The 72089-nt window shown below is 35.2% G+C and overlaps 3 protein-coding genes across 3 annotated transcripts; 2 read left to right on the top strand and 1 right to left on the bottom strand.

Annotated features, from left to right (window-relative positions):
- Window positions 1-18491: 18491 nt before the first annotated feature.
- On the top strand, window positions 18492-31071 carry LOC133336840 (serine/threonine-protein kinase Tao). Its single transcript, XM_061545118.1, has 12 exons — window positions 18492-18744; window positions 18814-19318; window positions 21893-22252; window positions 22339-22923; window positions 28727-28900; window positions 28988-29350; window positions 29412-29534; window positions 29609-29725; window positions 29855-30028; window positions 30314-30535; window positions 30640-30758; window positions 30835-31071. The coding sequence occupies exons 1-12, from the start codon at window positions 18515-18517 to the stop codon at window positions 30956-30958; spliced, it is 3096 nt and encodes a 1031-aa protein (XP_061401102.1). The 5' UTR covers window positions 18492-18514; the 3' UTR covers window positions 30959-31071.
- Window positions 31072-34138: 3067 nt separating this feature from the next.
- LOC133336824 (vacuolar protein sorting-associated protein 33A) lies at window positions 34139-36063 on the bottom strand. Its single transcript, XM_061545102.1, has 3 exons — window positions 34792-36063; window positions 34602-34733; window positions 34139-34543 (listed from the first exon to the last, which is right to left on the bottom strand). Exons 1-3 carry the CDS (start codon window positions 36055-36057, stop codon window positions 34139-34141), a joined length of 1803 nt encoding a protein of 600 aa, XP_061401086.1. The 5' UTR covers window positions 36058-36063.
- A 1083-nt stretch (window positions 36064-37146) lies between these two features.
- Window positions 37147-50579, top strand: LOC133336831 (gamma-tubulin complex component 2 homolog). The gene is made up of 12 exons (XM_061545110.1): window positions 37147-37267; window positions 37460-37612; window positions 37686-37836; window positions 37897-38448; window positions 39453-39581; window positions 39642-39895; window positions 39960-40450; window positions 42441-42612; window positions 42703-42877; window positions 42944-43090; window positions 43400-43504; window positions 50323-50579. The coding sequence occupies exons 1-12, from the start codon at window positions 37200-37202 to the stop codon at window positions 50557-50559; spliced, it is 2634 nt and encodes an 877-aa protein (XP_061401094.1). The 5' UTR covers window positions 37147-37199; the 3' UTR covers window positions 50560-50579.
- Window positions 50580-72089: the final 21510 nt, after the last annotated feature.

Genomic DNA, 72089 nt, shown 5'->3' with positions numbered 1-72089 from the left:
GTAGAATATACTGGCAAAACTCAAAAATAGACTATAAAACTGATGACGATGAACAACAGCAGAGCTTATTATGGCGTCGTCGTCATCGCCACCGTTAAAAATATTGTTTACAATAACTTGTAAAATAATGCAGGCTGACTGACTGACTGGCTGGTTGGTTGTTTAGCTGGTTGACTGACTGTCACAGTTTGCTAGGCAGTTGTCAGTCATCATCATATGCATATTCTAGATAGAAACACAAAGACAAATACGTAAAAATTTTATCTATTTCAATTCTCACATTCTTTTTCACTTTCCCTCCAAAAAACAACAAACACAAAAACCACACTTCTTTCAGGGTGACGACGATCAATAATAGAAGTATGTATGTACATTTTATATTATCTACCTTCTTTCTGTATAACCAAAATGTTCCTCCATAATTGACAATGGCTTTGTGAGAATTGAGAAAGGGGTAGTATCTCGGAGTGTGTGTGTGTTTCTGTGGGGAAATGGTTCTGATGTGCCTTTGTTAAATGGAGGAACCAATTTGTTTAAGTTAAAATGGGTGCAATGTCTCATTTCAACAGTAGCAGCGCCAGAGGTCGGAGAAATGGCGACAACAGCAGGAGAACGGGTACAAAAAAAAAACAATTGAAATGAAATTGCGTCTTTATCTGTAATGAATGTTAAGTGATTTAAATATGAATATCGTATATAGAAAGAATCGTATGGGTAGACCAAATAGGCATCATAAATGCCATCAGATCGATCAATCAAAAAAAATCCACTCGATATGGCTTCAATTTCTTCCATTAAAAAATATGTAGATGACAATTGTTTATTGAACATCTTTATAAGGTGTTGCTACTGTTAATTGGTTACAAGTTTCTCGGCACCAAATCAATTGAATGAAGAGGAAACTGGGCCAAAAATGACAGATGTGTTTTATGATAGGTCAATTAATGCCTGACCCACTACACTACTAGGAGAGTAAGGATGTTAAAATTTATAGGCTTTGCTTTTTTATAATCGCTGACTTATATGCGTAAAGTTTACAAAACCTACCGAAGTAATTGATATAAAAAACGAATATTTCTGGATTTAGTTTAATTGGGACGACATACAGATTTTAAGGTATGCCAATAACTGTTCGATAATGTTTCATCTAAAGAATATGAAAGTATTCGCAGCCAAATCATCAGCCACAGCGTTCAACGAATTGAGAGCAGAACTTTGTGTGGAACACTCGGTCATTAGGGCGACTCGGGGATTTTTGGAATAAAACTAGAAGTAAGAATATATCATAAATTCGTTTAACTACAAATGAGAGAAAGTCACAAATATTTGGCATAAGGCTAGAAGTAAGGAACAGGATATCAAATCGTTGCACAGAGAGACTCTGTTCTTGCTTTATTTATAATTGCAGTACTTCCTTGGGTGTTGTATTTGTGAGCAACTATTCCCATGTCTTTTGAACAATCGTCCACCAATCAGGCACACCAAGAAAGATCTTCATGATGTAGATAACAAGGTCGGTCCCAAGGCAGTACCCTATAAATGCTATACCCGGAAACCATGCCCAAACAAACATGAGTAGTATTAGTTAGTATCAGGATTGTAAAAACCTCCTAAAGTACTGGCCAACTTAAGCCTATTTCCATTTTCCTTTCATAATATGAAATCATTGGAGGCAGAAACAGTAGAAGAATTACAATTCCCTACTTTATATTTCAGTTGCTACAACAACAATTTTGAGTATGTATGATTTGAAGGAAAGACTCGAAACAGAATCTCCGTTTAAATATAATAGGATTTATGGTTTTATCCCATGGAAAACATGAAATGTAAAGTTTGTAGAGTTCTTGGGCCCATAGGTTAGGTTACATCCCTAACCTAACCTATGGGCCCAAGAACTCGGTTGTTAATTACAACCATTCACTCAGAGACAATTGTCCATTGTGATCATCCTTGATATCTGAAAAGAGAATGAAAAAGGGAATGGAAGAGAGGAAAAATAGTTGGAGTTGGACAGCTTAGAAGTTGGTTATTTTAGCCATGTCAGATTTTTGACAAACCCTAGGATCTGATTGGGGTCAATGGGCGGTTGCACAGATATCTCAATCGGAAGATTGGACGACTGTGAACCCCCTCGAGCAAGCTCGTCGGCTATCTCATTTCCATCTATGTTGCTATGTCCTGGAACCCAACATAAATGAACTATCCGCCGGATCTCATGCAGTGCAGCCTTTGTATGAAAATTAAATAAAAAAAATCAAAATAAAATTTACGGTGGCCAGCCATATAATTCCGGACGTTTAATTGGAAGAAACTTTTTGAATAACTCAGTTATTAATTCCACAAGCTTTGAATCCGAAGAAACGACCTCACAACAAGTGATTTTATTAAAAAAATACATGCCTTCAACAAACCGGTTTCATATCCAATCATGGTGATGAAACAATTAAAAATATAGCATTGAACTTTAGAGTTCCATATTTTTATACTCAGACGAATTTAATTACATTTTACAATGACTTTTGAACATTTAGAAATTCCAAAAATATTAAATTCAACGCAAATTTTATAACCAAACATCAGGTGTCAATGCAATTAAGAGTCTCGTGAGAGAGAGAGACATTGAAAGGGAAGTACTACAAGATAAATAACAACAACAAACATCAATTAATATGATAACAAAACGAATTGATGAGACAAGAAAATAAAAACGCTTTACAACACTAAATTGTCTGTTGCTGTAGTCTTGCTTACAAACACTACACACTACCCGTATATTTTCATTGTTCGGCATCTCTTACTTGTTTTCTTTTATTAGCCGCAAAAAACTGACTGAACTCAATATTGTGGAACAAAAATGAATCAGAAATGAAAGAAATTTCAATTTATTAACATTGTAATACAACGAACGAAAAAAAGAACAGGGTAAAATATATTTAACCCGTATCAAAAACACGCCACCAACACAAATTAACAAATCCCCTCACATACAACAACTTTCTTTGCCAATATATTTTGGTTTTTTGCTGTTGTTTTTTTTTCATATTTAATACATTAATTGTACAAAACTAATAAATATGTATGTCCGTGTTTGTATATTGTTGATTTTGGAAACCAAATAAATCGAAATTGTTGATTGCTATGAGACTTGCAGGCAGGTTGGCTGAATGACGGGTCGAATTCGTAGTGGTGGTAGAAGCAATTGCTGACGATGTGGTAGACAGTGCTAATGGTGATGGTAATAATGAAGATGATGTCGTCGACATTGTCATTAATTAAGTTAAATAACCATAAGCGAAACAAACAACAAAAAACTGGAATTCTCCAGTAATTTTCTAGTTACGTTTTTTCTTTTCGTTGCACTCAATCCATATATTTCGCATTTATTCACTTTTTTCTGTTTTGTATTTAATTCTTTTTTTCATTTTCTTATTTTTTTCTGTTGTCTTCTTTTTTATTATTATTTTTGGTTGTGTTAGAAACGCACTTACTTTCTTCAATTGGATTGGTTGCACATAAATTTATGCTGTAAATAACTAGAAAAAGTGTAAAAATTCCCACAAAACCAGCACCGATTTTCGCCATCGTTTACAAGCAATCAAAACGAACGATTGAATTAACAAAAAAATGTTTAATAATTTATTCTTCTTCGTTCTTGTTTCCTTTTTTATTCCTCGTCGTTCGTATTATATTATTTGCTCCGATCCGTTCAATTTAAGAAAATGTTCATCAACACAAAAGCCGAACCGACTACCGACCAACTGAACTAAACTGAAATCAAATTGACTGCAATTGGTCTGACAGCCCCCTCAAAAGAGTTGTACAGCAACTGATTACTTAATACCGAGTACTTAGGTAACTGACAGTTCATTGTAATTGTTATTCGTTATGTTAGAAAGATTGCCGTTCGAAGGAAATGAAGATAAGGTGCGTTTAGACCATACTTATCTATACTAATAAAAAAGTAAAGTGATTGACTTACTTAACGATTTATCAACGCCAAGACGTCTGAAGCTGGAATCTTGAAATTTTGGGTGAGGGTCACTCTTGGTCCAAAAGTGATAGATAAGGTTGGGTTTCGGAAATTCGGTACGAAAAGTACTAAATGTGATACCATTTGTATTTGGCGAACCGGTAGAGGTAGAATAGACATTCGAATTATAAGTATGCGAAAAGTACTAAAATGTACTAAATTTGGTACAATTTCTTAGGATGTGAATGGATAGAGTTAATAATTCAATTCAATTTATTTCATAAACGAGAACCTAACCCAAAGAGCCATGAGCGATTCCATGGTACAATTATAAAAGGTAACAGCAAATCCCAGCTGATTTGATTCCAACTTTATACTAGTGTCAATATGAATTTGACAAATTATGTTTTTAAAAATCACCCAACAGGAAAATTGGGAACGCATACAATTTAAAATTGTTCTTTATTAAATGTGCTCCTGTATTCAATTTACTCAATCTGCCTGCTGGGAAAGTTTGAGGAAGCAAATCTTTCTTCAAGGAATAACTCGCTATTCCCAGCATTTTCATATGTGTTACACATATATATGGCAATGGCTCAATTATAGGAAAGATGTGGAATAGATAGAAATATAAATTTGATAGATTTTCATTCATGTTTTTCAATTTTTATTTTGAGGATTCGAAAATATTTCATTTTCAAAAAAATAATAATTTGATGATAATTTGTTTGTTTATTTACATTTTTCTGTCAAATGAGTTGACACTAGTAGAACTTACAAAAACAAATTTCCATGTGGTTGTTGTATCGTTTTTTGTACAACAACACTTGCTGTTACCTTCTATTATTATACCATGGAGCGATTCCAAAAACTTCATTACATGGACTACTCCAAAAGCTTAAAATTAACAGTATATTACTTAATCATATCAGAAACTACAATACATGAACTACTCCAAAATAATAACTTGAAATTTGGAATGCGAATTAAAGACATTTACATATACGATTTTAAATTGACTCGATTAACAAAATCCAGAAATACACCCAAATTGTTTACACATAACTTTAAACTCCTTGTACATTAGAACTTTTTACCGGGGTTAACCTACTTTATGAGGATTTATTTGACATATATGGAAAGGAAATGGCAATTGAAACCCACTGGGTTAACGAAATCCAGTTAAATGTAAACGTACTGTTAATCATGATATAAATGTCGATCAGCTGATGTTTGTTAGTATACATACAAAATTATTTATTTGCGCCAAATAATATTTGTTTGCAAATTGAAAATGAAAATAAAGCGGTGTACACACTATCATTTTTGAATGGCACTCTTGCTGAAATATCGGTTTGCTTGCCAGTGTGGCCGTTAATTTCTCTCAGTCATTAGGCAACCACAAACATTTTTATGGTTGCGTGACAGTCAGATGTTTGTTGGTTCGATAATGTGAACATAAAAAACGGCAGTCGGACAATAAATTTCGACATTAAAATTAAATCGTATGGAGAGTTGCAACATATAATGAAAAATTATAAAAAAAAATTGTACTGTGGACGACGTGAAAAACAAAATAAACAGCATACGTTCATCCTACGGAAGGGAACTCAAAAAATAAAGCAGTCTGAAACATCTGGACTTTCTGAAATAGTTTTTAAAGTCCATGGGCTCAGAGTCTCGAATTTCTTTTAAAATATTCACATGTGTTAAAGATATAAACAAACAACATGCGTAACAGTCACAAATTTTGGTACATTGTGAGTGAGTTGTATTTTTCGTACAAAAACCGCGTTGCATCTCAATAGTATCATGATTGCGATTATGATAAACTATGATAAATTCAGTCAATTAAGAAAATAAACTTGAATCAGCATTTAATATTGATTAAATGTTAAGGGCCCCATACACTATAAATCATGCCGTCATGCCGATGAACCCCTTTGTGTATATGTGAGATTGACTAGTGTATGGCAAACTCTTCAATCACTATTCCAAAAAATCGATTTTTGTCCCAAAAATTGCATTTTGAAAATTCAGTTATTTTTTATTCCGACACAATTCTATTATTTTTGTACACAAAATTATTACTGACAACTTTCAAAATGAATATTATTCACCAGATTGATAGGGTTTCATTTTCAAAATCAAAACTATTTTGATTTTCTTCATGCATAGTGTGTGTCACACATACATAAATAAACTTTCAAAAAATAACACATACATAGCTGTACGGCATGATGTATAGTGTATGGGACCCTTTATATGTAAATCCGCTTTTAAGGTTGAGAATTAGGGTCAATATAAGGAGGTGGTTTTGAAATAGTGTACTCATGTATACGAAAAGTACTATATAGTATATATTTGGTACAAATTTAATTTGGAGAACTGGAATCCTGACATTTCGTCGGAGTGCACCAATTATAGTACGATTTAGTACATAGTTGGATTTATGTGAACCGATAGAGTGGGAACAATGAAATTTGGGGTCAGGACCATTGTAGGGGTGTAGGAATAAGGACAGGATTCAGTGGTACTAAATTTGGTACAACTTGAATTTTAGGTGAACCAATAGAGCTAGAATTATGCAATTTGGAATCCGAATCACTTTTGAAGTATAAAATTGATATATATATAGGAAGTTTTAGAAATTCGTACAAATGTGTACTAAATTTGGTACAATTTAAATTGTGGGTGAAGCGATTGAGATGAAATCCTGAAATTTTGATTTAGAATCACTGTGGATGCGCAGAGATTCCGAAGCGCAACGCACATCAATCTCTAGCGTTGATGTTATTGCTTGTGGTTGTTTCTCGATAACAAATAACGCGACGGATGGCTCAACGGATCTATGACCGTTTTGCTATATTTTTTGCTAAATCCTTGCTTTTAGACTAGTATTAAAAAATATGAAGTTTCCAATTAACTATTATTTGTTTACGTATACATCATTGCATATTTATGGAAGGTAGTCTCATTTGAGAAATTGATAATGGCAACCATTTTTAACTCCAAAGTTCGGTAAAGTAGGTTAACCCGGTAAAAAGTTCTAATGTATATGCCGTTTAAGCATTTATTTGACAAATATGCAATGAAATTGACAATTAAAACCCTCTGGGCTAACGAAATCCAGTACAATGTAAAAGTACTATAGCCGGAATTGCACTTCATTAAGTGAAAAATTGGTAAATTCATATGTTGTTTTAAAATATTGTTGGAAAATACTAAATAACAGTTACTACAATGGGAAAAAGCGTCTGAAACTGTGCCTCTGTTCGGACTGCGGATTGTGATTCCGGCAATCAAAGTCGTTATTTTTCTTAGGATGTAGTCCCAACCCTGTATATTGGTCTTAAATCCCCCTTAACCATCTCTAAAAACTACCTACATCCTTTGTCTAAAACTCCTTGTACATTAGAACTTTTTACCGGGTTAACCTACTTTATGAGGATTTATTTGACGTATATGCAAAGGAATTGACAAATGAAAGCCACTGGGTTAACGAAATCCGGTTAAATGTAAACGTACTATAAAGCGGTGTACACACTAGCACTTTAAGGGGTGTACACACTATCATTTTTGACTGTCAGCTTTTTTATCGATTACTGACTGTCCAACAACCATAAATATTTTTGTGGTTGCCTGATGAATGACAAACATGTGAGGCCACACTATCAAACAAGCAAATTGAAGTACGGAAACAGACCAATTGAATTTCAAGTGCAGCTATATTCTAGCATCATTCTATCTTTACGTCATTTTCTCCTTAAAATTGTATAAAATTTTATATATTTGGGAATCATAATTTTTTATTTAACACTTCCCATTATCTTTCACGAATATTTTTATAATTATCTTTTCATTATTTGTAGTTGTAGCAAAGCAGAGTTCTTACTGTTAGCCTCACAATCTCTGACTCCTATGGACTCTGGATTGGATACTCTATTCGCCCAATATTCAAAGACATAAAAGTATAAAGATACCACAATTGATACTTAAACAATTTCCAACAGATGGCTTTTCCTCTGTTGTTACGATATCATAACAACAGAGAGAACAATATTGAACGTTTTTAGTGCTATATCTTAAGCTTATAAAATGAAAATATATATTTGAAGTGCAAACCTCTGATTTTATTTACATTTTATACATTATCACGTATTGGCGGTTTTGTTCTTACCATGCCTCTGTTATGCCTGATTCCCCCTGGAAATTTTTTCATAAACTATTTTGTCAAAATGCATTCTGTCGAGTCTTTACGGTTTCTATGTCTTTGCAATATTCTCACTGATCTTTATCATGTCATCTTCCAGAGTTGAACAATTTCAAAAATTGATTTGGAAGTCTGGTCCTGGTTCAATAAGCATATTAAAGGTATTACCAAATGGTGTTGGCTTTTTTCCCTCTGGATTCTCACCAATATCTTGCCATGGAGGTGTCACAAAAACAATTGAAATTGTATGTCGCGTTTAGACTTCTAAATCCACTCGATTCCAAATGTCAATTTCATAGCGTATGCATCACCTTATCTTCACAAATTCAGTGGATTATATTTGACGTATACGCTATGAAATTGATATTTGAGATCGAGTGGATTTCGTAAATCTAAACGCAGCATTAATCTATACAAACCATATATCAGCCATTCAAAAATGAATGTGTGTACCAGCCTTTAGCTTATTGTCATATTCCTCTTCAGTTTTTTTTTGTTTGTTCCTTGACATCCCCTCTCATTCAATGGTAGTTTGATTAGTTCTCGGGGATTCTCTCTCTTTCTTAGCGCCTCAATCCGATTAATTGCACTAATCGGTGCAAAAGTCGACTTGTGTATCCCTATTCGTGAGTCGCCATTTGTGTTGTGTTGTGTGTGTTGAAATTAATTACATATTTTATTCAAATAAAATTAAATTAACAAGCTAAAGGATACATAATTCATGCATTTGTGAATGACGGCTTGCCAATTGCAATTTGCCCTCGTGTAAAATGAATAAAAGTCGTTGAAACGAAAGACGAGTGCACAAAACAAGATTTAGATTTAGCCTTAATTGCACAGAATAAGAAGAAGAAGAAAACGAAAAGAAAATAGTTGGAAATGATTCGTGATTCGCCGTTAATGTGTGCTGTGTGCTGCTAACTGAGAAAAGAGAACAAAAAATAATAAAACAAGATAAAATTTTGTAAAGATTTTTTCTACTATCAAAAGAATACGAGTAAAATAAAGAAGTATTACATTTAAATCAAGTTGTTATTAATTTCGCGTTAATCAAGTGAAACCCCAAAAAAAAAAATCGCGACGTCTAAAAGTCTTCCAAGCTGTGTGTGTCTACAGTGAAAAAATCGCATTCAACTCGCTCGCAACAATAAGAACGAACCCCCCATCAATCTACACCTAAAAAATACATATAATTTTTGTTGTTGTTGTTGTTGGTATCCAATATACATACGACGATATAAAATAAATCCGAAATTTGCAAATTATCCTTACGGAAAAATTAAAAAAGCAATTCTAGCTGTTTAAATTGCAATGTAAGTTATGTAAAAACAAAAAGCTCCTCTCTATCAATTTAGAGTTGTGCCTCTTTCCCTCCCCCTCCCTGCCGTTGTTGTGACCGACCCATTGACTGAGTTGCTGCTTGCTTGGCCAGGCAGGCACAGGCAGACAGACACATACAAAAATATTGAAAAATTCGATTTTTTCCTAATTCTGGTGGCTGCCACTATTTTTGTTTTTGCCTTTACTGGGCAGGCCAGGCACAGTACGGCACACCAGCAGCGGCCGCAGCCAAGTTACAGACCCGACGACCGAATAGACGAAAAACATAAAGAAACAAAAAGTGTCAAGGTGTCAAAAGGGTATGTGTTTTTCTTGTATATTTTCGTCTTGCGTTGTTGGTTTTTTTTTGGCCAGGGGGTTGCAAGAGGTGAAAATAGAAAATCGGATGTTGTGTGTAGTGTAGTCGTTGTCGTCGCCGCCATCGCCACCGCCACAGCCGCTGTTCAGTTCAAGAGAGGGAGAAAAAAGATACATTTATTTTTTTTTATAGTCTTCGGAAAAAGGCTCGCTTAAATATCGTTCGATTGGCGTTCTTTGCTTTTGCAATTTTTAATAATGTGTAACGTGTGGTGTGAGTGTGTGACGTAGAAATAATTTTTATTCACAAAAAATTGTGTATCAATGAAATGTGATGGAAAGGAACAAGTTGAAAAGCAAACAAAAAAAAAAAACAAATACGAAAAAACACCTCATAAAGATTTAATTCTACCCATTTGTCTCTGCTGCTGAACAGATTTTATTTTCATGCGGTCGCTGCTTTGCTTTTTTGGAAACTTCAAGTTGCATTTGTCAAAATAGGGCGGTAAATAGTGTTGCCATATGTTTTCGTTGCCAGATCGTTGCATTGTCGCATAATCATATCAATGAGAATACGAGGGGGAACTATTTGTTAATTCTTATTGCATTTAAAAAGATAAAAACAAAGAATTTTTTGGTAATAAATTTGGTAATTATGGGGAAGGAAATATTGTGTATTATTTTAACTATTTCATATTGAGTTATAACAAAAACGTGCATGCACCTTTTCTCATTGTAAGCAATTCAATATGTTCACGTGGGTTTTTGATAGAAAGATAATCATAAAAAAGTCTTTCACCTGTGCCTTCTTTCACCTTAGCCCATTGTGTAAAAACAATAGAGCTGCTATAACAATAACAACCTATTTTTTCACATTTTATAAAAAGCTGGATTATAATTTAATTGAAGTAATACCTAGAAAACGATACAGCTCATATCCTGCAGGCCTTGTATTTATTTTTATTATATCGACTGCGATATCGTTTATAACCACATATAGCGACCAATTGTGCGGGTCCCTTGGTCGTCATTATAAGCGATTCCGACTGCCAATATATTTCTTACAGAAATGTAAGGTTCTTCTCTAAATCCTCTTGAATAGTTTTCCTTGTACGGTAGCATTTATAAATGCGTAGTATGGAGTCTATAGGTTTTGACCGCTGGTCCACTGGTCGTCATTATAAGCGATTTCGACTTTACCAGAAAGTGATATGTCAATATATTTCATACAGAAATGTAACATTCTTCTCTAAATCCTCTTGAATAGCTTTCCTTGTACGGGAGCATTTACAAATTTGTGGTATGGGGTCTTATCGGTTTTGAAAGACAAGAGAACATTTTAGACTTGTGGCTGTATTGTTCTATCTCTTCTATATTCGTTAGTAGCATCTGCCATTAATAGGCTCGCATTAACCTTTCCTTGTCGGAATTTTCAGCACATAGCCGTCCTTAGTGATGGATATTATTATTGAGAACTGTGCCAAAAGCCTTTAAAATAGGCGTTCCTGTGAAAAAATTGAAATTGTTTTTAGATTTTCTTAGAAAAAAATTTACTTACCCTGAGATAGAAAAATTTTGTATTTTGGTCGTCTAGATAATTGAAAAATCAGTCTGAATTTTGAAATGGGAAATCTGTTATTTTTTATTCCATATTATATTTAGGAATCATAATCCATGTTCATAATTATTCATACTTTGTATAAGATAATTCAGAAGACGATTTTATTTTTTAGTCTTTATAAACATTTATGTTTTGAGGAATCGATCAAAGTAGTCAAAATCACAGATTTTTTTTTCAAAAACTCTAATTTCAAGAACCTACTATCTGATTGCTTTTTACTATTTTAGAACATTTAATTTGTTAATAAAACATTTTCCAGTTTTTATATTTTATGCATCATCCTATTCTTTTCCACAAACCCCATTTGTTTCTTCTTTCATACAATCATATATCAATATGGCAACCTCTAAAGTGTTCTTCCATAAATTGAGAGAACAGATTTTTTTGTTTGACAAATGAGAGGAAAGAGTATTGCACTTACAAAACACTGTGTCTGCAACAACTACAACAGCGGCGACGGACACAATCTTATGACAATTCAGCAGACGTCAATTTGCAACACAGAAAAAATAATAGTAGTTTTTAGTTTACAAAGGAAAATATTTAATGTAAATAATTAGCAAGATGTAAAGTTTTCTGTCCATATATGTCGTCGGTGTGTATGGAAGGGATGTGAAGTGATTGTGTAGATTTTTTTATAACAATAAACATTAGGAGTGCATATTTTTTATTGTCGTTGTTGGATTTGGATTTGTCGGTGTGTGCTGGCTGTGCTGTTTGTGAAGATTGTGAATGTGCCTGCGTGTTTGCTTATGCCTAACGCCCGCACCCAAAATACATACTCCTCAGAGAACTACCAGTCAGGCAGCTAGCAAGAAGAAAAGTTCAAGAAACGCAAATAAAATATGAAACAACAGAGTAGTAGCAGCAAGCAAGCACAAGCAATGAGTGGTGCTTGCCATAGCCAGTTAGCATTAGTGGTTGCCGTCAACAACGACGACGACGAAATTGTGCATATGTACAAATGTATGGACGGACAAATGAACGAACAGAGGGACAACGAGAAAGACAGACAGCCAGTCTGACTATAAGAAAGAAAAAAATATAGACTTACGTAGTATGTATGTAAGTTTGTAATACAAAGAAATGCATGCTAATAAATGTACACATATGAGTATGACGACAAAAGCAAAAAATAAAATAACGACCGACGACAACCACGACTATGACGATGAGTATTACGAAAATGCATGCATGTGATGCTGGGACAATGCAGGCAGAGCAAAGCTCAAACGAAACAATCGCAGCGTCGACATCAGCTGCAGCAGCGGCCAAATTGCTAAAACAACATTTTTTGTTTTGTTTTTTTTTTTTATAAATACAACGACGACGTGTATTTTGTGATTTAGTTTTTTCGTTTTTCATTGTTTTTTTCTTTCTATTTGTTATAATTGTTTGAATGAGCGTAGTTTCCATTGCTAATTACCGGGTGAAAATGATAATGTAGCCATCAAGGTCATTGAATTGTTTCACAAATATAGTTGGTTATTGTTTATATTTTATGTGCGATTATTTTTTACTATTTGGGCCAATCAACGTTTGAGTTATGTGTTTTACTCTATTATTGATTTTTATTATTATTGGCTTCTTCAGTAATTTGGTAAATGTTATGTTTCCAAATTGCGACTATTAAATGTGTTTCCATACAAAAAAACAGCACCCCGAAAAAATTAATAATTTCAGCTAGAAGGGAAATTTATGAAATATTCATAATTGGACTGAATTTAAACTAGATTGCCATTATGGGGCCATAGGTTAGGTTAGGGATGTACGGTTGTTAGAAACAACCGTCCACTCGAAGAGAGTGGAAGAGCAAGGAGAAAAGATAGCGAGAGAAGAAGAGCGGAGAAATGATTACTTTAGCCATGTCAAATTTTTGACAAAGCCTAGAATTTGGTTTGGGTCTATTTTAGAGAAGAAGGTTAGATTATCAGTTTCATATCTTCCAAACTGTTTATGTCTTCTGCCAATAGCTCTTCTTCGTCCTCACATAGACGACAGTAATCCTCTCCTCTCTGTCTATCGACATATATATTCACCGGTCCCGTAATGTCGGCAGTAAGTGATTTTACTATCTCGGCCGCTTTCGTGATTGCAAGGATTTCTGCTTGAAAAACGCTACAAAAATAGTTGAGTTTATATATATAACTCATATGTTTCTAATTCACTACAGTAAACACCTGCACATGTGCCTTCCTCCATCTTTGAATCGTCTGTAAATAATGACAGACCTGGCAGAGGTAAGGAGCCAATAGTCTAGGATTCCCTACTAGGAAACTCTACTTTTATGCCATTAAAGTCTCTATGAGAGGGAACATAGTCACTAATATATCTATTTCCCCTCAAGAGGTCACAACCTGGCGTTATGTTTAGGATACTAGCGTGACCGTAGTTCAGCGATTTCAGGCATCCGTTTCCCGGAGCACACCTGGGCGCCTGGAATTTAATCAGAATGTCCAGTGGTTGGAGATTCAAGCAGTCCTTTCCTCGACACTCCTATTCCACCTTAATTTGCGGTCAAGGATAGTACGAAGGTATTTTGCTTCTTCAGAAAGGGTTAGGATCACTCCTTCCAGTTATGGCAGGCGGAAATTAGGAATCTTACGTTTCCTAGTGAGCACCAATTCTGCCTTAGTGGGGTTTACACCAAGACCTTTGGCGTATGCCCAGTTCGACTTTAATGACACAAATCGAAGAGACGACGATTATTCACATACGCTTCAATAGCAATATTATATACTGCTTTTAATAAAATGTACTGTATTGAATTCTGTATGGAATTCTATTGGTTTCAATATCCGCAAGAAATTTGTGTCTATTGGCATCGTAGCGCCCACTTCCAACTTCGTCATCAGATAGCCTGTCTGATAGATAGTTATATAAATATTGTAATGTCCAATAATGTCTAATTCTAGCAGTGTTAGTCTCTGTTCTGTCAAATTATATGTAGTTGTACGTTTTCAGAACCGATTGATCGTTGAAACCTCTACGTAAGATGTACAGTTTACAGAGGTCTCGAAAAAATATCTCAATGTTGATTTTTCGCAAGGACCCCTCCAATTGCTGCAACCACTGAAACCCGTTTGTCGTTTTTTTTAACATTTTCAGCAGTTCTTCATTTATGTTGGTGGATATTAGTAATGGGAACTGAGGCTTCAAATAGAGCAATCTATATCTTATAGTAATCGGGAAGATCACTTTCTACAGGAGCAACAATTTTCGAATTTGGTCCTCAGTGGTAAATTTTGTCACGATCACTAGGCTAGATGCTTCAAATATATCCTCTCCACAGGCCGTAACGTTTCATTTGATCTATAATACAGCAGTGGGCAATTTTTGAAAACTTTTCTTATAATCGCTTATCCAATTAATTATCAATTTCCTGATTTTTAAGTGACCAATCAATATTATAACACATTTTGTGTAAATTTAATCATCACGAATAAATTCTGCAAATTTTTATGATTCACCAAATATGTGTTAAGTAATTAATCTGAATATTATTATCGTTGGGTTATTTCAAAACCTTTAAATCCAAGCAAACATAAAAAAGTAGTTAGGCCAGCAAAGAAAAAGTCCCTACTAAACAAAAACATTTTAAATGATATGCATGCACGCTCATAACTGTTCATGTTAGGCGCCGTCACTTTGCTGCCAGTAATCGTGAACCAAATACGACGTATACAAATTAATAACCGGCAAACAAAAATAAATTTTACACAAAATATTTGCATGACCAAGATAATGAACGATCGAACGAACCAACGAACGATTCACCATCGTTACCAATAACAAAAAAAGGAATAGAGTCAACCTTCAAAACAAAATTCCATTGATACGCAAAAGATTCATAAATAGAATATCAATCATACATTATTTGACGAAACGAAACGAATGGAAAAATAAATGTTATTTCTTTCTGGGAATCAATAGCACAGCACCTAAATAAATACCAATTCTCTTTCTTCTTCATTAAAACTGTGGTGCCATTTTTGTGAGCTTAATGTTGTATGCAAGTCGTGAAAGTAATCTAAGGAAAAATAAAATGAATTAACAATAACATTTGCTATTTAAATACCTTTTTTTCAAAATCACATGCAAAAAGCACTGCTCTAATAACAACAACAACACCACCAACGATAATAATAATAAAAAATCGTCACAAACATGCTGTGTGCTAGTGTATAGTAATTTCAGTTTTCGTTTGTTTGTTTGGATTTCATTGACGTTCGGTCTTTTATTTTGAAGTTAACACGAACCATAAACACATTTCAGATGCTAATCGTATTCACATTTTGGCCACCATTCATAGTCGTCGCGGCCGCATTGTAGCCAGAAAACTAATTCATGGTTATAATACTAACTAACCAACCAATTGGCGGGCTGACTGTGAATTATGTTTGTATGTAATTCATTTTCATATAAGGAATCATAATACTGTTGTATGTATGGCATTGCTGATGGTGATGATGATGTTGGTGATTCATTAGTTGTGTTAAATTTGTTTTGCATTCTGTTGGTATTTGCATCCAATACCGATGGAATTCCATATAAAAATGAGGTGATTTCAAGGGAATTAGTTATTGGGGAAAACAACATTTTTTGCAGAATTTAGTTTCTATAGAAAAAATGCGATTGAATTGAGAAATATTTCATTTTAAAATTCGTTAATAAAATTTGCATTTTTGGATATGGACCAAAATTGTTGTTATGTTTAGCAACATTTAGTATAGAAGGATTATATGATTCCGATGGTTTGCGAATGTAAGCGATACGCATTTTTTGACAGGGTGTGGACATCTCCATTAGAAGCCAAAAATGATTTCGACTGGGGGCGTTATCGTCGGGAATTCCCTTATGCACAAGCTTCCAAGGCACGTTACGAGATATCTTCATGATCTAGGTAGAGAGATCAATCAATATGACTATGTGGTAGTTGTAAATAGCATTCACCAAAATGCAGTCGCCCAGACAGGAGAGCAATACCCGCAAGACGGTACTCTCTCTCCCATTTTCATGCTCTCAAAAGATTGATTTTAATTGCCTTTTAGCAGGCATTTTGGGTTAATTTCTTTTATTTTGCATTTTTTTCTATATATCTTCTTGATTTCATCTTAAGATATATACCCGCCTGGGGTAAAGTTAAGGAAACCTTGATAAAGGCGAATAATGACATCGATAATTCCATCTTCAATTTTGCAATCCCAGTCTGCACTTGCTTCCTTAATCGCGCACAGTGCAGACATCACAGAAAAATGTACTCCGAATAGTAATGGGTTATGTCCAAACGATGTGCATCGATCTCCTCCAAGAGAAGACCTCAATGCTGTCAGTTAAACAACATAATGTGTGGTGGACTAGAAAATTCCTGTTGACAAGCTATATGGCGTGCCATCCTAACAGAGCCCTCCACTCGTTGATCACCCTTATGGATGACAGTTTCTGTCAGGATGTTCTCAGTAGCCCTTTCCTTTGCCTTTTGAGTTGGGTTAGGCTTCAGGTTAGGCTTCGGATCAGAAGTCGGCTTCACAGAGACAGTGGGATTTGCCGATTCCACTACTTTACTCTATTCAGAGATCTCCTTGGAGATTTTTGATCGCGCAGCTAGATTTGTGAGGGTCGGTCAACAATGTCTACGCTTCCTTCATTGAGGCTATAAAAATCCCCCTGTGTAAACTTGGCCGAAATCACCGTGGTGTCCAGTTCATCATCAGTCAGGGTAAGACTTAGTAGCAGTTCCTCCGGAAGCGAATCCCTACATTGCCCTGTCTAACTGCTCGAAGATTTCCCTACTCTGCTCCCCTAAAATATCGCGGATAGCGTTAAGGGTCCCGTGTAGGTCGTCCCCTCCCAGAACTACAGTCCTGTCAATCATAGACTGATTTGCATCAGTCTTGACTTACTCGTTTACCAATTAAATTGCCGGTTCGTCAACGTAATTCGGCTTTGAAATTGATGCGCTTGTAGCAGATACAGCTGCAGGTGGCAAGCAGTCCGATCAAAATTGCTTGAGCTCGACGACACGTGGCTTGTGACCTCGCCAACGATTGCCGCCGGTAGTGGGTTATTAACTCCCTGCACCGTAACTTTATTCCTTTTGTTCTTCTTGACAATTATGTATGTAATTAATTTGAGGGCACTACCCCGAACCATTTTGGTCCACGGGGGATCCGAAGATTCCCACGTTCAGAGAAAAGTTGACCTACTTCCCATCCGCCACCAAGAGATTTGTAACTAGAATGTGGATATAGCAATGTTCTACACTCATATCACCTCCGGTTTTCCTTCCAATCTTCAAAGATCTCACGACACACATGATTTATTTAATAGTCCAACCAAACAAAGAAATTCTTCGGCTACATTCCCAATTCCGCAGTTATACGAAGGATTAAATAAGCGGTCACTATTGCAGTGACATAATAACAATACATTTTGAGATTAACGGCCAAATAGATTTTGAGTTCTAAATTCCGGTTCTTATTCCATCTCGTTTTCTCGCTGCAAATCTAGCGGATTTCCGATGATTGAGAACAAGAACATGGATCTTATTGGAATATGTATTTTAATATTAGGGCATATATCTTTTTTATTTTTGGGCAATAATTTGTGTTTAAATCCTTAAGATCTGAAAAATATTTTCAATTTCATATATCTTTTTGTGGTATTTAATACAAATCCATTTTTATGCCAGTGCTCAACTACCAAAAAAATGCAACAAATCAGTCCGCTATCAAAAAATTTTCCCACTATCGGCTGCTAAAACGTGAATCATCGATCTTTTTTCAGCGTTTTGTCGTTGTGTGAAAGTAGTCTCTTTTTTTGCAAATAACTTTAAACTTTTTCAGTGTGTTTGTTGTTGTTGTTACTTATTGTTTTTGAGATAACAAAAATAATGGTGGTCAATCATAATTGAATCTTTTTCTTTAATTTTGATAACGAAAATCTTTCTTTTCCTTCTTTCTTTCCTTTCAGGAAATAAAACTATTCCCCGTTTAGCCGAAACTACGGTTTGTTGTTTTTCTTGGATTTAAAAAAAAAAAATCGCCCAACACAAAAAGGAATAACATGAGCCATGCCTTCGGCACGACCTGGTAGTCTTAAAGATCCGGAAATAGCAGAACTATTCTACAAACATGATCCAGAAAAGATATTTGAGGATTTACGAGAAATTGGTCATGGCTCCTTCGGTGCGGTGTACTATGCACGATGCAACCTTACCAAAGAAATTGTGGCCATTAAGAAAATGTCCTATACGGGCAAACAAAGTTTGGAAAAGTGGCAGGATATTCTCAAAGAAATCAGGTAAGAAATATCCCACACACGCAAAACAATCAACAAACAACTAAAATAATTTTTCTCTCGTTTTTTTAGATTTCTTCGTCAATTGAATCATCCAAACACAATCGAATATAAAGGTTGTTATCTACGCGAATCAACAGCATGGCTTGTTATGGAATATTGTGTCGGTTCGGCCTCCGATATTATTGAAGTTCACAAAAAGCCATTACACGAAGATGAAATTGCCGCCATATGTGATGGTGTACTCAGCGGGCTGAGCTATTTGCACAGCTTGGGTCGTATACATCGTGACATAAAGGCTGGAAATATTCTGCTCACCGATTGCGGTGTTGTAAAGTTGGCAGATTTTGGCAGTGCTGCCATTAAATGCCCGGCCAATAGTTTTGTCGGCACACCATATTGGATGGCGCCTGAAGTTATTTTGGCCATGGACGAGGGCCAATATGATGGTAAAGTGGATGTATGGTCATTGGGTATAACCTGCATTGAGTTGGCCGAACGTAAACCGCCATATTTTAATATGAATGCCATGTCTGCATTATATCACATAGCCCAAAATGAATCACCTACGTTACCCGTAAGTTTTCGTTCTTTATTTTGTTCTTTTCACTTTTTTGTTTTTGTTATTCGCAAACAGATAATTTGTTGTTATTCGGCAAAAATAGCAATGGTACTTTGGTTATCACAGTCGTTTTAAATAATTTTTAAATATTTAATCCATAAGTAGGATTATTTGATAGTTCTGTTATATTGGATGATATTTGGCGAATGCGAAGACATATTTTCTTCTTCTACTGCTCTGAAGAAAACGATCGACAGGGGTTAATACTCGGAAATACCGAATGTTTTGTCATGTTCCCTTTTTGTCCATCAGGTTATGGTATATCCCACAACCGTCCCTCTTAGAGAGACATATTGATTAATTTGGCCATCCTAAAATACCTTCTAAAAGAAGAAAAATAGAAAAGATAAAAGGGGAAGATATATGGGTTACATACATGACAATTTTTTTTTTTCAAATATGTAATCATTTTCCATTTCCATTTCATTTATTAAGCATAGTAACAAAGCCAAATAGGCCATTTCAGTTACACAAAACAACATAACTTATACTACTCGAGAAACTTATACCTATAAAAAATAACATATCATAAAAATTCAATTATATATCCATAATAACAATTTAACATCAAGGTGATCTATCTCGGAGGTAAAGGTTCTCATGTCTATTAAACATTTCATACCTTATTTTTCGAAGCATTTCGAATTCGAATGACACCTACAGTAATCTTTAAATCTTTACTACGCCTTGAGATTGAGTACTATTCTAACAAGTTCACTGTCAACCTTGCGGATCAGACCAAGGAAGTAGCTAAGATAAACATCAATTGCAATATTGATTGACTGACATATACATCATCGTATATCTTTATATCGCTATGGCCTGGAACCCAACCAAAGCTAGCAAAATGACTTGCCAATCTTCTACTAGGCGCGTCTTCCAGGGTGGCGGACTCCATGATATGCAGAGTGAAACTGACCTAGGTCATCTAGGTCAACTTTTCTCTGCACTTCGTTGAAACCTTGGGAATCTTCGGATCCTCCGTGGACAAAAATGGATCGATGGGTAAACAGAGCAAAAAGAATAAATTTACGGTGCAGGGAATTAATAACCATGTACCGACGGCAATCGTTGGTGAGGTCACAAGCCACATGTCGAGATCAAGCGATTGTGATCCGGCTGTTCTAGGTGTGGATGCCTAGGCAGCTGTATCTGTTACAAGTGCATCAATTTCAACTCCGAACGAGCATGTCAAGACTGATAAAAATGAGTATCTGGTTGACAGGACTGTATTTCTGGGAGGGGACGACCTACACGGGACTCTAAATGCTATCCGCGATAGTCTAGAGGAGTAGTTAGACAGACTGTTACCGGAAGAGCAATGATGATGAGCTGGACACCACGGTGATCCGAGCCAAGTCTACACAGGGGGATTGGTGTAGCATTAACAAAGGAAGCGCAGACCCTGTTGACCGACCGACTTCAAATCTGACTACAACAGGTCCTGTGTCGGCACTTGTCGACTTCAGAGGCAATCTGTGACGGAGGCGATATCCGACGACCAGCAACGGACAGCGGCTCAAATGTTGGGAAGTCTCGAAAAGTATCTGATGCGAAGCATTACAAATGTGCTGTTTCGTATCCCCGCAAATTCGTGGGGCGAGACGCGAATATGATTTCGGAGAGGGAGGTTCACTTCATCAAGGGAGAGATGAACCATCAGTTATATTGACAGACCGTTCGGAGGTGGTTTAATGTATATCGTATCATAAGTCAACTCACTGCAGTCTTTTGAAATCCATGTTGAGTAGTAGTGGGTGTAGAACTAAAAGTTTTATATTGAAGAAGTAGGTGAAGAATTGAACACATCCACGAATCCCAATATTTTGCTCCTAGGCTTATACAACGAACAAACACAATAGGTGTTCGATGCCTCCTGTTTATTTTCTGTCTTCACACATCCCGCTGTAATCTAAACCATTTTGTCTGATTACATTAGTTTGATACTTACTGTCCGATTCTGTGACCTCCCTATATAATTATTTCGTTGGACTTATATAATATTTCATAATAATCCGTATCTCGTTGGTCAAATGAACTATTTATTCCAAAAGACGCAATATTTTAATTAAAATCTCAAAGAATGTGAGTGTAGTGATACCATTATCGCTTATCTATTGCCTAGACAGACTATATTTCTTTTTGAAATAAAAAACTGCATCCACTTTGCATAATTAAGGCAAGTTGGTCGCATTACAAGCATTACATAACTGTATATTGTGCACAGTGTGTCCACGGTAGCTATTAGGGTCTCTAATATTCTCATTTTGTCTTATTTGGTAGACCAAAATATCACCCAGATTTTCGAGTTCCGATGTTGCACTCTCCACCATGAGTCAACCAAAGAGTGTTCCAGTTGAGATAGTATTTCTCGCAAAAAATATACCTGATGATTAAAGTTTGAATTACTATTATTTTCTCAATATACTCTTCTTCCTATGATTTTCGATTTAAGACCTTACACATTTTTTTATTTTAATTTTCCGATATCTTATTATTACTACGTATTTTTTGTTACATTTTTTGCAGAAAAATGATTGGAGCGATACATTTTGCAACTTCGTTGATTTATGTCTCAAAAAGAATCCTGCAGAACGGCCATCATCGACAAAGCTACTGGGCGATCCGTACGTTACCAGACATCGTTCAGATACTGTACTACTCGAGTTGATAGCACGTACAAAAGCCGCAGTTCGTGAATTGGATAATCTCAATTATCGTAAAATGAAGAAAATTCTTATGGTTGATACCTGCGAGACTGAAAGTGCCGTTGGCGATACAGATGATACACAGGACGAGCATGCCGGTGGTGATAGCAGCAAGAGTAATAGTATTACGTCGGAACATTCTATACATTCAGTGGGTGTATCGGCGGCCAGTAGTCAAGTAGTAAGACTTTCACATGCACATATCTTTGTAATATACGTATGTTTTGACTGACTGTTTTTTTCTTTGCTTTTTGGGGTTCTTTTCAGAGCTCTTCGTCGAATTCAATACCACCTGCAACACAAAATCACATCGGTGGCGGTCCATATTCACAACAGCCACCGCATTTGGGTGCCATGAATTATCATCACCCACATCATCATCAGCAGCAACAAATGCATTCACAACAACAGCAGCATCAGCAGCAACAGGCAATAAGTGGTGCTGTTTCACGCAATTCATCACGTCAACGCAATTTGCCACCATTGCCTAGCATTATGCACAATATGAACAATAATGTGACACCAACTAATTCCACAGCTGTGGTACCAGCACCTGTGCCTCCACACCAGCAGCAGCAACATCAACAGCAGCCGCAACCTCCACATTCAATAATGTCATCCATGTCAATGGGCAGTGGACCGGGTGGTATGCCGCCACAGTCGCAACAGCAGCAATCATGTGGAAATATGTCGACCGCGGGTGATCGTATGTCTCAAACGTCACAACAACAGCCACCGTTACAGCCACCACGTTATCTCTTTCCGATACAAGCCAACGAACATGGTCCTAATAATTTTGCCACTATACGCACTACAAGTATAGTTACTAAACAACAAAAAGAACATATGCAGGTAAGATTTGAATATTTCATTGTTTATTGTTTATGAAAGATGATTGTGTGTGAGAAAAAAATGTTAAAATCATCATATTCATCGCTCCACTCCACTCACCTATTATTTAAAAAAAAGTTGACGAAGAATAATATTATATATAGGAATTTGGATTAATTAATTTGCTATTTAAAGGCTTTTGTGTTAACCACAGTTTCTTGGGATAAGGCTTGTTATTTCATTTAATTCTTCCGATATAATTATGGCATAGAACAATTGCGTTAATTGCGTTTGGTTGATATGAGGATTGATTTTTTTTTTGAAGTTGTTGAAATACTGCAATTTCAATTATTATATCACCGATAATGGAAAACTCTTGCAAAATGATTAAAACAAAAGATAATCCACAAAACCAGAGCCTAAGAATCGTGTGTATATATCGACAAACCAGCTAGAGGTAGTGTCACTAACATGAATCGACTGGACAGTGACTGGAGATTAAAATATACACGCAATATGTTAATAAGTGGAGAATCTATGTGGTGTACAACCAGTGTCCGATCTTTGCACCAGTAATGTGCTATTAGATCGTGTCAATATGTTGTCGTCGAGGACTATTTCGAAGTATTTGTCTTCTAATGATAGCGTCAAAGCCATCCTTTTCAAGATTGATAAGATGAATTTTGTGGGTCCAATTTGATAAGATTGCCAAAGTAGCTTTCATGATGATATCAGAGTTTGGCTTTATTTTGGAATGATCCCTCCCTCGTCCCTCTTAAAGGCATATTGTCTAGTTTGGCCATCCTAAAAGAACTTGTAAAAGAAGAAAGAAAAGTTAGAACGGGAAGATAGAGGGGTTACAAACATGACAATTTTTTCAAAAATGTAATAATTTTGGGATCTATCTCGGAGGAAAAGGTTCGAGTGTCTATCTCATATCTATTAAATATTTGCCTTCTTTTTCGAAGCATTTCACATTCGAATGACACCTACAGTAATCTTTACTACGCGTTGAGATTAAGGACCAGATAGATTTTGAGGTCCTCATTCTAACTAGTTCACTGTCAACCTTGCGGATCAGACTACGGAAGTAGCTAAGATAAGCATCAATTGCAATATTGATTGATATACATCATCGTATCTTTTTATATCGCTATGACCTGGAACCCAACAAAAGCTAGCAAAAAGACTTGCATATGATAGCTTTGAGGGCCGTTTGATTTTCTAATACTTCCTAAATTACCTGCTTGAAATACGCTGCAATTTTCGTTTGGTTTGAATGTTATTCACAGGAGACTCCCGCGTCTGTGTCATCTTGGGACCATCAGTATATATTGCCAGATGGTTTAATGTGTAGCATATCATTAGTCAACTCACTGCAGTCTTTTGAGATCCATGTTGATTAGTAGTGGGTGTAGAACTAACAGTTTTATATTGGAGAAGTAGGTGAAGAATTGAACTCATTCACGAATCCCAATATTTTGCACCTAGGCTTATAAAACGGACACAATAGATGGTTGTGTCTTCACACATCCCGCTGTAATCTAAGCCATTTTGTCCGATTACATTAGTTTTATACTTACAGTCCGATTCTGTGACCTACCTATAAATATTTCGTTGGACTGATATAATATTGCACAATAATTCGTTACTCGTTGGTCAAACTTGGCAACTTGGTCGCATTACAAGTAAGAGCTATCACTTATATTGTGCACAGTAGCTATTAGGGCCTCTAATATTCTCATTTCGTCTTAATTGGTAGTGTAAAATATCACCCAGATTTTCGATTACCAAAGAGGGGAGAGAGTACTCCTCGCTACGGCATGAGTCTGTTAACAGTATTCCTTGCAAAACTATACACCAGTACGGAATGCATAAATTTCAGTTTCGCATTGTTGGAAGCTCTTTTGATATCTAGGAACGTCATAATGGTGTAGCTGGAGAAATCTAAGGTGTGACTTGGTTTCCTGGCTTTTGGAAATGTTATTGACTACCAATGTACACTGTACTGTATTTTTTTTGCAGTGTAATTTTGTTGTAGTTTGTGCATCTACAATAAAAGCCAAATGCTAAATTTTTTTTTTGTCAGTAAATAAAAAGTCATTAGTGTAAGGGTTAACGAGATGTCCCTTGAACCACGACGACTATTTCAATAGAGGAAAATAATTGAGTCTACATCATATTTTCAAATTTCATTTCCGCTCATATAAATGTATTCCATTGGCATCTCTAATTATTCGTATGTTTGTACCACTTTGTATGATTCGTCTTAGACATATTTCCATCTCTATAACATTTTCATTATTAATAAAGAACAAAAAACAACGAAAAAACTATCGTCCTATTCTATATATTTTTTCTCATTTCTTTCTATGCGTATATTTATTTATATTTTATTTTGCAATAGGAAAACTATGTTTTGTGTCCAACCTTGTGCGGAGACAGTAGTAATTGTACGATATCATAGAACGATTATATGTGAACCAATCAATGACACGAATGTAAACGTTACCACCAACCACTTTTTTACAAACTCAAGCAAAAAAGAAAGAAAGACAAAAAACAAATGAAAAAAATTAGGCATCTTTAACAACCAAAACCAAAAAAACCTCAGACCACTATTTCTCTTGCTGACAATAAATAATTGGATTTATTTTTTGAAATGAAATGCCAAAAATAAAATGATTGAATGAGAATGAAAGAAAAACACACTAAGTAAATGTATATGCTAAACCTTTTATCCAATATTTTGTATTCTAAAAATCATTTACCCGCCTGCCCGATCGATCGCCCCTCATAACAACTACTATATCAACCAACATAGTATTTCTTCTTCATGCATAGAACTTTCTTCTACTCTCATTTGTTACTATGTTATTTCGTTCGTTCGCTCGTTCGTTTGTTGTGTTTTATATAGATTTTATTATACATATATTATAGGCTATACATGTGAATACAATTATAATGGATTGTTTTTTTATTAAAAAATTGTTAACCATTTTCCTTGTAACTGTGTTCACCTGCATTTAGATCTCCATCCTTGTTAAATTGAAATTGTGAATGCTTTCAAATAAGTTTATCAGGAACTTTATTAAAGTATCTGTGTGTGTCATTTTATTGTTAATTATGTTGAAGAATTCATATGGTTACTTACCATGTTCCGAACTCTTATTGGATTTCCTCCATATACTCATACATAAATTCCAGTGTGTGGTGGACTTGCATCTCACAATATCCATAATAATTTACCCAACATTTCCATTTCGAAGACTTTGTCATACCATTTTTGGAATCATTTAATCGTTCATATCCGTTTCCCGTTTTGGCTTATATGTATCTGGTCATATCTTATTAATATGATTTATATTCAAAATTGAAAATATTAAACTTCTTTGATCATCAAACGCATAATATTCGTTTAGAATAAGTATGCTGAGCTATTCGTAGTGAGCCATAGCCGATGTAACTAAAAAATTTCAAAGTTTAAGTGTTCTACATTAGTGTTGATCGGTGGTGGTGGAATCGCTCAAGACAAATATATGATGTTTAGAAAATAATACTGGTTGGTCATTGTATAATTTCAGGGGGGAAGCCAGCATGATGATTATGCTAATGCACATATGCTCCGACAAAAATACGGTTGAACACGTTTACAACTAACTGTAGACGTAGTAGGCAAATTTGACAAACTTATGTAAACTTATTATAAATTATCAGCATTTTCTTAGTTCGTTATAATCGTTGAAATGTAAGCCAAATTTTGTGTCCCGCTCTATATGGACACGTATTGTCCATTGTTATCACCCTAAAAGTTGTTATAAAGTTGAAAAGCTAAAAGAAGGAAATATGATGGCGATAGAAAAAAATCAACCCTGTTAATTTCCAGTAGGACTGTAAATGATTTTGGGCTCTATTTCGGGGAAAGAACTTAGCGTTTCTATCGAATCTCCCAAAAAGTTTATGCCTTCTGCATTTGATCATGGGGCATGCACAATGTTATTGGGACCGGAGGAAATAATACGATTATTGCATAGTTTGTCATGACCTGTGCTCGTTACAAAAGTGTTCGACTGTACTATTTTGTTTTGGATTTTTAGAAAGCAATGATAAGTATATAAGAATAACTGTATAGAATGAGATTATTGTAATTATAGAAATACATGACGTTTCCAACAAATTTTAGGAGAACCTAAAATTTCCTAACATCGTCCATACCTGTGCTAATGAAGATCGCATATATTATAACTACATGACGTGCCTCAGGAACACTGGCTTATCGGCCAATGTCGACGTGATACGAAAGTTTCCATATTTATGTTCGTAAGGACGGTTTCCTGGCTCAGCTGTTGAGGAGTAATTCCGTCTGTCACATGATCTTGTCACAGCAAAGTCGTCCGCTTCTGGAAATAAAGTCTGTTGTAGTTTATTTGGGTTTCGGTTTTAAAATCTATGGATCTTACAATAGGTAGAAAAATCTAATACTTGTGGGGGCGCCCTCACCGAGACATGATGCCGCATAACACCCCAAATTAGGGAGTCATCATTTAGGTTAGGAGCTCATGGTTACTGTTTAATCCGGAGGCGCCAATATTCGCCTCGTCAGTGCAAGTATCATTGGTGCACCGACATGTAATCAGAGATTCTCACCTTTAGAGCCCCTTACTGTCCGCGAAAAAAACAGTATTTACCGCACAAAAAGTTGTCGCAACATTTTCATTATTTAAGCGCATTGTCCAAAAAACTTCTTCGCTAAACAATGTTAATATAGGTCTCTGTTTTATGATACGCTCCTCCTTATATAGGTCCGTCCATTTTATTTGTTTTGATGGGCAGAGTCGAATTTTCCTAGCTATGTGGTGCCTGTAATTTGGCATTCCGTATTCTTGGTGTGTAAATTTTTTTTGCTGAAAAATGGTTAGATATATACATGTTTTGACCCATATCATATTCCCTACAGATATTTTCTACCTGAAGTGACTGTAACGTGACATTCCTGGTTCTTGATGGTTAAAAACTTTTTATTGAAAAATATTAAATATAGGATCATGCAAGATCGCGCCACCTTTTTTGTGGTTGAATGTCCTAATTGACTTTTCAATCCTGTAATTTGTACCGTGTAATTTGGTATTCCGCTTTCTTAGATTTCGAAAAAACCCTCCTGAGTCATGTTTTGGTACACCTAATGATAGAGGGAGAGTATAATTAAGTTTTCAGTTATTAATAAAATGTAGTTCAAATGGACGGGTCTAACTGCTATGGATAGTTTGCTCCTTCTTGTTTCTTCCGACCGCTTGGAGAAAATAAACTGAAAAATAGTTTAATTTTTTAAAGAAAAAATTGTTACTTCATTTTTTTTTTTTTTTGGAAAATTGGTCTAATATAATTTTGAAAAATATCCAACCTACTCCATCTACATTTGCCGTAGCTTTTATTATTATGTCTTTTAAGGGATGGGAATACAATGCTATCAACAATTAGAAACATTTTAAAGCATCGAAATCAATTTCATTCTTATGTTTACCGCCATACCCAATTTAGTTTGAATAGAAAGCTTTTTATATGTATCCACCTTGCACAGGAAGCGAAGCACATAAAAATCTTAAATGAAATGCACCCCTCACCCACACAAAAAAGAACAAATAATAATAAATAAAGAAAAAACATTATGTTCTATTTGCAATTCATTTCAGTAGTATGGAAGCACATATCCTTTAGAGAATCTGCTTTAGTTTATTTTTTCGTTTCCTTAAAGTTTTTGTTTAATTGAATGAGTCTTTTTTGTTTAAAAATGATTTTTGGAAATTTATTTTGTAACTTTTTGCAGGAGGAGATGCATGAGCAAATGTCTGGATACAAGCGAATGCGTCGTGAACATCAAGCTGCACTTCTCAAGCTCGAGGAGAAGTGCAAAGTGGAAATGGAAGCGCATAAGAATGCCCTGGACAAGGAATATGACAATCTGTTGCATAATTTCACAAGGGAATTAGAAAGACTAGAGGTGAGTAGATAACGGAATTCCTACCCACCCACCTATATATGAAAATATATTTTTTTATCATCTAATTTAATCTTATTTGAAATCTAGGCCAAACATCAACAAGATTTGGAGAGGCGCATGAAACAAACAACAGCTGCCGAAAAGAAATTACACAAGGAGATTACTTTGAAACAGGAATGTGATCGCAAAACCCATGATATGCAACGCAAAAAGGACTACAAAGCCAACAAGGAGCGATGGAAACGTGAATTGTCAATGGATGAATCAACGCCGAAGCGTCAGAGGGATTTAACATTGCAAACACAAAAGGACTCGCTCAAACAAGCTGAGGCCCAAGAGGAGCAGCGTCTGTTGTCATTGCAAAAGAAATACATTGAGCTGGAAATGCGTAAATTTAAACGAAGGCGTTTAATCATGCTGCACGAACTGGAAGATCAGCTGCTAAGAGACGTAAGCTATCTATTACAGCCCGTTCCTATCATATATCATATTGTATTCGCTTTTCTTGTAGGAATTGTCTAAGAAACAACATCAGCTAGAACAGGCCCATGCCATGCTACTGAAACATCATGAGAAGACACAAGAATTAGAGTATCGCCAGCAAAAAAGTGTCCATCAATTGCGTGAAGAACAAGTAATATTCTCTCCCTCCACATTCTATAGTTTTTGCCAACACTTAATTGCCATTTACCACCATTTCATTCTTAGATTAATAAACAACACGATACTGAATTGCAAAATCAAAAAGATTACATGGAGCGAGTTAAAAAAGATTTACTGCGTAAACACGCTCTGGAAATTAGGCAACATCCTAAGAGTCTAAAGGTAAGTTCAATTGGCAATTAAATTATTGAATGAATTTTCTTTGATTCCAAACAAAAAAATCCAAATCTGGATGTTGTTTTGTTTACTGCATTTGTTGTTTTTTCCCTCCATTCAATTTTCAACCACCAGCAAAAAGAATTGCAAATACGTAAACAATTCCGAGAGACGTGTAAAACGCAAACAAAACAATATAAACGCTACAAAGCCCAGATATTGCAAACGACGCCAAAGGAGCAACAAAAAGAAGTCATTAAACAATTAAAAGAGGAAAAGCATCGTAAATTAACGCTGCTGGGCGAACAGGTAAGCATTTCAAATTGATTAAAACATATACATATATACCGTTTAATATTGATTATGTTAATAGTGGGGGGATCAGATCCACCAACAATTTCTCGCTCGAGAAAATTTTCTCTCCCTATATACTTAGAATGCGTATATAATGGTCATAGCATAATAAATCTATTTATATTACCAAAATTAATATTCAAACGGTATATTACAAAACATTGTATACATATACAATTAATATTTATATTTGGAATTATTTTATATAAATACTATCCTTTCATTCGCTTCTTTTACCAGTATGAACAAAGTATTGCTGATATGTTCCAAAGTCAAAGTTATAAACTAGATGAAAGTCAAGTGATCGAGTGCCAACGTACCAACGAAATGTTGGAATATGAATTAGATGTCTTAACTGCCTATCAAAATAAGAACAAGAAACAAGCTCAAGAGCAACGCGATCGAGAGCGTAGAGAATTGGAGAATCGTGTGGCAGTCCGTCGCAGTGTTTTAGAGAGCAAGGTAATGTAGAGCCAACAATTTTTTTTGTCTTTTCATTATTCACCACTCAGATTCTAACAATAATGGATAACCCTTATTTTGTTATTTATTATTTTCACTTGCAGATGGAAGCCGAATTACTACAATTCAATCAAGAACGTGCCGAAAGATTGCGATTAATGCACGAGAAGCATGTTAAAGAAATTGAAGCTTTCGATGAAGAATCAATCACATTAGGTTTCAAGTAATTATACGATTTAATTATTTATAATTCATTTGGATTCATATTTATATATTTCGTTTTTTTTTTTTATTTACAGCGCTATGGCAGTTGCCGAAGGATCACGAGAGGCATACCCTGATGAAGAGGGTAGTCTATCGGGTTCAATGATTAGTTTAGCGCATAGTAATAGTTCAACAAGTTTTCCGGCTGGCTCCCTATAGCATAGAAATGTTAATAATACAAATGGATTTCATCATAATAATATTTTAAATAAAGATAATGTAATTATTGCTAGTAATATAACAAATACAACAACAACACCAACACCAACCACAATAACAAGAACATCCATGAATTACACCAACCCCATCATAACAACAACAACTGCAATAGCAATCACAGCAACAGCAAATATAGTTTCAGTGTCAGCAGCATCTGCCTCAGCTACGGCATCAGCGTCATCATCGACGACAGCGACAGCAACAACACCCACAACTTTAACAAAACATTTTCGCATTACGACTCCAAGTGGTGATGGTGAATGTAACAAGAAAAAGGCAAAAGAATAATGATGATAAAAGCAGGAAGATAAAAAATAAATAAAAATTACGATAATAATGTGGATGCAACAACTTGAAACAACTACAACAATTGGTGTACAAAACAACCAATTTTGCTGCAATAAAAACACAACAACAACAGTAATAATAATGAAAAACGAGATAAATGCCGCTTATTAATCAATGTAATATCATTAAGGATTTAAAAGAATGTAGTATGAATAGTAAAGGATGATATATATGATAATGATGATGATGAAGTTGATGTTGTGATGATGTTTTGTAAACTAAATTCAAATTTATAGAACTCACTCACACACACATATACACTCACTTCTCCATTATCCACTCCACATCTTCACTCCTCCCTATGCACCACGTACATTTACCAACACGAAAAGAAAACAAAACAAAAAAATGGAACACAATTTTTTTATCATAACTACCCCATCACCGCCAGAACACCAACCACCACCCCCCAATCACGAACATTTAAATAGTTATACATACATATATACACACAAATCCCGCCTCCATCACTCAACTCTCAACCAGAACACCACTAACATTTGTCAATAACAGAAGAAGAAGAAAAACAAATGAAAAAAGTTTTGATAATCCAAAATAATAATAATTATTATTAAATACATATACATATAACAAAACACTGTAAGATTCTCGCAAATTTTTTGCAAGATATCAACAAATAATAATAAAGAAAATTCAACAATTTATATAAGGATCGCTTATGGAGGAGGAGTAGGAGCATGAAGAGAGCAAGAAGATTAAGAAGAATGGTTATAATGATACATAAATAATATACATGCATATACATATATAATAATATGATAATTAAATAATTAATATATATAATAATAACAATAATAATATTTAATAATTAACGCAAATTATTATAAAATAATTTATTTTTAAGTTAAATAAAAAAATAACAAAAAAATAAAAATAAACGCGTTATAAAAATATTTCATATTACATTTTCTTTTGTTTCAGACAAGGCTATTTTCAGTTTTACCTTAGATGAAGTGAGAGTCATTTTAAAATGGAAGGGTAAATGCTGGCATGGTACTTACAAATATTTTTGATATGTGATTCACATTCAGATTTCCAGACAAATCCGCCACTAATGGTAAATCCTACCGCCCGATTTCTCTTCTTTCACTAGTAACCAAGGCTTTAGAGTCTCCAATTCAAGAATGTCCCTACAAAAATTCAAGTGAAAATCTCAAGAACTCTTGAAAATATAGCCGATTTATTACGCGTTTTCTCTTTTGCGAATGGCGGGCACGATAACTCAAAAACTAATAACCCAATCGATTCCAAATTTTTACACGTTTCTCGGTGAGTGTATAGCTATCGTATGAACTAGGATAAGGCCAATCGGTGAAGATCTTCCTTATTTTTTAACTTGGTTTTTGGTCAAAAATCAGCGATTTTCCAAAAATATGTTTTCAAAGGTCCGCCATTTTGTTAATTTTAGAGCGATGTCAATAACCCTAGTTCATACGAGAGCTAGACATGTACTCTTTCTAACACCGTTGGAATTTTCGGATTCCGATGTTCCAGTGAGGAGTTATCATGCCCGCAATCAAAAATAAGGACTTTTCTTTAATTACAAAAAACAATAACAACAATTTTTTGTAAATTATTTTTCTTCTGTTTTAAATCTTGAAATATATATATGTGCAAATTTACAAACCTTAACAAGCATTGGTATTGATTTACCAGCCCATTGAAAAAATTAAAATCGAGAATGGGTGGGGTTTCCTTAACAGGCGGCAGGCCTTCGTTGTGTTCCGTGACCAAAAAAATCAAGGCGAGACAGTGTCCTATCTCCCATTTTGTTCAACATGTATCTCCCCATTTCTCCACCAGATATCTCAGTGGTGTCGTACGCCGGTGACTGCGATTATTTCGACCGGCGTTAACATTGACGACGTAAATGAAAAGATTTCCAATTATTTAGCCACCATCACCAACTTCTTCCAGGAGCGCAATCTAAAATTATCCACTGCAAAGTCCACTGTGTCACTTTTCACTTCCTGGACGCGAGAACTCAATTTAGAATTAGACATTTCCATTGAAGATAGACACATCCCCACCATCCATAATCCGAAAATCCTTGGGGTGATCTTCGATAATCCCCTTCATTTCTCGCATTCTGAAAGCTTTGGCTGGCACCTCCTGGGGCAAGGATAAAGAAACGTTGGTAACAACATATAAGGCCATATGTCGTTCCATCCTTAATTATGCTAATTCCGTCCCGATTTTTTTTACAATGGAGATCCTTGCAAACAACACAAAATAATTCACTCCGGTAGTGTTGGTGGTCGTCGAAATCATTGCCGATTGTAGTTGTAGTCGAACGTTATTTCCTGAAAAAATAATAATAAAAAAAACAGAAGAGGGAAGCCCGAGAAACTGTTTCAGCTCTACTGTCTATTGGAAGATTTGTTGGCTCGGGCCATTGAGTGACGTCTTGGATGCCGATAGCACTTGAAATCCTTACAAATGTGTCATATAGGGTTCATGAAACTACTCCATAATGAACATTAAAAAATAATATCGCATTGCGAGAATGCTCCCATAAATGCAATAGCTCAAGACCCCTGTTAAATAAATTTAAAACGTTTTGTGTTACACATCTTGTGCAGTAGCTAGTTTGTTTTTTTATTTACATTCACAATAATATATGTATATTCGCGTATATTGTTGGTACTTTATTTTCTTTATAATAAACTTATATTTAATACTTCATTGTAAATCTAGAAATACAACGGTGTCATATTTGGGTTTTCTTTGTTCTTCTTTCTCATCATACTCTCATTGTAACAGACTTTCTAAAAAGGAATTTTTATTAATTATTTTTGTTGTGGCTATAACGAATTCCACATTGTTATCTTCGTCTTGGGCGAGAAAACGTAAAGCGGCAATTTCGGCAAATGTACAACCGCCAACAATGAAGACCAGCACCACACGTGGAATGTTTAATGAAGAACCTTCACTAGGAGTCGAAGAATGCCGCCCGCCTATACCAATTAAAGGTGCTTGGAAATCTTCAAATGTTGGACCGGGCAAATTGTTAATTTGACTTTTCAGCGATTGCCAACCCAGCGGTTTTAGAGATTGTTCAACAATGCGGGCAATAAGCGGAGCATAAAAGCTATGCACATAGCTAATGTCTTTGGGATTGACTTCAATAACTTCATCGACAGTGAGATTTAATGTCTATGAAAATAACAGTCACCACATTACATTAATTCCTTATTAGCTTCATAATACCTACCTTTCTCAGAACGGCATAGGCACGTGACTCCGATTGTGTGTAAAGGACCCCAGCCTTTTCCAAATTGCTTATTTTCAGCAGAACCTCAATGCCATACACATGCACCAATTCACGTTTGTAATAAGTCAGGACCTAATAAAAGGTTTTGGTCAATATTCATATAATATTAACTGGTTACTCCAACATTTACCTTTTCCTTAAAACCCGATGCCGCTGCACACTGTATACAAATCAGTCGCAGAACCTTTTTCAAATCTGCCTTCTTTGCCATTAAATCCTCAATGTAACCACTGGGCTTATCGATATCTTCACACATCATAAACTCCTGTTCGGCCGCCAAGTCATCCGTAAATTCAAATGCATCCAATTGTTTGCGAATATTCTCAGCTATGGTTGTATGATTTGCCACCGATTGTTTTTGTGCCAATAAGGCGGGTAATTTATCCACCAACCGCTTCATTTCTTGGACTGAATTTTCTTGGGCACTGGCATTCATGGCGGCACTGATATCTTTCGCACTGCGTGATAATATTTTACCAATTTCATTAAAGTTTTTATTGCGCAATTCCGGATACAATGTCTCGCCAGAGTTCAATATGATTGTTTTCTTATCCGATGTCATGTGGGCTGGCGAGCCATCTCGTTCGTTACTTTTAGCAAACAGATCCGCTGGCAGCGTTAATTGATTCTGCCGCACGCCATAGAATTCATCAATCAACCCTTCGTACGTGAGCTGTGTTGCAAATGCACTTAGCAGATCTATCTGTCGATCCAATAAAATAATCTGATCTATTGTTCCCCGCTCACCGGTAGACAGTAACTTTTCTTCGGCACCCAGTTTTTTTGCCCGCTCCCAAACACCTTGAGCCATGGTACCTTTGCCATAGATTTTCGGTATACGTCCATAAATGCGTTGCAATTGCACAAGACCAACAGCGGCTTGATACAGCGCCGTCGGATCGCCATCTATGGCGACATCTCTAAATGCCATAGGATTTTCCATGGAAATCACATCATTATCCATGGGATAGAAATTCCATGAAAGTTCTTCGACCATGCCAAAACTGCCATAGACACCTTTCTGCTCCAAATGTTTTTCGCACAGACATGAGCGTCTTGGTACAAAGAAAATGTGGAATACCCGATTCTTGTCAGAGTTCTTAAGCACCTGCCCGGCTATGTCATCCATTATGCTGACCAATGGTCTCACTAGATAAATAATGTTCATATAATCCTTGGGCATACGTGTTTCCTTTTCCAGCTTGAGTAATTTAATGCCACGTTCAGAGAATAGACTGGGTGGTGCCACCAAACCCAATGGTCCCAACAATACATCGTCCAGTACGATAGCTTTTGTACCTTCGAGTTTGTCCAATAAAAGCTCGAGCTGCTGACAAGATGATTCCTGCAGCAGTTGTAAATTGACCCGTCTCTGACTTTGCAGATAAGAGAACATCTTCGTGTTTTTGTGGGAGGAACTTGGTTCCGTTTAGAAAACAAAGAAATGAGTAATCTAATTGAAAAACGTTCCACATGCTACGAATAGGGGTAGGCAGAAGAGAATGGTTGATAAAAACCCAGATGGAAACAAAATGGAGCTATAACCCTCTATTTACGAATGAGGAATAAGTATAGTGGCGATATTATGCTTGTTTAGAACGAGACATGGAAGAAGTGTTAAACATCTGATAATATTGCGGATTATGTGAAATTGATGACCGGATCTTCGGATACTTCCATAAAGGTCGCGAATCGATTTGAAATGTTTACCATAACTAGTTCTAGGGACCCTGACAAAAACGATACTCTTTTCGACTTGCGGAAATCCCCAACTCCCGAGATAGGGACCTACAATTTATTTAGTCAATTACATTCTAATTAGAAGGATATCCTGTCACGTAGCCCAGCATTCTATTTAATAGGAAATTCAGTGAAGTAGCCGGTTTTGTAATCTGTCCATAGGAGTATGTCTATAAAGGGTACCTGTGGAAATTTGTAAGTACTATAAGAGAAAGTATGACTTCTCTAAAAAATAATTAAGCTTCAAATTGATAATCTTATTCCATGAGTGAATTTAAGAACACATGGATAATCAAGAGTCTCTGCGAAACGCTGAAGGACCATTCCTCATGATTTTTATGAATTTCCGCAAGACAAAAATTATATCGCTGTTAGCAGGGCCAATAGGACTATTTGAGGCAAACAATTCAAAACGATACTCAATCAGACACTGTGAAAAAATCTCTTAACTCGATCATTGCGGAGCTTCTTAAGGTTGTTCTAAAACCGGATATGAGATTCGTCGATTAGTCGACTCTTCTAACCCTATGTATTATCAGCTGATTTCCATTTCTTTCATTTCACTTTCTACACAATGTTTTTCGCTCTTTTTGCATTACACACATTCGTAAACAATAATTTTCTCGGCCATTTTTGTTTGGATCTGCTATACTCTGTCTCTCTTCTCCCAGTATTTTTGGAACGATTTTAGTTTAGTGTTTTTTTTTGCAATTTTCTTAATTGTTGTTGTGTCGAAAAAGGGGAAAAAATAATTAACAGTTAATAAACAAACAAAATATTAAGCTGAATTTTGGAATAATGAATGAAGGCACCATGACAAAGGATCCAACAAGAGAGACCCTGAAAAAACTAATTGAACACTCAAAGTAAGTTCGCCAGCAACATTAAGTGGCCAGTCAACACAAGCAGATGGTCCGCAGATTTAGAAATTTGCAAAAGAATAGAAAAAAACTTGGAGTTGTGTGTGTGTGTATTGTTTGGGGTGGTGGATGGATGCCATCATATAGCGCGTTAAATTAGCATATTAATAAAGTTTTGAATTTGTTTTCCGATTACAGTGCAACATTTAGCGTGGACGATGTACTGAGAGAGTTTCGCATTACCAAGGAGAAACGCAACAATCGAAAATTGTTGAAAATTTTGGAAGTCATATCAAAAAATCAGCCAAAGCAGACGGAGAATTTAGTTGAGGCAGCCAAGCTATTAGAGAAGTATTGGAATTTTTAATGTTTTTATTGTTGCTTTGTTATTAAGGGTTTACTTTGGTTCCCTTTTGTGCTACAGGAAAGATCCCTTTTATTGTCTGTTGCAATTTTTGAATCATTATTCGGAAACCAACATCATGCAGACTATGCGTAAAAAGGATTTATCCACATCGACTCCAATGTTGGTCAAAACAATGTTTGAAAATGGCACAGCAGATAATGTTTCTGATGTAAGTATTTACATGAATACAAATCTGGATTTCAATTGTATTTTTTTAATTTGGTTACAGCTCAAAGGACGTTTGGTCCAAGCAGCCTGTGGCAGCAGTTTAAGCCGTACTGGTCAGAATAACAACTCAATCATAAGTGCCGGCCTCTTGTGTACAACACCAATACCATCGGGGCTATCCGCAATGGGTGGTGGCTGCAATTTATTTCCCTCATCGACAAAAAGCAATAGCCGCATTGATGCCCTATGGGATTTTCAAAATATCGAAAATATTCAATTTCAACAGAGCAATATTGCTGCCATACCCATTAGTAGTCAAGAGAATTTACTACTTTATGATCTGATTTATTGCCTAACCGGAATGCGTGGCTCGTATATAACACCAGAATTGGATACACTACGTGATGGTAACTTGCAGGGAGCTTTTTCGATGAAATTTAAAATTTCCGAACAAATTCATAGTTCGTTGCGTGATATTGCTCAGGAAATTTTACCAATGGCATCACATTACACATGCATCCAACAATTCATACAGAAGGCCACATTCTCGAATTGCAGTCAAGTGTTGCAGGCGTTAAGTGAAGCATTAAATAATTTAATACATGATTATTATGTGAGTTTAACAAGATTATGTTTATATATGACGTTTTATGGAATCTTTTGGACGATCTATGATCTTTTAATACTGCTAATATTCTTCCGTCTTTAGAGGGCCTTTTTAAAATCGTCATTATGTAGAAAATTTATTGAGAGTCCTATACAGACGATTTTTCAATGTGATTTCTATAGATCTTTTGAAAGAGATTTTTACTTAAAATTACTTCAGACTATATAAGGCGACCTGTTGATAGGCCTTCGGACTATAAAACACGGTATTCTGGTAGGTCGTAGACTATACATTGAAACGTTTAAACATATAATGCCATTTGTCTTCGAAGGACATTGGAAATATCTTTTGTGTACATATAGAAATCCCTTGAAAGGACATATTTTGTGAAGACTGCTGCCCATAGATACATTTTTGATAAGTTTTGTTTAAATGTCGGCCGTCTACAATATCATTTAAAGTTTAAATACCTGTTCTGTCTTCAAAATATAATTAACAACGTTAATATCCGTTAAAATGTCTTCATACTATATAAGACACTTGGAAATATCATCTGAGAGGCTGCAGAATACGATATTCCGGTATTTGTCTGAAGGAACGTTGGAAAGTTATTTTCTTAATATGATACTCTTGAAATGGCTATACAAGATATTTAGAATGATTTCATGTCCATAGAAAATTCTTTAAATTATCATGTTCGTAGGAGATCATTCGATAGGGTTTCTATCTAATTCAATGATCTTCTATCTAGATACGAGTAGAAGCTTAAACAATGCCTTTAGAAAATTTTTAGTTTATATCCTTCTTCTATAAACTAAAAATTTTCTAAAGGCCTCCTCTTCATAGAATATGGGGTGTCTGTCTTTATAAGGCTCTTTACAGAAGAATATAGACGTTTGCAAGACTATTAGAAGTCGTTTTATTTATGGAGGATCCATTGAAGGTCTTCCTCCCATCTTCTGAAAACATTTCCGAGTATCTCTAGAAAATCGTTTTTGTTTTCACTCCAGCTCCTACTGGCACAATTGGAATCTGAGTTAAATGCTGGAAATTTGACTTTACACAAAATGTTGTTCTATGTGCGACCAACATTGAATACCATGGAGGTATTGGCAGGAGCGGTGACACTTATAGTCGCTGTGAGTATTATTGAAAAAAATCTCTTAAATCAAATTTATTAATTTTTTGATACAAAACAGAATGAACTGCGCGGAGGGCAAGCCCTTACATTGTTATTCAATAAAATTAGTGCCCTTACTGGCGATGAAGAATCACAAAAATTCCTCATACAATTAACGCAAAGAGCTGCAATGCCATATATGAATATTTTACAATTATGGATACAAAAGGGAGTCATCAACGACCCGCAACAAGAATTTTTGGTTGAGGATAATGAAGTCGTGAGACGTGAAGATCTACCAGAACACTATTCAGCAGATTATTGGGAAAAGCGGTAAGAAAAAAATGTTTCTCTTCAAACTACATTTCCCTATTTTGTTTTGCTTTATTACTTTCAGTTACACCATACGCCGTGAACGTATACCATGTTTTTTGGATAAGGTCTCTGACATTATTTTACGCACCGGCAAATACTTAAATGTTATTCGCCAGTGTGGAAAGAAAGTCACACCGCCACAAACAATGAATCTGCAATTCTCACCGACAAATCAAAATCATATTACTGTCATCCAGAATGCCTATCGTTTCGCTTCGAAAAACCTATTGGAAGTTTTACTCAAAGAAAATGATTTAATGGGTCATTTGATGTCGGTTAAACGTTATTTGCTATTGCATCAGGGCGATTTTATAACACAATTTATGGATGCCTGTGAAGATGAATTAGCGAAAAACGTTGACAAAGTCCTACCGATGACATTGGAAAATCTTTTGGGTTTAACTTTACGTTTGTCATCGGCTAAACATGATCCCTATAAAGATGATGTACACTGTGAACTGTTGACATATGATTTGGTAACACAAATGTCGAAAATTATGAATAATGAAGAAGGTGAGTTGGGAAGTGGATTGAGGGTTTAATGGGGTATTAATTGGGATATAGAAGGGTACCTTCATATAAACTAATTTATGAAGGTATATTTAATTGGTATGGTTTTTTATTACGGCCCATATTTCTTTCAAAAAAGCGAACCACATATGGTTCTATGCACCAGATTCACTCGAACTAAGACTTCGACCAGAGGCTGCTAACTCAACGACTTGAAGTACGTGGAATTTATTGGAATCTAACACTACATATTGTTGATCCTGCACAGCAACAAGATCAGCGAAATTGTGGAGTTTATGAATCGAAGATTAAATATAGTCGCTGCGATACAAGAAAGGGGGTCTTGTATTCTTTCGTTCTGTCCAGTACAGAACTATTTCGTTTGAGCTAGGCTGTACTGACTCATATATTAAACGTATGGGGATAATCGGTAATCGCACTTTTAGAATGTAATAACCGACTGGTACTAGGGTTGTGGTCATCATGAGTTATGGCATTTCGTCCTAGGTAACGACTAGAGGAGTACAGCCCTTGTCGATCAAATTGATAGCTCAACATTTTGTACGGTGATTGAGAATGCCCCCACAAGGATAAGGGGAGATTGACACAGCTCGCCCAACATCACCCGGTCGTAACATGGCTCCTCCTATCATCGTCTTCCTTAATAGACCACCCGACTTTATAACATTTGAAGCTCGTACTTGGACCTTGGGGTTGGTAAGGGTTTTCCCAGAAATTCACCACCACTGATACCGCACTCTATATACCTTCTGGTCGAAGACCCGATGTAAGACCAGAGTTCCCATCATAGGCCACGAACGTGAGGAGCTTCGTCGTTCGACTCTTAAAGAGCGAATGATGAGGCAACTTGCTCTTGAAGTCAACAGGTAATATGAATCAATGCAACATTGTGACCGGTACAAGTAAATTGTGGGCAATAGTTAATTCACTCTCGAACCTTGGAAAGAAGAACGGCTGTCATATTTAAAGACTATTATTTTGTTCGGCAGTTTATAGAGCAACCGGAGAGTGACAGGGTGAAAAGGAGTTTGCAAAATCGGATAAGAGCTCTTCAGTCGAAGAGGGACCACCAAAATTTACGAAGGAAGATGTTACCAATAACTTTAAGTCTTCCAAAACGTTAGACCCGGACGGAATTTCTGTGGCAATGCTTAAGCAATTGGATGAATACGGAGTTGAGTACCTAACATCAGCTCTTAATTGACAGGACGAAAAGGAGTTTGCAACATTGGATAAGAGCTCTTCAGTCCAAGAGGGACCACCACAATTTACGAAGGAAGATGTTACCAAGAACTCTAAGTCTTCCAAAACCTTAGACCCGGACGGAATCTCTATGGTAATGCTAGTGGATGAACACGGATTCCTAAAATCAGCCCTTAATTTGTTGTTAGCCTCTCACGTAGCTCCTAAAGCCTGGAAATAAGGAAATATGGTCCCGCTACTGAAGCCAACAGAGAGGTCACCAGAGGTGAATCGTTTAGGCCGATTTCACTCCTGTTGGCAAAAGCAAAGAAACTTGAGGCGCAACTCCTCCCAACGATGAAAAGCAAAACCACATGGATTCTTAAAATGGAATGTCCTATAACAGTTTTGCCGCCATTATCACCGTGCACCCGAACAGTCATGTTGACTCTTTCTCTATATAAGGCCTACGATACCGTTAATCATGCCAAACTGTTCGAGGACGTAGATAAGCCTAACCTCCTCGTGTTTGAAACGTTTGATAATCAACAATATGTGTGGACGCCAGTCAGTTGCAACAACATGTCTCCAATTTATTTTTCGAATTTTATCTGGTTTACATCTTTCTTTTTTACTTGTTGTTAGTAAGGAAAAGCTTCACATTTAATATGTTTGTATTTTGTAATGCCTTTTTTTCTGTTTTCATTTATGTATTCAATATAAAAATACTCAATATTTTATTCAAAAATATATTCAATACAATTTCATTTACCGCCATAACCTCTTCTAGAATATTGGCAAACTCATGACCGCTTAGACTTAAATGGCCTGGAGTGTTTTGCATTTCGTTATGAAGTCAAGTGGCCTGTCTCATTGGTATTAAATCACATTGCGATTTCCAAATATCAAATGCTGTTTCGGCAACTGTTCTATTGTAAGCATGTTGAGAGGCAATTGTGCAAGTAAGTACTCAGCGACAATAATTATTATTATTCATTCACACATACTCAATGTAACAACCCTTTGCCGTTTCATTTTTTTTGCCATCATAGAATTTGGAAAGAGAATTCTATTGCTAAAAAGTTTTCACCGCAGGCGGCCGAACTTTATCGTTCAGCATTTACATTGCGACAACGGATGATGAATGCTGTACAAAATCTTGAATATTATATGATGATTGAAGTTATTGAACCAAATTGGCATATATTTATACAGAAAATGAGTAAGGTGGGTAACATTTTGATTTAACAATTTATATTTCCGCTCGAAAACTCATTTGTTATGTATATTTAGGTTGAAAATGTCGATGAAGTATTAACGTTTCACCAGGACTTCCTCGATTCCTGTTTGAAAAATTGTATGCTCACTGATGCACCATCTTTAAATCGTTCCATTTTTAAAATGTGCAACATTTGTTTGAAATTCTGTGAATTTATACAGGTAAGTGAGAAATAGACAACATAAATATTTTGTTTGAGAAATATTTTTTCATTTATTTGTTAATGTGTTCTTTAATTTATTTGTGAAAAAACAAGCACATTTCTATTCAAATGTGATTTTATGTTGTTGTTAATTTCTTTGAAACTTTGTCTCCTCACAGTATTTGAATTTAATAAGAAATTTTCTTCCTTTTTAATTCCCGTTTTTTGTAATTGTTTTAAATAATCAAAAAACAACAATTTTGTTTGTAATTTTAATTCACCTTCCCCACAACAACCTTGCGATCGCCTAAATAATAAATAAAAAAAGAAATCGCAACGTTTCTTCCTTGATGCCGAGCTTACTTCGATGATGTGCGACAGTAATGATGAGGATAATTCTGAGTCTGATTACGAATTTGCTAGTCACAAACAGGTATTTGTGGTACACAAAAAATAACGCATCACATTATAACAAAAAATATTAAAAACTTTTCTGTTTGTTAAAAAAAAATATTGCACAAATTAAATAGATTTTTTCTAATTTTTTTTTTAAACAACTTACTAATTTTTACACAAATTGCATGTATATAATGCGTAAACACACAATTACACAATTCTATTTTTTATTTTCTCTATGTTAAATTAATAATTTATAATGAAAGTCAATTGAAAGATTTTATTATCCAATTGATGAATGATGAAGAAAAAAATTTAGTATCAAGAAAATTTGAAATCACTGGCTCTAGTAGGAAAATCCAGATTTCAAAATTTTTATGGACCAACTGTCCTCAAAAACACCGAAACTCGAATTTTGACTACAAAACAAATAACGTTACTCGTAACCCGTAAGTAGGTTGTCCAAGGAAATATTATGAGAGGAAATGTAAAAATTAGAGAAGACGAAATGGTGGGCTTGAGTTTTCTTTAGGATATAAACCACCAAAAATATAATTTTTTCAGCATTGATTAAAAATAAAAAAGTGACATATGAACAAAAAAAAATGTTGTGCGGTATATCCAGTATGTTGTGATCGCCTGTAAGAGTCATTGTATTATTTCTTTTACTTATTAATAACTCTAACGAGTATAACCGAATCATTCTTGGAACCTTTTAAAGAAGTAGTTGGTATCGTACTGACAGCAAAAATTAAACATTTAAACAGCAGTCATATCGCGTTTTTTGCAACTATTTTGGGACTATATGACATTTGAGATGGTCAGATGAGCCCCTAGATTTTGGTAAAGATTTCTATGTTCAACAGTATCTCTTAATTGGAAGAAACCTTTATTATGAAGTCATCTGATATACTTGAAATAAAAATTTAGGGAACATACCAATAAGTTTACCTATACCGACATTTATACAAACCGATTATGGTTCTAAATATTGGTCCTAGACCTCTGTTTCTTTGGAACATTATGTTCTAGTTTTTTTTCGTATCTTCCGCAGATGAAACGATTACAACAGAGTCTTAGAACCAAACCCAAACACGGAACAAATCTTAAAAAAGGGGGTTATATGGGGACGACCCCAAAAAGGGGGCAAATATTAAAAATGTTTAGCAGGGAGAGTTGTTACCATATACGACTACAAAATACCAAATTACAGCGAATTCGGTTGAAAAACGCGCTCAGGAACCCCAAAATACCGAAAATTGGGAGTACCCTTATATGAGGGCTATCCGAAAAATGGACCTATATTTATAATTTTTTGTGGAGAGATTTGGTACCTATTAAGAACTCAAAGTACTAAATTACAGCCATTTCGGTGGAAAATACGATCAAAACCCCCAAAATACTGAAAATTATGAGGTACCGTTATATGGGGGCTACCAGTAAAAATTGATTTTTTGTGGAGACATTTAGTACCCAATAAGAACTCAATGTACCTAGTTTCAGCGTATTCGGTTGAAAAACGCGCTCAAGAACCCCAAAATACCGAAAATTTGGGGTACTGTTATATGGGAGATATGCCTAAACGTGGACCGATATAACCCATCTTCGAACTTGACCTGCCTGCAGACAAAAGACAAACCTATGCAAAATTTCAGCACCTTATCTCAATTCCTTCAGAAGATACCGTGATTACAACAGACGGACGGACATGGCTAGATCGTCTTAGAATTTTACCCTGGTCAAGAATTTATATACTTTATAGGGTCGGAAATGAATATTTCAATGAGTTAAATACGGAATGAAAAAAACAGTAAGGAAAGTAGTGAAGTCGGGCTGGGCCGACTATATGATACCCTTCACCACTTTGGGTATATTCTACATATGTATCCTAACAGACGACGCGTTTTTGTTATATATCTATATCTGTACCGATTTCAGGGAAACTTGCCCGAGAGTAATTTATAATACTTCAATACGTTGTGTCAATCTAGACTTAATTCAGTACCAAATACCAAAATGCACCAATTACATAAAATCCGACAAAAATATATATGGGGACTATATCTAAATCTGAAACGATTTTCACGAAACTTAGCACACATCAGTCTAGCCTTAAATCAATACGCTATGACAAATTTCGTGCAAATCGAATGATTTTCAGAGACTTTGATGCACTAATTATTTAAAATCGGATGATTATATATATATATATACGTTTGTAGTTGCTTATAACCATTGTCCGTTATATCCGGACAAGGTGGAAATCAGCGTTATCTTTTTCTTGTACAGAAAAATCATTTAAAAAGTTAAAAAAACTTTTAACGCCGCCGTTATTAGTGTTTTCATCAAAAACAGGGCAAATTATTTTAATCCAAAAATACAAGAGCCGAACCGAGCGAACCGAATCATTATTGGGACCTATTAAAGATGTAGTTGACATCGTACTCTCAGCGAATTTGATATATTTACATAGCAGTCATTTCGCATTTTTTGCTACTATGGACGTGAGTGGTACAAGCAACGTAAAATTGGAGAACACCAATTTCTTCTCTATACATCCAACCACATTCCCAGCTTTGGGGATGCCATCAACGTTTCCTTCTTCCACCGACATGATATGAAATATCCTTCAACAAGTTCTAAACAATTTTTTTTTGGGATTAAACTTCATCCGATGTGTTTTACAATACCATAGTATTATATTGTCGGATCTAGGAAATTTAAATGATTGAAAAGTATTTAACGCCCATACCAGTAGCAGTTGGTTAAGAGATGGTTAGGAATATCTCTGTCGCGGTTGCTTTATAATGTTGCAGATTTATATGCCTGACCTTTTCACTAAACGGGTACAGTTGATCCCAGAATGGTTGGTTGTTGGTTTTACGTAATGCAAAACGTCAGCTGACTCTTTATTTCCAGAGTTTATGACATTGACACACTTTTATAGTGTAATCCTATCAAACTGTAGTTGTAGATTCTTAACTCATATTATAGGGAATATGTCTTTTAGACCATGAATCTCTATGATACCCCAGTTGGGAGCGGCAAATGATGGCTATTCTTTGTTCAACTTTCGAAAATTATCGATTTGTCTCTTCAACACGTTCTGATTTTCCACTTTTCACTGTCATTCTTAACCCCTACCTCTACATTGACTTTATTTGGAGCAGGATGCTGTTCCTCTGTCGACCTTGACCTTTATATATAAAGTTAATCTGTATCTATGATGTCAATAATGCTTTCATTCGAACAGAAAAGACTTCGAAAGGAAATAGAAAAATGTAGCAATATGATAGAATGGGACCTGATGCTGAGCGGCGATGTATGTTCGGAATTATGGTCTGATGATCAAAATTTCGTACTTTTGGTATTCTGTAAGACTACCTCATAACTACCTCACTCAATCATTCGCTATTTTGCACGAAAGCATATTACCCAGCAAACATTTTTTGCCGAATTCGTGCAGAATTCGTACCAATTTTCTGAACAAATTGCCGATTCTGATGCCGAATTCGTTCCGATTTCGGTACAAAAGTTGTATGGACATGGTCACTGAAATCGGAAAGAAATTCGGAAAATTATTAGAGTTTCCATCTGAAATCGGATAAAAATTATTGGGAACTTTTGAGGTAAATTTGGATTTTCTGACAGAAATCGGTCGGAATTCGAAAGAAATTTCTTGTGAAATTCGGAAGAAAATTTAGATTTTCTGACAGAAATCGGACCGAATTCCGATTAAAAACTAAAATTTTTTTGAAAAAAATCAAGGAAAAATAATCCAACTCAAGCACGCTTTTGCTTCGACTGTTGAACAACAACTAAAGATATAAAAGAATGCAAAACACTGATTTTTATTTTGTTTTTGCAAATTTGTTTTCATTTTTTACAACGAATGAGAAAAAGACCGTTTAAAATTTACTTCATATAAACATCACAACAACAACAATAAAACCCACCACCTTTTATTAATAAATGCAACCAAATATGCCAAATAATACTCCCCGTTTGGGATATTTTTTCCGAATTTCTTACGAAAATGTGAGATTTTCGGCAAAATGTACAGGAATATGTGCAGAATATCTAAAGTAGAAGTGTGCAAAAAGAAAATGCTCGGAGAATAAATATATGAAATGACTTACTAAAAGAGAACGCAGAGAACGAGTTCATTGATGCATGTAAACAAGGGCACCATTTCCCATGCATTATTCTAAAGGAAATCTTAAGGAAAATCTGTCTAATTTCTAGGAAAATTTTAGAAAAATCCGCAAATTTCTGAAAAATGATCAGGAAGCTCGGAAAAATTCTGAAATCAGAGCCCCCGGAAAAAATCATGAACGTGTGGACAAAGCCCAAATATGCTGATCATTCTTCAATAGAGTGGTAGGCTCTAAATCAATACTAAAATCAATCTAAGAGGAATCCTAACATTCGCGTCGGTAGTCTGGTAGACAGGAATGTACAAGAAATGTAATTTAAAATCATTACAGAAAGTCCAGAGGACATGCTGCCTAGGTCAATGTTACACACCAACGAGAGATTTGGAGACCCTGTTGACATCCAAATACAATATTAAGCGACCGCCGCAACTTTAAGGCTTATAGCTATGAACGAGTAGATAGATACCGGATACAGTAGACCGTACCAAGTTATTGTACAGGCCAATCGTATCCTCAATAAACATAGGTAGGGACAGATTTCCATTTCAAAGGCATGAAAATCCCCATGAACATGCAGAACAACAACAACATCAAGTGTAAATACAAATGCAGAAACTTTTCACGAAAGTTAGCACACATCACTCTAGTCTTAATTCCGTACGCTGTGTCAAATTTCGTGCAAATCGAAAGATATATAAAGACTTTGGTACACCATTTACATAAAATCGGACGAAAATATATATAGGAGCTATATCTAAATCTGAACCGATTTTCTTCAATTTCAATAGGGTTCGTCCTTGGGCCAAATTTCATCCAAATCGGATCATAAATGCGACCTATACTTTGTTTACAATTTAACATCAACAGACGGACGGACATGCATAAATCGACTCAGAAAGTGATTCTATGCATATTCTCAAAAGGAACCATGTGTATTTCTCGTTTCCTTTTGCCTGTTACAAACGTATTTCACAAAGTCATAATACCCTGTACCACAGTGTGGTGAAGGGTATAAACAGCAGACTGCCAGAAATTCACACAGGACATAACAGCCTGAAGGCCCACATACACGAGCTTGTAGGCGAGGGAAGCAACTGGTGTACAGCGTGTGGAGGTGTAGAGCAGTAGAAAATGGCAGAGGAAATGTTCTAACCTTCCTTATCGTGAAGGTTAGAACATTTCCTCTGCCATTGCCCATCCTTTTCAAGCCTCCGAAAGCAATTCTTAGGAAATGACACCATTCGGGAAATAACCCACCTAAGGAGATTTGAATGAAAAAAACTGAAGGACTTTATAAACAAAATAGAAATTCTAAGTTTTGGGGAACCAATACCAAACATTACTTCTTCTAATTTTCTCAAATCTCTACACCTTTTTCACATGTTATACACAACATGTAAAATTCAATTCGAGAATTCCATTCGTAATTCACAACATATAATTTGTAATTCGAAAATTCCATTTGCAAAACATATCAGTTGTAATTCGAGAATTTCATTAGTAATTCATAAAATACCGTTCAAAATTCATAGAATTCCATTTAAAATTCGTATACTTTCATCTGAAATGCAAAGGATTGCATTTGAAATTAATAGCATTTCATTTGTTATTCAAAATTTTTAATTTTACATTCAAAAAATATTATTAGTAACACACAAAGAATATGTATGAATTTGAAATGAACTATTACGAATTACAACTGAAATATTAGCTCTTAATTACAAGAGAATTCATTGAATTGTAAATAAATTTCTTTGGAGTTCCAATGGAAATATACGAATTACAAATGAAATTCATTAAATTTCAAATGGATTTTTTTTTAAATTTCATATTAAAAGTTTAAAATTACAAATAAAATGTTGTCAATAACATTGACATAGGTGGAGATCTCCTCTTATCTGGATAAATCCAATCGGTGAAGATCTTCCCTTTTTAGAGTTAGTTTTGTGTTCGAAAATAGGCGATTTTCAAAAGAAATTAATAAATAACTTTCCGCCATTTTGTTAATTTTCGAGGGAAGTCAATAACCCAGATAAAGTCAAAATAAACGACTCATATATGTAAAATTACAAGTCTTTAACATAAAGAATACTTATTTGCCAGCCGATTGAAAATCGTCGAAATTAACTATCCAGTACTTTTTTTTATAGTAAAGCTAGTAAAAGGGGAAACATTTCAATATCGCTCTCAGTGTACAACATAAGTTCAGGAATGCAAATCTAGTAAATATGCCAAAATTAGATGGCAATATGTACTTCAAAATCAACATAACAGCCAATCAGAAGTAGGCATTCCTGCTTACCATTTTTATTCAGCCAAATTTCCCGAGTAAAAATTTTACAAAGAGAACGCCATTTTGTTTTGTGCTCTCTTAAATTTGATTCTACGTTTTGTCAGTTTTGTGGGTTCAGGGACGATTTGCGATTAAAATGTTGTAAAACTTGTAAAATTAGTAGATACCTTTAGGTTCTGGAACGGAACTTATTTATTTTTTATCATTTTGAAAATAACAAATACAAATTATCTATTTAATATCTGTAAAACATATGACAACATACAGATTACGTATAAACGTCGTCCATCATTTGTTTTTCTATGTAGCTAATTTAATTTCATTTGTCGTCTCGTAAATACTAAATAAATTGTCTACTAATCCAAAAAATACAACATTTCTCACTTTCCGTTTTCTTTTTTACAGTCTGAGTCTTCGATGGCTCCAACCGATACATTTTCCGAACGCGTCAAACGCTTTGATTTGGAATTTACCGGCCTCCTCATTGGCTTGTTGAAACAAATTAACGATGTGGCATCAGATAATCCATCGGATCGTTTCATAAATTTGGTACATCGAATTAATTTCAATTCATTCTATAACGAACAAATGGATAAATTGTGTGCCAAGGATTCAATGATGGGACATCATAATCATCAATAAATACGAATCAGCGCCCCTCCCCCCACAATTATGATATATATTAATAAGGCAACAACAACAATAAATACATGATGATTATAATTTTATTCGAATGCCATCAATAATAATGATAATTCATACAAAATAATACTCATACAAAAAATATACATACACACATACTTGCCGCCTTTGTCATACATTCATTCATACAAATTGTTGATGATTGCATAGATATTGTAATGAAATCTCATAATATACTATATGTTCACACAGAGCTATATATATATATACATTTATACATACATATGTTTGTGTTTCCCCCTTTTTTGTGCACAAAATAAAATAAAATATTGTTAAAACTTTAATTTTTGAATTTTTTTCTACAATTCCAAAAAATTTCGAACACAAAAAAGAAGTAATTACACATTTTGAAATACAAATGCAGTATGATGGTGACACACATCCAACATTTCACATTTGAATATCCGATTATATGTGTATTTGTTTATCAGCTGGCGCCTTTAATATTGGTGAAATTTAAGGATTATTTTCGCTATAGAGAAGAAAAGTAGATGAAGAGATGTTAGGGGAGATATCGCTGTTACAAACCAGAAGATAATTCTAACAAATTTTGGGGTCCTTAACTAAGTTGGCAGTAACAAATTACCCTCCCATAAGCCTTCCTATCCGTCGCTCCATTGGATTTTCGCTTTATTGATTTTATGTGCAGGGGCCGAACCTTATGAATGTACAGCCAGTCAGAGCGTTACAAATTAATGTACTACGCAGTCTGAAATATTGTTGTTTCGGTTCAATTCAGTATCATGAACCTGCTTCCATGGAAAATGGACAGAGTGGACCCACTACTGAATTCAGGTGAGGAGGACAGCAGTGTTGAATTATAGACACCATCTAATTTTTGTAACGATAAAGCCTGGATGCGTTATTCCTCTCCAATAACCAGGAAATGTATTGCAGATCTCCAAATTGTATACCGTAAGCAGCATAATCAATTATATGCTGTGAAACATAGAATTCTTCAGGGTAGGGTAATATCTACGAATATATTAAATCTCTAGCTTTCCGAAGCATCATTGTCGAATATTCAAATGTTCTCCACGAAATCTATTATACTTTCAGACTGTTTATCAATCACTTGGTCTATGGATATTAGACCGCCAACTATCCATTCTAAGGGTCAGGAACAGGAACTTGTCTACTAGATATACTCATTGGAGAAATATTCAGACTTATCATAACACTACCATGCGAGCTCCAACCGGTGGCTTTTCTACATGCGAAGGCGAAAATTCACCTCTTATCTCAGCATATCGATTTTCTTTCTTATTGCTCCAAATAATTCCAATCCTTCCTGATTTGCCTGTGAGTAATAAATGTTATCACCAACTCTGAAATACCCAAGAAGGTGCTAGTATTTCAGAGAGAGTCATTAATTGGTGAATTAAATTGATGACTCAGCAACAGTGATATGACGACAGTCAGACTAGATAGGGGTAACTCGAGACCCCTAATAGTAAATGCCGTCTATCTCCCATATGAGACTCCTGACCCACCCGGACCGGATGTACAAAACCATATGTAACATATGAGCAACATTGGCGATCTAGTCATTGCATGTGATGTCAGTGTCCATAATTTCCACAGGGATAGCAGTGACACAATTCAAGAGGTGAGTCCATATTTGATTTTATACTTAAATATAATCTTAGGATATGTAATTGGGGCAATACAGCAACGTTCGTAAATAGAGTGAGTGGCGAAGTCATTGACATAACTCTCACAAATAGGTACGAATCCTGCGTTACGAACTGTAAAGTATCTGAAAAATGCTGCTCTTGGACCATACGATGATACTTTTCCAGATTCCTACCTTTCGAGGAAAACAGAAACCTTGTAGGAACCCTCGGAAGACAAACTGGGATAAATTCAAAGGTAAAACAGCATCAACAACCCTTGGTCGCTTAGACCTCGGAACGATAGAGGGCGTTGAGAAAGTTGTGAACGATGTCACAGGCACAATTCTGAGGGGACTCTTTTGTCACAGGGACTCTTCTTGACCTTTGACATACCCTGGGAGGAAATCTCAGCCGATTTTGGTGTCAAAAAACCTAGAATCCTTGTGGAAGGCTGCTAGGAAATCTTATAATAAGACAAGTAAGACGAATCTTAGTACAGATGGATACGTTTACAGAAAACAATTCAATAGGTACCAAAGTGAAATCAAGAAGGTTAGACGCGAGTCTTCGGTGTGCTATAGCGAGTCAATCGAAGGAATGAACGAAGCGGCCAGATTTCGCAGATTAATACCTAAAAATCCAAAATTTATAGATAGAATTAAGCGAAGCGACGGAACGTGGAATAACTTTGGCAGAGACACTCATCAACCCAATTCCAACTTCGGTGTTCTAGGAGGAACGAAGGAGTGAACGAAGCGGCCAGATTTCGCAGATTAATACCTAAAGATCCAAAATTTATATATAGAATTAAGCGAAGCGTCGGAATGTGGACTAACTTTGGCAGAGACACTCTTGATCTTCTATCATCAACCCACTTCCCACTTCGGTGTGCTATAGCGAGTCAATCGAAGGAGTGAACGAAGCGGCCAGTTTTCGCAGATCTAAAGATCCAAAACTTATAGGTAGTATTAAGTGAAGCGACGGAACGTGGACTAACTCTCTCAGATACACTCTTCATCTTCTATCATCAAACCACTTCCCTAGTTGTATCGACCATAACGTCGAAGTGCGATATGCATATCCGCATTCGGTTCGAACCAAGGAAGAGTGGAAGTTGATAGAGAACACTATAAGCAACCCAATGCTTATATGCGGGTCCAGATGGCATAGTACCGACCATGCTTAGGGCTTGTCTGCTTTTATCGTATACACGTAAGTCTTGAGTGTGCAATAGCGATCAATCGAAGGAGTGAATATCTAAAGATCCAAAATCTATAGGTAGAATTAATCGAAGCGACGGAACGTGGACTAACTCTGGCAGAGACACTCTTGCTCATCTATTGTGAACCCGCTTCCCTGGTTGTATCGAGCCTAACGTCGAAGTGCGATATGTACGTCGGCATACTGTTCCAACCAAGGAAGAAGAGAAGCTGATAGAAAACGCTATAAGCAACCCAAAACTTGTATGGGCAAATCCCCGGGTCCAGATGACACTTTCATCCCTTCTACTTAGGACTTTAGAAATGTGAGTAGACTCTGAAATAAGGACCATTATCAAACCAAACAAAATTAGTAAATCCCAGCATGCCTATATCAACGGCAAATCAGTGAACACTGCCTTACATGAGTTGATCGGTCTTATCGAGAAGAATATGGATACATATGGTTACACATTGGCTTCGTTCCTTGACATTGAAGGAGTCTTCAACAATTTGAAGCTGGAAGCTATCCATTCTGCACTCGACAGTTCCCCTCGCTCCTAACGAATAACCGATCGATAGAATGCTTGAATGCAGAATTATCAATTCTATTGATAGAATACCTTTTCAAATAATTGTTACTCCTAGATATGTTTTTTAATTAAAGCTTCCGGGATCATAGTTCCGCTAAACGCACTTACTGATTAGTTATACCTTGAGACTTATTGGTCTGTTAAGGGGTAAATTTTTTCATTTAATGCATTCATTCATTATGGATTTGTTTTTCTTCCATTTTAATGAATTTCGCCAAAAAAGTCAAGTATCAAACTTTGTGCCCTTCAACCTTCCACAATTTATTAGTTACACCATTTAACATTTCATCCAAAATCAAAATGCATTTGGGCATTTATGGACACAGAACTATTTGAAAAGCCAATGAACATGATTACGGTTTTAATAATTCTCTTGCATTTTTGAAAAACAAACAGAAAACCGACGTCGACAACAACAAAAACAAAAACAACCTGCACAAAAAGGAAAAAAAAAACAACAACAACGACAACAAGAAATATTCGAAAATGCAAAATCAATTTTCATGTTGTGAAGTTAGTAAAATTGGCAATAAATACCACAGATACATCAACGTTTGAGGTTTGCGTAATGTGTGTCGTTCCGCATATGATAGCATACGAGTCCATATATATGTACAAATGTATGTATGTATGTGCGAATGTTTGTTGCAGTTTCCATACTGCAGCAGTACATTTGTTTCATTTACATACACCAAAATATATAAATATGTACTTATATGTATCCAAACATACATACATTTGCCAATTATCCTGCTAGCTGCAATATCTGTTTGTATGTATGTACTTATGTGTAAGTATGTACTTATATATATATATATATATATATATGTGTGTGTTTGTCCATAAGTCACATTTCCACATATGAAATCAACCATGGGCTAACTAAAGGTAACACATACACATGTAAACCTCCTTGAACATGGTTCTATAAAGAGCTTTAAAAAATATCAGAATTATTCGAACGTTACGAAAAGGAATCCATATTTCATATTGAATTGAAATAGCTCAGAATCCCTTGGGAACTATGTATACTATGGGGACAGATCAATATTGACTACGGGATTCTTGTATGACAGCTGAAAGTAGTATAGGGGTACCCATTCCGTGGTTTCGAAGGCATGGGACTGGAATTCGACATCTGTCAAATGATGTTGTTAAGCCAATTTGTTCTTTTCAGTTGCAAATCTGACACTGGCCTAAACGGATCGCTTAAGGGACCCCCATTCTCAGTTTCAAACAATCGTTTGTTTATATGAAGCTATAACTTCTCAAGAATGAGACATTGAGGTAATTTTGAAGGTTGTCAAGTGTAATAAATTCGATTTTTTACATCGATGTGTGGCAGTGGAAAAAATAGGGTTTCATAAGTTCATCCCGAAGTCCAATTGACATTAATGCGAGGGGACTGAATGCTCTGAATCAACTACAAATCTTCTTAACAAAAATTATCAATATTGATCCACTTTTTCGGTTAGCCCCCCTATATTATGGTACCTCCAAAGTTTCCATTCTTTTTTTTTTGAATTCCTATTGAGGGGACCCCCATTCTCGGTTAATTCGAATCTATACCAATTCAAGGATGTCCCTAGAAAATTTCAAGTGAAAATCTCAAGAACTCTTGAAGATATAGCCGATCTATTGTGTCAGCATCAAGTTACGGCTGAAGGAAGGGCTTCTCAAACTTTAAACGCGTTTTTCTCCAAACATTGGTTTTGCGAATGGCGGGCACGATAACTCAAAAACTAATAACCCAATCGATTCCAAATTTTTACACGTTTCTCTGTGAGTGTGTAGCTATCGTATGAACTAGGATAAAGCCAATCGGTGAAGATCTTCCTTACTTTTTAACTTGGCTTTTTGTCAAAAATCGGCGATTTTCCAAAAATATTTTTTCAAAGGTCCGCCATTTTGTTAATTTTAGAACGAAGTCAATAATCCTAGTTCATACGAGAGCCATACATGTACTCTTTCTAACACCGTTGGAATTTTCAGATTCCGATGTTCTAGTGAGGAGTTATCATGCCCGCCATCAAAAATAAGGACTTTTCTTTAATTACAAAAAACAACAACAAAACAATAACAACATTTTTTTTGTAAAACATTTTTCTTCTCTTTTAAATCCTCCAATCATATATGTGCAAAGTTACAAACCTTAACAAGCATTGGTATTGATTTACCAGCCCATTGAAAATCTTGAAAAATTAAAATAGTGAAGGGGGGGGGGGAGGGGGGGGAGTGCTTCGATTTACCAAATTTGCCCCAAACAAAAATTTAATATGAGTTGCAGAATGGCATGTTTATGAATTGATCTAAGTCCGTTCACATTTAAATAAATATCAGTAATTTTATTTATTTAGTTTATTTTATTTTATTTAGTTCAACCAATTTCATTGGAATGGTCCTTCAAACATGTGAGGTCTATAAGGATTCATCTGTTGAATATATTCAAAGTGGTGAAGGGTATCATATAGTCGGCACCGTTCGACTTTGCTACATTCCTTACTGGTTCTATTTTTATTTAATTTGAACCTAAAACTTCTCAAAAATGTTTCCTTAAAATTTTAAGTGAAAATCTCAAACACTCTTCAAGATATAAGCGATTTATAGTGTCAGCATCAAGCGACGGCATGAGTGATTCTCAAACTTTAAAGGCTAGAGGGAAGACCGATTAAATTTCTCCTAGTTAATACGATAGATAATGTAAGTACACCTACTTCTGTTTTTACACGAATTTGAAATAACACGAGTAAATACGAAAAAATATTTCTATTTTTACACGACATAATTTGAAATAACACGAATACAAAAAAAAAAAAACAAAATTACTTTTTTTACATGAACTATTTATTTATTGAAGAAAATTCTGGAATGCTTTTGCTCATACATCCCTGCCTTAATTAGAGTAACAACCCTGCATGGCATGAATTTCTTATATGGTAACATTTTATATAATTCTGGTGTGTACTTGGCCAGTACCTTTTTTACAAGAATTTCTCGGGAACCATTCTATCGTGTAAAAACAGAATTAGGTGTAAAGAATAACGTGTTAAAATTTGGAACGAATTGGATTATTATTTTTTAAGTTATTGCGATCGCCATCCGTAAAAACACTGTTTTGGTTTTGGTCGAAAATAGGAGATTTTCCAATAAATAGTTTTCCTTGGTCCACCATTTTGCTAATTTCTAAGCGAAGTTAATAATCCTATTTCATACCTGAGCCAGATACATATGTACTATTACTAATTATGTTGGCCTTTTTAAGATTCGGATGTTTCAGTGATCGGCAATCATGCCAGGGGTATACCGGGACTGTCCTATTGTAACACGATAAATCTAGTACGACTCCAGAATAAAATTTGGGTTAGATATTTTCTGAGTTCTGAATTTTCTTTTTAAATTCGACAGGTTAAATATATTCCAAGTTTTATCCGCATATTCCAGACGAAGTGACAGAATTGGTCATCACGGGCTTATGTAGGGTAAATAAATTTATCTCAGAAAGGTTTAGACATATCCCTCATATAAAGGGTCCGCCAAATTTCTTGGTAAGTTGATGGTACTGGCAATAAGGATATATTTTGGGATCTTTAGAGTTTAATAGATCATTCTTTTTGGTACATATCGCAGATAAAGGTCTCGCCCATCATAGATGTGTTGAAGGCCCTTGACTCATTTTCTAATCCCAGTTTCAATAATTTCGTATTTCGGTTACGAAAAGGATAGGATGGCAGATTTTTGACACAACATCCTAATCGGTCCATTTCATATATAGCATTTCCACATTAAATGAAACCTTTTACAAAATAAATGAAACCTTTTCCAAATTAAATGAACCCTTTTCCAAATAAAATGAACCCTTTTCCAAATTAAATGAAACCTTTTCCAATTGAAATGAAACCTTTTACAAATAGAATGAAACCTTTTACAAATAGAATGAAACTTTTTCCAAATTAAATGAAACCTTTATTCTTATCTAAGGAAATATAATATTTGCAGTAATTTTAAACCAATATTTGAAAATTAAATCAAAGAATATTAACAACTATAGTCGTATGGCTATGTAATTAACATAAATATTCTTTAATTCGGTGTGATTTCATTTAATATCTTTACTACATAAAACTAAATAAATAGTAATACAAACTGGGGTATTTCTTGACATTTTAATAAATAAATATTTAAGAACAAGAATTGAATACCCGGTCCTAAATGCGAAATACATATTTGACTTAATAAATTGTTGATGATAAGGTAACTGCTTATCTTAATGCATTTTCGATTGGATTTAGCATTGGAGAATAAGGCGGTAAGAATTTAAGGTTGCATCTTTTGGATTCGATCAAATTTTTTATGTCATGTCGCTTTTGTATTTGAGCGTTATTTTCCAACTCTGGATTGATTTTCTCAAAAAAAAATGTCTATAAATAATTTATATCTGTCTGCATTGACACTGGAATTAGAAACGATTGTGTGATGTACAACTCCCGCGTTGTTTATTGCTGCAATTATAGAGACATTACGACTTCTGACCGTAGGCAACACAATGTGTGCTCTTGTTCCTTGTTTTGAACGGGCTTGGGTTCTTCGTATGTGAAGATTAAATCCACACTCATCAATGAATATTAATTTTTCTCCTTGTTGGGGTATCCATTTTGTAAAGTCTTGAGCATATTTTTGTCTCAAGCCTAATGTTCTGGAGATTCATTCGTTCTATTTCAATAGAGGCCATCTTCAACGTAATTTTTAATTTCCGTAATCCATATTCTATGCAGCTTGTGTAAATATTTATATAATTTTCTCTCAACAGTTTAGTTTTTATGGCTTTGAGGGTAATTCCAGGTTGACTTTCTATATAGAACTCGATCAGACTTGTGGTGTCAACAACTTAGTTCTATTTCCTCCACGTTTATTTTCCTTCAATGTTCCAAAATTTTGTTTGTAATTACTTCACATTGTCGAGAGTTTACTGTTTTGGATGTTCACATTATCGAGAGTTCACTGTATTTAAAAATAGCAACGTTTAAAATAAATGCGAACCTGATTTTAACTCGGGAAGCTCTGATAATTGGGAACCTGAGGAAGAACAATATCCTCGCCAAGTATTGCAAGTGGAAATGCTCCAGAACCTACCAAAGCTAAATCTACAAGACCCCGAAACAAATTGGGTCAGTATAACAAAATAACAAAAGACATGAAATTGTTATTATTTAAATTCTATGAAGAGGGGAGAACCATTTCCGAGGCTGCAAACCTGCAGCCTGCATAAAAATAAATTCCGAAAAAACATTTATAAGATACAAACAAAATTTTGGAACATTGAAGGAAAATAAACGTGGAGGAAATAGAACTAAGTTGTTGACACCACAAGTCTGATCGAGTTCTATATAGAAAGTCAACCTGGAATTACCCTCAAAGCCATAAAAACTAAACTGTTGAGAGAAAATGATATAAATATTTACACAAGCTGCATAGAATATGGATTACGGAAATTAAAAATTACGTTGAAGATGGCCTCTATTGAAATAGAACGAATGAATGACTCCAGAACATTAGGCTTGAGACAAAAATATGCTCAAGACTTTACAAAATGGATACCCCAACAAGGAGAAAAATTAATATTCATTGATGAGTGTGGATTTAATCTTCACATACGAAGAACCCAAGCCCGTTCAAAACAAGGAACAAGAGCACACATTGTGTTGCCTACGGTCAGAAGTCGTAATGTCTCTATAATTGCAGCAATAAACAACGCGGGAGTTGTACATCACACAATCGTTTCTAATTCCAGTGTCAATGCAGACAGATTTAAATTATTTATAGACATTTTTTTTGAGAAAATCAATCCAGAGTTGGAAAATAACGCTCAAATACAAAAGCGACATGACATAAAAAATTTGATCGAATCCAAAAGATGCAACCTTAAATTCTTACCGCCTTATTCTCCAATGCTAAATCCAATCGAAAATGCATTTTCAAAAATAAAAAAATTATGTCCAAGAGCTGAGCTGTGTGACGTTTCAATGGAACATAACATTGTTGATGTAATCGAGCGAAGTATTCAAAAGCTTACTCGGCAAGATTGTTCTAACTACGTTATGGACATGGTTTTGAAAATCCCACAAGCTGCAAGTCGGGAACCCCTTCATTAAGATAAGCAGTTACCTTATCATCAACAATTTATTAAGTCAAATATGTATTTCGCATTTAGGACCGGGTATTCAATTCTTGTTCTTAAATATTTATTTATTAAAATGTCAAGAAATACCCCAGTTTGTATTACTATTTATTTAGTTTTATGTAGTAAAGATATTAAATGAAATCACACCGAATTAAAGAATATTTATGTTAATTACATAGCCATACAACTATATTTGTTAATATTCTTTGATTTAATTTTCAAATATTGGTTTAAAATTACTGTAAATATTATATTTCCTTAGATAAGAATAAAGGTTTCATTTAATTTGGAAAAAGTTTCATTCTATTTGTAAAAGGTTTCATTCTATTTGTAAAAGGTTTCATTTCAATTGGAAAAGGTTTCATTTAATTTGGAAAAGGTTTCATTTAATTTGGAAAAGGTTTCATTTAATTTGGAAAAGGTTTCATTTAATTTGTAAAAGGTTTCATTTAATGTGGAAATGCTATATATTTTAAATATCCTAAATGAACTTTTCAACCGAAGGAGGTGGAATTTGGTTGGCAGTTCCGTTTACAGAAAACGAAATAAGTTTAAAATTGCTTATAACTACGGTCAAGAGCCGTCGATAATGGTCGCAATAAGAGACATCAAATAAAACCCATATGTCATTGAAGCCGAAATATCCTCGCAAAAAAGGTTCAACAAGGTAGTTTCAATATAATGGTACCATCGGAATATTCATTTGTTTAGATATTCATGGTGGATCTTCTCAGCGAACAGGACGTTTTGGGATTTAACAGTTCTCATTTTTGACATTACTCTCTGAAAGTTTCCATATTGCTGTCGCATGTTTAAATAAATTTAAATTTAAATAAATTTGGAGCATTAAAGTCGAACAGCTAACTGCACTAAATGTTGGTACCATTGGTGCATTTAAGGACATCTATCTATTCCGTAGTCCCTTGTCATTGAGTTAAATGAAACCATCTATGATATTTTGGTCATAATGGCAATGGAGTCATTTGTTGTATATATGTGCATTCATATATAAGTATATGATGACATAGATGTACACGTGTTTATGTACTCATATACATACATATATCGACATACCAACAGTACATTTATCAGATATTTATCAAAGAGATTTTCATAGAGCAAAAACTACAACAACAACAGCAAAAATATGATATTTAAAAGCTTAAAACTGCAAACCTTCATTTGTGCATTTATAAACACAAACATGCACAAACACACATCATCATATATACGTACACATATACATATCTATTATGAGTGTATGTCCTTGTGTAAATGCGAATGGACATGGAACTTAAAATGCATTAACATAACATTTATGTACCTTTTGTAGCATCCAACCATCCATCCATTCATCCGTCCGTCCATCCATCCATCATTCATTAAAAGGAACTAAATATCAGTTACGCTAATTGAAAATATTACACATGGAAGTAACACAGCCAGTTGGAATAAACACACAAGCGTTCAGGATATTTACGAAAATTGCAAAAACTTTAAATAAAAAATAATGAGTGTAGATAAATAGCCGAAAAGTTGCATTGGGAATTATTAAATGTTTAGTTGAGATTAATATTAATATGAATTAATGTAAGGATTTTCTTGAATTAATTAATTAATTGTGTGTAGATTGAACTGAAACAAAAAAAAAAAAATAAAAATAATAATAATAATGAAATACACTTAAGCATATAATGTGTAAAAATTCAGATAATATTTCTGTTATGAAACGTGATCTTCTCGAGGTTTATGAAGATATCTGTAAACAATTCCTAATAGGTTTAAGAGGCCCACTTCCGCTTTTATGAAAATAAAAAAAAAAAAACTAAAATCTGGTTATAGAGGGGATGTTTTGTTTGTCATTCTATCTGTAATTCCGGGAACAAATTTGTAAACCTCATAATGTATATATCATAGATCGGCACCGCCCATTTGTTGTAAACTTTGAGTTCAGTATGGGAAGATTTCAAATTCAATCTTTATACAAATTTATGGTTTCTCAGATGCATCGATGCGTGCCTATGGATGTTGTTTTTATATTCGTTGAAAAAATATACTTTTGGTCCGATTCTGAAATTATATTATACTGGTTAAAAACCCATCCTTCTTCTCTGACCACTTTTGTCTCAAATCGAGTCACAGAGATTCAAGAATGGTCAGAAAAAGGTTTTTGGCGTCGTGTGCCAACCATACAAAATCCAGCCGACATAGTGTCGAGAGGATGCAATGTAGATAAAATTAAAAAATCAATATGGTTTGAAGGACCAAATTTTGGTTAGACGATATGTCTAAAAGACCAGTCAACAAGAAAATCGAAAGTGCTACTGACCTCAAATAGTAAGACAGGTAAGGAATGTTCTGAGAACATTCTTCTGAAATAAACACATTTACAAATCTTCTCAGAGTGGTTTCATATGTTTTCCAATTTGTCGAGCGAGTTAAGAAACGAAAGATATCAAAATCATTCTGCCTTACAGCACAAGAATTTAATTGGTATTTTCTTAAATTAGTGGAGGAAGTTCAAAAAGATAGTTTCCCACAAGAGATTTCTCAAATAAAAAGTCAATATGCTTAAAATCTAATATCCAGAAATTGGCACCATTTATCTACGAGACAAGCGGACATTTTCTCTACTTAGAGTAGGTGGAAGACTGTTAAATGCACAATTGCCCTATGATACAAAGTTTCTACTTTTACTTCCTAAAAAGCATCATTTTGTGTCAATATATTTAAAAAATTTATAATTTATAATTGCGATGCTGGTACGAAATCCTTAGTTGCATTGTCTCGAGAGCAGATTTGGCTTATCAATGCCGGAAGAGAATGTAATCGAATAGTTCGGAATTGTATTCATTGTTTTCGTTACAAGCCATAGTTGATGACCCAAATAAAGGGAAATATTCCCACTGATAGAGTCTCTCTTCAGGCATTGGTCGATTTATGTCATTTGTAGGAAGGGGAGTAGTGGTTGGTAGTGTGGGATTCCTTTGGCCAAGTCCCTGATCCTCTCTAGAGTGTCATGATACTCCTTGATGTTAATCACATGCAAAATTTTTTATGTCCCGGTTTGTATCTTTCCTTACTCGATTATGATGTGCCAAATCATTTTCTTGTTCCTCAAAGTCTCTCTTAGTTGCTGAGCGAGTCCATTTGGTAATCTTCTGTTCCAAAGGTCGTCGGTCGTCTGAAATATAGATATACTGGACTTTTACGAAGTGACGAATGTATTGTGTGATTGTATTTGTTATCACTATCTTCCCGGAGCTCCTCCTGCCACGCAAAATTTCCGATAAGGTTGAATGGAATCTCTCTATTTGCCCATTACCCTCGTTCTTATAAGGCGGTGTCGTAAAAATGTCCATGCCAAATTCATCTTCCAACATAAACCGAATGGTCTGATATTTAAAATATCGCTCATTATAAAATACTATTGACTTCGGTAACCCAAAGTAGAAAATTATTTCTCTTAATGGTTTCCTAATGTCATCAATACCTTTGCCATTCACCATTCTGGTTACTGCGAATTTCGTTAATTTGTCTATTGCGGTTAAAACTCGAAACTTGTCTGTAGAGAAGATATCGATGTGTATTGTATGCCCAGGATAAGTTGGCATAGGAGTACTATGAAATTTGGGAGCGTTCAGATAACGCTCATACTTATTCTCTTTACCTACCTTACAGATATCACATTCTTTATTTTCCAAGTCATAGAAGGGAAGTAATAGTTCTCCAAAATTGGGCTCTGTTGTGAGTCACAATAATGATTTGTTTTTGTCTCTCCTATTCAGTAACATCTTCAACCATTGTTCGAGCGAAACGTACCTTAATATTTCTCAAGTGTTGAGGGTACAGTGTTTGAATCTTAAGCATAATTGGCTCAGAGGTATTGATAGGTTGTGCAAATCAGAAATATTCCCCATCTTCGAACTTAAACTAAGTTTAGAAGAAATAAATGTGCAAAGTTTGAATGAAATCGGTTGCTGTCTTAGAGAGTTATCGTGCACACCCGCCAACCATACAGACGGACATGTGTATATCGACTGCAAATTTTCTGAAACAGATTTGGTCCAAAGGAACATTGGGTCTAAAACCAATATTTCGATGAGACACATTTTCATCGTATCAAAGTGGATATACCCTCATTAGCCAAAAGGCTGAGGGTAAAAAATACATAGAAAAAACTTTGCTTATAGTTAACAATGAGATTTGTATTTATTAAATATTCATTACATTTACAAGGTGGAATGAGTATATACTCACATGAGACCCCATTTAATCTTAATCAGAATAAAATTTCCGTCTGTCTGATTAAATAACGATGCAGAGCTACTACTCCTAGGATGTTTGGTATTAGGATAAACCTATTCCCCATATAATGGAACCCCTAATATTCGATATTTTGAAGCTTTGCGCAGGTTTTTAAACCTAATTTGGTTTAATTTGGTATTATGGATTCTCTCTGGGTATAAAATCTTCCTAATAAAAATTGTTTTACAATTGAATTTATTGGGTAAATATCTGCCATTCGAAAAGTATCAATATGGGACCAAATTCGGAAAAACCCCCATAGAGCGGTACCTCCATTATTCCTTTTTTTGGGAACTTTAGACACGTTTTTCAACCGAAGTGGCTTCGATGTTATATATTTTGAATTCTCATTGGGCAGTAAATCTCCTTATCAAGAATTATAATTATTGGCCCATGTTTCGGGGTAGCGCCAACAGACCACTCATTAGTTGGTATTTTGGGGACGTCGGGCACGTTTTATAACCGAATTGACCATTATTTGATACTTTTTATTCTGAGGTGTCAACAAATAATACCGGTAGTTACTATGTAATTGTACCATCCCATTTTCGTTATTTTGAAGGTTATAACCACAGTAACTGAAATTTCACATTACAGGATTTTAGAGGCTGGCTATATGCTGTTAATTATCAATCTAGGTAAAGATTTGCACATAGATATCAAAATACCGCCCTATTTTCTGTATTTTGAGTGATTCTGCCGCATTCTCTGAGTTCTTTTAGGGTACAACATTTATGCGGATAATTTACTACGAAGTCCTTGTTTGGACATATTCTTCATATATAATTGTAAAAATATTATTTTCACCAAAGTGGCTGTAATTAAAAAAATAGGTGTGCCGAAAATGTTCGATGCATGTCCATCATATGTGACGAGATCCATTTTCGGTACTCTGAAGTGGTTATGATTTGGCATTTTGATTCCCGGTAAATATTTTTTAACATTTGTGAATTTTTTTCTACAAGGTTTCCATTTTAGGTTCATGTTTTTTACTTCGTTACCATACAAAGGACCCGCTTAATTTGGTTTTTCACTTTCCCAAATAAACAATCTACTAGCAGACAATATCACAGTATCCCTTCTTCAAGAAAATTTTATTTCACACCAAATGGTGCAGGGTATAAAAAGTTTGGCATGACCGTGCCATCGGAATCTTCATTTGCTTAGATATTCATGATGGAGATTTTATATACTTCAGTTGTGTGCTTGTACTTAATACAGTACAAATTCCAGGTTTAGAAAAGTGATTGTTAGTTTGATGGGGGATGTATACATAATCATGATATACTTCTACAATATTTGGTATTGCAAATGTACCCCATATAACTGTTTCGAGATTTTGAATATTTCAGTCACAATTTTCCCACCAACGTGGCTGTAATTTGGTATACGGATTAATGGGGATGAAAACATTCTTTCAATAAAGTTCCATGACATAGCCCACATGTAAAGGTCCCGCTTCATTTGTGGTATTTTTACGATTTTAATCGGTTGGAAAATTTTACATGTTTTGAGATGGCCTCTTTATATAGAGACCCGCCAATTATCGATCTTTTTAAGTTTCCAGATTGTTGAAAGGTATTAGCATTTCTGGTAAATAAAAACTCCAAATTTTTGCATAGCCCACATATAAAAGTCGCGCTTATGTATAACCTACCCAACCCAATAGTTTGTATCGCCGCGAAATATTGGTCCTAGGCCCAGCCTATCATCATATCTCGACTAGCTGAGTCGATCTAGACATATATGTCCGTCCGTATGTCCATTATAATTTGTAAACACCATACAGGCCGATTAGCCATAACTGTACCAATTGTTTTTGATAATGATCGGTTAGCTTTTAGGGGATGAAATTGACCAAAAACTTTATTTTGGTACCTCTTTATCGTCTTTCTAGAGGCCACAATTGGTGAAGATCGGTGAATATTTAGCGGGTCAAATAGCCCCGATTTTGGTGTAAAAATTGGCAACATTTGCATACTATGGCGTTTATATTTTAGTATATCCAAGAGTAGTGGTTGGCCTTTAAATTGATACCCATTATATTGATGTATGACCCGGATGCTTGATTTATACATAAACGTTACCGGGTTCTATGCATTCTTATATTGTTTACCATTACCACACTAGAGGGCGGAAATGTAGCGCTGATGTCTATGAAATTTTACATGAGGTTCAGGCTATGGTCAGGGACGACGCCTATAATTTTCGATGGTGATAAGATGATATTTCGTTCTAAACGCCACAATTATAAGCCATCACAAATTTTTCATAAGCAAGGCGATCTGATCAAATACTTGGAATGGCTGGTCATGATAATGAATGTCAATATTTAACGGATCAAATGATACCGCAGATGAACTTTTGACATCTAATCGGGTGCAAATATCATGAAATATTACCAAGGTTCGGAATATAGATCCGCAAAAACAAAAAGCTCAGTGGTAGTTGTGTATGGTATCATATGGTCGTCCCCTTCCCACTATAATGTTCCACTGGTTTTTGATATGTTGAGGTGGTTTTGAATAAACAAACTACTGACAAGCAATCTGCAATAACAAATAAAGTCCCAAAGGATTTTAGAAATTTTGAATGTGTACATTATGGTGGAGGATATAAAAATGTTGGCCCGACATTCCCGGAACATTTGCATGGACTACCGATTTCAACTGTTCCTACCTAACTCGCTTATAACGACTGTCAAGGGATCGATATAATCTACGCCTTCGATTTCTCTGAGACTGCTTGTCGAAATATCTCGATTATTTTTAAGTGTTTCTGTAATGTATCAAAATAGTGACACTATAATTTTCGAAGCATATTGTGTCCGGACTCAAAAACCCTATGGATTCAATTTTCTTTATAATATTTTCTGGTAGGAGTTTCATTCCCATTACCATTTTTTCTGGGTTTCAGGAAACGTCGCCATTTTTGGAAAAAGATCATTTGCTTCTTGTGATGACTTTGAAAATAAAAAAAATAATTATTATACACCTAAGTCTGATTTTACACGGTCTTTTTGTACACGGTTTTGATATAACACGGTTTGAAAATTGAATATTTTTAATTTTTTTAGACGATTTCATTCCATTTAGCACGATTTGAAATTTTATGTACTTAATTTTTTTGTTAAATTTAATTTTTGCAAAGTATGTTCATATCACAAAAAAAAAAAAAAAAATGATGAAAGAAAAAAGTCTGAAACCATCGATAGTATCGATAGTTTGCGAACACTAGCTTAAAGATTTAAGTGAATTCCCTTTAGCGCGTACAAACAATTTTATTGGTCAAAGCAAATGTGAATAGCACTAATTTAGGGGAATTCCCTTTATGTATAAGATCAATGACTTTTTTACACGGCTTCTTCTGGAACCAATCTACCATGTAAAAACAGACTTGGGGTAGTTGGGTTTCTAAAATCAGTATTATATTTAATTGAGTAGTTCAAAATATGACAATTAAGTTACCATTAATATAGAAGTTGACATAATCATAAACATATTCATTCCAGTCTGAAAAATTATTTTCAAAGCTATTACAGAAAATAACAGTCAGAATTCCTTTTTCAAACTCGTCTACTTATTTTTAAACATTAAAAAACACACACAAAATATTTCCAAAACAAAAATCCTCCAACAAATATTCCCATCACATTTTCAATTGTTCTCCAAAATGGAATTAAATGTGGGCGTTTATAAAAAACACTTCATTTTAATTGAACAATAAAACTTCAAAACAAAAAATATTACAATGCTATTGTCTGAAGGCAAGAGGTGTCAAATTTTACGTAAACACCTTTAAATTTGAAGAAACTCCTAAAAAATCCAAACAATGCAGTAGATCATCCCCCGTAGAGTAAAATTAGGAAGCTCTCTGGTTTGCAAAATAAGAAAATAAAAAAAACGGGAAACAAAACCCAGCACAAGGTGCACTCCGCTATTGCCATTTTGAAATAATTCCATTGAACCAAAATGCCACGTTTGAAGGTGTGGCCACCAATAGCAGGCACTTTACACGTCCAACATTTCCCACCACAAAGATATTCCGCAGACAAAATAAAAATTTGACACAGTTTCCTAAATTAACTTCTGCCACTCAGCGGGATGATTGGCCCATGAAGTGCTACTGAATGATGTACAATGTACAGTGGAGGAGATGAGGTGAGGTTCTCCACAGGACGAGATATTGCGACAAGTAAACTAATTCATAAGCTCTAATGTTGGCCTTTTACATCGTCACGACGACATAGCCAGTGAGAGAGAGTGTGTGACACACGTGCCTCTAACAAATGACTGCAAATTGTTGTCACGTGTTCCGAAAATGAGCCATTTAATGTTATCCCAATTAGGCTGACTAGCTACCGTCTGTCATGGTTTACCATGGCGTCTATTTTGCAAGTCTTTAATTTGATTGTTGGCAAAACAATGCGGAGGTTAGTGGGCGAAATTATGAAGTCAAGAGTCTCACGAAAAAACCAAATTTAATGATGAACCGACATTTTAAGGTGGATCTGAAATAAAATGTGAAAAATGTTAATAATTGTTTAAATTCTATTTAAGTACGACTTATTAAATTTTGACTATTTTTTCTAATCACAATTAATTATTTTTTTATAACCACCAACATAAAGTGGAGTGTTCTTGGAGGCTGGCACATATGCGGGAAAGGGGCTGTATATATGCAGAAAATCATCAATGTTTGATAATAATAATCTATTACAATCAGTCAAGACCAAAACTGGCAAATGGGATGTTCCCCTAAAACAATACATGGAAAGTACGAAGAAGAATAAAGTTATGGTGTATAGCCTAAATAACTCAGTACCAGTGTCGTTGATCTGCCCACGAGTCACTCCCATTCGCCATCCTGCGATCGTAAGCAAACATCTACAACAGATGTGGGTGTCTTGGCATCTGTAGTTGAGGGTTACGCTAAAGCACTCACCTATGGGCAAAAATTGATCTGAGTTTAAGAACCACAGGAGAAGAACAACCTTCCGTGCCAGACGTGGACTTAAACACAAATTCCGAGTTTGAACACGAGGATAAGAAAAACATTAGTGTCTTAGGTTGGAGGAAGTGAGTAAGGATATCACTAAGCTCACAATAAGGAAGAAGCAGTTATCTGGGACGAAAACTAGTCAAATTCTTCGGAAGTGGCAAAAGGATTATGTCTCTGAAAGAGCAGACATGTGCCAAGTACGCATAAAAGGAAATGATCTTCCCGTCGGCTGATAAAAAGTGAAAGCTAAGCCAACTCAACGTCTCGAGAATTTAAGCTGGCTCTAATATCAAAAAGACAAGCATTGAATGGGAATCATCTGTAAAGAACGAAAATCCCACGAGGAAAAGGGTAGCAATCATTGGTAAGGAGCCGCCATCTTAAGCGAAGGTAGCGGTATCTCTGCTATGCAGTGATCGGCGACAATAGTGCGTTCGGGAAACTACATGCAAGGGAGGCCCCATTGATTTGGATAGTTGCAAATTAAAAAGGGACTATCTAATGCTACATTTTGAGTCAACAAATAGCATAGAAACCCTTAGGAAATTAGTAGAAAATATCGGCTCTATAACCCGGACTATCAACTTAAGCTGGTTGAGGAAAAAAGACATTCCTCAACTACAATTGGCAACGTTCGTTAAAGGTTGGGTATATTTCAAGTTCGGGAAGGCACGGATTGAAGAAGAGGTTGCCACACAAAGTAGTGAGGGAGAAACTCCTATCAACAAAAGTGAGGCAGCCGAGGAGAAGATAAACCACTCCCATGAAGTTCGTTTACTGAAGTGCAATTGATCGAGGCCATCCAGATAATTCTCCATCGGAATGAGACGGTAAAAGATGCTCTGATGGAAAAATTAATTTAAAAAAATCTGGCTAATCAAGGAATCTTAAACTATTAAAAACAAGGTCTCTGGACTAAACCATATAAATTATCGACTGTTTTGCTCAAATACAGGCTCCCGACCGAGAAGTTGCACAATATACCGCTAAAACGTATGCTTTATCTTCTGACCAGAGTTGTCAACATCGGCCGCAACTGATATGAAGCATGGGAATGGTAACATTTAGAAGAGCTTTAGGAATGGGGTGACTCACAAGAGTACTCCTTCTCGGACTAAAGATATATAACCATTAAAATCTCACGACCAGCGTGTGAAACCCACATAATTTCCAAACAAGTCCATCACAAATTGAATAGAATTCGAAAGTTTGATCAAAGGCCACTTTTTCGGATTTGCCCGCACATAACGGTACCGCCAAACTTTCGGTATTTGGGGAACTATGGAAATTTTTTTCTATCGAATTGATAGAAAATCTCCATACCTATAATTGTCAATATGGGTCATTCCTTTGAATAGCCCTCACATTTCTGAATTTTGGAGACTTTGGACACGTTTTTGAACCCAATAGACAGTAAATTCATATTTCGGGTTCTCATCCCATCATCAATCTTCCCACTAAAAAAAAAATATGAATTCCGATCCATGTTTAATATAGCTCCCATACAACAGTCCCACTCGATTTTTTAGTATTTTAAAGATGTTAACTTCATTCTACGAGCATAGCAACTTTTATTTTGTATGCATGAAAATTATCCATTTAGGTCGAGGTTTGGATATAGACCCCATTTACTTACTAGCAGAGAATTTACAGTGGCAGATGAAGTTCCTGACATTTTTACAAAATTCTGAATACACAACACATGATATAGGGTATAAAATATTCGGTCCCGACGAACTTAATCCCGTTTTTACTTGTTATGGATGTTTTAGACATGAAACATGCGGCATTGTTCCAATATTCCTATATATATATACCCAAAAGAACTTAGCTGAGCTGTAAAACAATGACACTCAAATAGGTCATAACTGGTGACGAAATTTGGGTGTATGGCTATGACCAAAGCCAAATCCCAATAGAAACGTCCAGAAGAACCAAGAGCGAAAAAGCAACAAAGTTCGCTTAAATTTGAAGGTTTTGTTTACATTTTGGTTTTGATTGCAATGGTGCATCGCTTCATGTATTCTTGCCAAGGAATACTACCTTGAGGTTATGTGTCGTTTGGCTGACGCAGTTCACCAGAAACACATAGAATTGTGGAAAATCCAATTATGAATTTTGGCATCATCATAACGTAGCAGCACCGATTCTTGTGCGTTAGTTTTTGTATAAAAGCTCAGATAGTCGGATAGGCATGGATAAATCGATATAGAATTATATTCTGATCTTTTCTTTAATGGATATTACGAAGACAGTAGTAATTATTCAGAGGCTATTTAGAAAAATTGCATATGTGTTGGTCACCACATAGAGGGTGCAGACTGATTTCCTTCTTATATAATTACATTGTGTCACCGATCAATTTGTGTGTAACTTCGTTGATAATTTTGTCAATTTACCTACTTCCGTAGTTGCCTAAAGCCAACCAGCCATCACCATGTGTAGGAGAACTGACATTTTTTACAACAATTCCAATTTCCTCCCCCGTCTCTATTGTCTAAATGAATTCAGATTTGCCAGCAAATATACAAATATAATATTTATGTATATTTTGTTATTGTATTCATTCATAATC

The sequence above is a fragment of the Musca vetustissima genome, unplaced genomic scaffold (assembly GCF_032173495.1).
Source record: "Musca vetustissima isolate MV318-11 ecotype Yass unplaced genomic scaffold, APGP_CSIRO_Mvet_v1 utg6369, whole genome shotgun sequence".
NCBI classification, from domain to species: Eukaryota; Metazoa; Arthropoda; class Insecta; order Diptera; family Muscidae; genus Musca; species Musca vetustissima.
This window is presented reverse-complemented; position numbering and strand designations above follow the sequence as displayed.

Coding starts and splice junctions, on each gene's coding strand:
- LOC133336824 (XM_061545102.1), bottom strand. CDS start 36,057: ATGTTCTCTTATCTGCAAAGTCAGAGACGGGTCAATTTACAACTGCTG. Junction 34,734..34,791: donor CATCGGGTTTTAAGGAAAAG/GTAAATGTTGGA, acceptor ACCTTTTATTAG/GTCCTGACTTATTACAAACG. Junction 34,544..34,601: donor CCTATGCCGTTCTGAGAAAG/GTAGGTATTATG, acceptor TTATTTTCATAG/ACATTAAATCTCACTGTCGA.
- LOC133336831 (XM_061545110.1), top strand. CDS start 37,200: ATGAATGAAGGCACCATGACAAAGGATCCAACAAGAGAGACCCTGAAA. Junction 37,837..37,896: donor CAGCAGATAATGTTTCTGAT/GTAAGTATTTAC, acceptor ATTTGGTTACAG/CTCAAAGGACGTTTGGTCCA. Junction 43,505..50,322: donor AATTTGCTAGTCACAAACAG/GTATTTGTGGTA, acceptor TCTTTTTTACAG/TCTGAGTCTTCGATGGCTCC.
- LOC133336840 (XM_061545118.1), top strand. CDS start 18,515: ATGCCTTCGGCACGACCTGGTAGTCTTAAAGATCCGGAAATAGCAGAA. Junction 28,901..28,987: donor GGGAATTAGAAAGACTAGAG/GTGAGTAGATAA, acceptor TTTGAAATCTAG/GCCAAACATCAACAAGATTT. Junction 30,536..30,639: donor GCAGTGTTTTAGAGAGCAAG/GTAATGTAGAGC, acceptor TTTCACTTGCAG/ATGGAAGCCGAATTACTACA.